General features: G+C 32.9%; 1 protein-coding gene and 1 long non-coding RNA gene across 2 annotated transcripts; both read right to left on the reverse strand.

Moving 5' to 3' along the window:
- Positions 1-3,017: 3,017 nt before the first annotated feature.
- LOC134700867 (ankyrin repeat domain-containing protein 50-like) lies at positions 3,018-45,917 on the reverse strand. Its single transcript, XM_063562023.1, has 12 exons — positions 45,864-45,917; positions 38,757-38,855; positions 37,863-37,961; positions 36,969-37,067; positions 34,787-34,885; positions 33,890-33,988; positions 32,841-32,939; positions 31,956-32,054; positions 31,307-31,408; positions 8,054-8,143; positions 4,826-4,901; positions 3,018-3,239 (listed from the first exon to the last, which is right to left on the reverse strand). Exons 1-11 carry the CDS (start codon positions 45,915-45,917, stop codon positions 4,848-4,850), a joined length of 993 nt encoding a protein of 330 aa, XP_063418093.1. The 3' UTR covers positions 3,018-3,239; positions 4,826-4,847.
- Positions 45,918-48,025: 2,108 nt separating this feature from the next.
- On the reverse strand, positions 48,026-55,492 carry LOC134700904 (uncharacterized). The gene is made up of 3 exons (XR_010103986.1): positions 55,404-55,492; positions 50,504-50,527; positions 48,026-48,113 (listed from the first exon to the last, which is right to left on the reverse strand). It is a non-coding gene; the product is annotated as an uncharacterized LOC134700904 (long non-coding RNA).
- Positions 55,493-63,001: the final 7,509 nt, after the last annotated feature.

Consider the following 63,001-nt stretch of genomic DNA (forward strand, 5'->3'; position numbering starts at 1 on the left):
ATTATAGTCATAAGCAATAAGGATAATCCAATCATCAATTTTGTTGATTGTATAATTCACGGCTGAGTAGTTGTGTAATCGGTGACACGTGTCCGCATTATATTGTAAAAATAACGAATATCTCTCTAGGTTCGTTTTTAAAAATCTAAAAATTAACTCAGGGACTCGGTTAGCAGATTAAAATTGTGTTTATTTATGCAACAAATCCTTGATTTATGTGTTTTAATCTTTTTTTCGTATTTCCTGTTTATTTGTATAAAATTATTCACGTTTTAAAAGTTGGCATCAATATTCCTTTGTTTTCTAGCAATGTGCAGTTTACTATCCATATCCGTATACTAAAAAATCCTAGGAAAAACTTCAAGATCTTTCTCTTATATATTCAAACAATTGTCAACACATTACTTGTGACTTTTTGTCCTGTTACTAGCTTTTCGTCCTATCAAATTTATGACTTTATGTCCAGTGATTTTCTGTCCGTTTACCAATGAGGATATCATTTACTATTTGATGGAAACATATTGGCTATCAAAATAATTGTGTTTTACTACGTATTAAATCAATTTAAAAATACTGCATGTCCACTTAATACTGTAGCCCATATTAAGGACCCCACTTAAATCATGAATGGTCATGCTTTACGAATTTCTTTGACATGGTACATTCTGTATTACTATATAGGTAGTGATATACCTTGACTTTTCCGGGTATTACAGATCAAAATATACAATGTATACCACCTGCTCATCTTTTATAATGGCGTTCAATACCTTTCTCTGATATTAATATTTCGATTTTTTTATAGGTCAACTGGTCAATGTGTCTATCAGTCTATCTGTCAATGTATTAATATGAAAAAAAAATACTTATTCTGTATAATCCAGTCGAGCCGATGGCTGGTTTTCAGCAATTCAACTTCCCCTTATTCGCATTAGAGTCAACATAAAAAGACAAACACAAGTCCATTAAAAACATTAAACATAAAATTGCAGATAGAGCACAAATCTCACCAAACGTCCATGAGAACAATTATTGATCCACTAGTGGCGTCCATCAGTTTGTACTTGCAAAGAAACCCTTCAATACGTAATTGCGTGATATCCTGTCCATTTATTTAATTTATTTTATTATTCCACACTTTGTGAATACTGATATTTTATTTTAGTGAGACATCCATTTTCTCTGAAGTTGTATACATTAAAGTTTAGGGGCCAGCTGAAGCAGCCTCTAGCTGTGGAATTTTCTCGCTGTGCTAGAGACCAATGGGTGGCCTTGGGCTGTATTATGCTTTTTGATCTGGTTGAAGTCTCTTTAATGCATTCCCCATTTCCATTCTCAATTTTAATCAAATATTTAATTGCTTGAGTTGTATATAATTTTTATATTATCTAAGTTTCAAGTTGATGTGATCACAAACTACATGTTTACTTCAAAACGTTAATTGATACTGGGACAGACGCACAAACAAGAAAACACCATGACCCTCTACTATTGTAGGCAGAACATAAAACATCCGTTTACTTGTCTTAGGCAGATCAGCTATATCCCGATGTGGCAATACTCTCAGGAAAGTATGGATGTACTTGGGACAACAAATCTTCCTATCATCTTTAGACAAGGAAATAAAAGCATACTGTCCAATCTTATTGCATTTATCAAAAAAATATGACTTATACCTTATTTACGATCAGTGCATGATAATATAAACAATCATATGTTCATCAATAAACATCAATTCTTGATAGACATTATTCTATAGTTATATATATTTCATTAAATTGGATGTGAATAATGTGATGAAGTTACGTAAAAAATGTGTAAGGGTTCCGCGGAACCCAGTGTCTCGCCTACTTTTGCTGTAAATTGCATGCTCAACAAAAATGAGACAAAAAATCAATAAAAATATTCGTCTTGATACTATCCTATGATTGTAAGAAGGTTCTGTCCAAGTTTGGTAAAAATCTAGGACAGTTAATGAATCTAATAAATGTGTTGAAAACTTTAACTGCAGACTGTATGTAATGTTAACTGGAAGAAAATCTAAGTCAATTTAAAAGTAAAATACAGAAAAAATGGAGTTATCTTTATACAACATTTACTTACTTATGATCATAAATAAGCTTCTGTCCAAGTTCGGTACAAACCCAGGATAGTTTAAGAAAGTTATTCAAATTCTAAAAACTTTAACCACAGAGTGAATGTTATGTTTCCCCGCAGAAAAAAACTAAGTCCATTTAAAAGTAAAATACGGAAAAAATGGATTTATTTTTTTACAAAATTTGCTTCTGGATACTATCTTATGATCATAAACAAGCGTCTGTCCAAGTTTGGTACAAACCAAGGATAGTTTAAGAAAGTTATTGAAATTCTAAAAACTTTAACCACAGAGTGAATGTAATGTTTCCCCACCGAAAAACTAAGTCCATTTAAAAGTAAAATACGAAAAAAATGGAATTTTATTTTTACAAAATTTACTTCTTGATACTATCTTATGATCATAAACAAGCTTCTGTCCAAGTTTGGTAGAAATCCAGTATAGTTTAAGAAAGTTATTAAAATTTCAAAAACTTTAACCACAGAGTGAATATTTGTGGACGCCGCTGACGCCGACGACGGAATGTAGGATCGCTTAGTCTCGCTTTTTCGACTAAAGTCGAAGGCTCGACAAAAATGCTTTGTGAGGGGAACAAGTAAGAATGATATTGATGTCACATGCCTTGTGAGGGAAAAAAAGTAAGAATGATATTGATGTCAAATGCCTTGTGAGGGGAACAAGTAAGAATGATATTGATGTCACATGCCTTGTGAGGGGAACAGTAAGAATAATATTGACGTCACATGCCTTGTGAGGGGAACAAGTAAGAATGATATTGATGTCACATGCCTTGTGACAGCAACAAGTAAGAATGATATTGATGTCACATGCCTTGTGAGAGGAACAAGTAAGAATGTTATGTTCTAATTCGCCAAGCTTTACCGAACATAAATTATTTAGTCAATAAAACTCAACACATGTATACAATAGGAATGAGCTCTCCTTGTGAGTAGCACACTTTAATACTTTATTTTTTTCTCCTTCTTCAAACATTTAAACCATTTCATACATATTCACACTTCAATAGTCATTTAAACGTCCATCTGCATCTAATTACTCATCCAATCAAATCACACAATTTTCTCAATACAACAAAACACTGTATCGGGACTCCATCCCACTAAAAATCAAAATCAACAACAATCTACAAAACACAATAAATACATTATTATTACAATTTATCTTGTCACATCATTAAACTGTCTAACTCAAATCTATCAAAATGGGTGGGGTGGGTGGGAGATATGTATAACGAAACGGAAGGTACGTACTCGGTAAAGGCAGAACGTCGAATAACTGGTTATAAAAATATCTTATATTTATAATGAGATTCTGCACGAGAATCACGATTTATAATAACTTTTAGATAATTACTTTGTAATACAACTTTTAATTCATGAGGAAGAGGCATTCATCATTCTTTTATCTTTTTACCGTTTTTATCGCAATTATGGAATAGTGCTGTTGATATTTTTAAAGATCGATACTAATTTTTAAAGAATACATATACATCTATCGGTTAGGGGTATAAATGTGATACCAGTGTATATATAAAGAAAGAGAGGAATTTTAAAGTATGTGACATGACTTTTAATCAACACAGAAACATTGTAAATACATGATAACGGAATTGTAATATAATTGTGTGTGGGTAGGATCTCACTGTGTATATAGTCTCAGCACTGCAACGCATTTGGGGGAGGCATCACTGTATATTAGAAAGCAACAATTTATACATACTAGCGTATGGTTCCTCTACAAAGGGGGTTAAAGATACAGAGGTAAGGTAAGGTAAGATTCTACCCTCGTACAAACGGGTAGGATACCTGCATTGCGACATACAATAGCCAATCAAATCATACAATAGCAAACCAGGTATGCAACCATGTGCTCATCAACACGTGTTGAACATAAACAAACACAGACATGTGCTTCTGATACTATTAATAAATATATGTATTGATGTCACATGCCTTGTGAGGGAAACAAGTAAGAATGATATTGACGTTACATACCTTGTTAGGGGACCAAGTAAGAATGATATTGACGTCACATGCCTTGTGAGGGGAACAATAAGAATAATATTGACTTCACATAACTTGCGAGAGGAACTAGTAAGAATGATATTGACGTCACATGTCTTGTGAGGGGAACAAGTAAGAATGATATTGATGTCACATGCCTTGTGAGAGGAACACGTAAAAATGATATTGATGTCGCATGTCTCATGAAGGAACAAGTAAGAATGATATTAACATCACATGCCTTGTGAGAGGAACAAGTAGGAATGATATTGACGTCACATGCCTTGTGAGGGGAACAAGTACGAATGATATTGACGTCTCATGCCTTGTGACAGCAACAAGTAAGAATGATATTGATGTCACATGCCTTGTGAGGGGAACAAGTAAGAAAGATATTGACGTCACATGCCTTGTGAGAGAAACAAGTAAGAATGATATTGACATCATATTCCTTGTGAGAGGAACAAGTAAGAATGATTATCAAAAATATATGAGGAAAGTATAAATTAGATGAGAATGATTTTAAAGTAGATGTGATCTGTAATCTTCATCAATAGCCTACTTCACTTTTCCCATCAATTTGTTAGTTTTTTTCATCATTTTTCATTATAACATTATAAGCAGATATCAAGGTTTCCGTATATTAGAAACAAGTAATTATAAATCATTTCAGCCGGTATCTGAATATTTAACATTATATTATTACCTTCAACTACTGGTGCTGCAGGTTACTGTAAATGGGTGTCAGGAGCTACTTCTGGGGATGTCTTTGACATGACAGTCTACAAAAGAGGAAAAATATGCTATAAACTATCATGCCCCATGTGAAAACTTGTCAAATAGTTTAATACATATATTTTAAAGGCCCAATTTGTCAATGCAAATAATGATTTTTAGAATAATTACAAATTTGCCCATAATTATTTGCACATAATGTTTTAAAGGCCCAATTTGTCAATGAAAATAATGATTTTTAGAAAAATTACAAATTTGCCCATGATTATTTGCACATAATGTTTGGAAAAGAGGAAAAATGCATATAAGATCAAGAAATACATACGTCAGATACATTATTCTTTATAGAGAAGTTGGGAATACATATTTTCAAGTTTTTCATTTGACCAGGCTGATGATACAACCCACACTAACTGGCACTTGAGTTGTGTGATGGTGACTTCGGTCATAAATCCTAATACCCAAAAATGGACGACAAACAATATTTTACTAATGATTTGTAATGTGATGTCCTTTTTCAAATAATTTATATATTTATTTTTTTTCAGAAGCAGTTATTGCCAAGTTCGAAAACAGTAGTGTTATCAACAATAATGCATCATTTCTGAAAGTATGTTTTATTTCTCCCTTTGTTTAATTGCAAGAAAATAGCACATATTCAGGTTTTCAGGTTTTAGGCTCCAATCTGGCAATATGTGCTGTAATGCATGTAATGTGGCTACCTTTATTTGAAATGATCAGTTAAGAAAATAAATCAATTGTTTTCTGATTTTTGTGATTCACCGTTTTTTGCTTTAAAGGTGTCAGACCACCAATTCAAAATCCCTATCTATTCCAACAAATTTTTCATTTTTCAATTGTCACAGCTTTCTAAATGTTTTATCCAAGTATAACTTCATACAAAGCAGGTATATCCTAAAATGTACATGTATCACCTTTCTATCTGCCAATTTTTAATCCATTTTTAATGTTTTCAGTTGTAGTAAAATACCAACAGTCCGAAGGTAACTACTAAACATAGCCCCTGATTTTTCTGGAAATCTTAAATAAATATAGTATGGAGCCCATTAATCCTAAATTTTTAATGCAAACTCACGAGCAAGTAAATTATGTCTAAAAATGGTTTAAATATATTTCTTTTTCACTAAAAGTTTCATTTCTGCAATTTGTTGGGTTATTTTAAGTAAATAATGACATCAAAAGCATTCTATATTTTTTAGGGAAGGACTACTTTAATATAGAACTTTACGTTCTAAATTGGAGTGAGTGAATTGGTGGTTTGACATCTTACCACTATGCCATATCTCACTAGAGTAAATTTTACTGCACACTGCTTATTTAATGATGATGTGATTTATTTGTTTTGTATGTAATTTAAAAAGGTTGTGCAGGAAAGTTAACGTTACTGAGTTTACTAATTTCATAGAGGTTTTATCTATGTAGGTGGCTTTGTCTATCGGCTACATACTTAAAGGTTTAAACTCTATACACAGGTTGACAGCATACTTAACATTTTGTAAAGATGTGCTTTTTGTTTTAATATATGATTATTACATATTTGCAAGAACATGTAAATCAACCTTTCAACACAGAGGTATGCATTATATATACATAAACGGAGATGATGTGATTTATATACCTTGGAGATACCAAGCTGATGACACAAACTAGAGGCTCTAAAGAGCCTGTGTCGCTCACCTTGGTCTATGTGCATATTAAACAAAGGACACAAATGGATTCATGACAAAATTGTATTTTGGTGATGGTGATGTGTTTGAAGTTCTTACTTTACTGAACGTTCTTGCTTCTTACAATTATATCTATAATGAACCTTGCCCATTAGTAACAGAGAAAAATATTTGGTAAAAATTTACATAAATTTACCGAATTAATGAAAATTGTTAAAAATTGACTATAAAGGGCAATAACTCCTTAAGGGGTCAATTGACCATTTAGGTCATTTGACTTATTTGTAGATCTTACTTTGCTGAACATTATTGCTGTTTACAGTTTATCTCTATCTATAATAGTATTCAAGATAATAACCAAAAACGGCAAAATTTCTTTAAAAATTACCAATTGGAGGGCAGCAAGCCAACAACCGATTGTCCAATTCATCTGAAAATTTCAGGGCAGATAGATATTGACCTGATAAACATTTTTATCCCATGTCAAATTTCCTCAAAATGCTTTGGTTTTTGAGTTATAAGCCAAAAACTGCATTTTACCCCTATGTTCTATTTTTAGCCGTGGCGGCCATCTTGGTTGGTTGACCGGGTTACGCCACACATTTTTTAAACTAGATACCTCAAAGATGATTGTGGCCAAGTTTGGATTAATTTGGCTCAGTAGTTTCAGAGGAGAAGATTTTTGTAAAAGATAACTTAGATTTATGAAAAATGGTTAAAAATTGACTACAAAGGGCAATAACTACTAAAGGGGTCAACTGACCATTTCGGTCATGTAGACTTATTTGTAAATCTAACTTTGCTGAACATTATTACTGTTTACAGTTTATCTCTATCTATAATAATATTCAAGATAATAACCAAAAACAGCAAAATTTCCTCAAAATTACCAATTCAGGGGCAGCAACCCAACAACAGGTTAACCGATTCATCTGAAAATTTCAGGGCAGATAGATCTTGACCTGATAAACATTTTTATCCCATGTCAGATTTCCTCTAAATGCTTTGGTTTTTGAGTTATAAGTCAAAAACTGCATTTTACCCCTATGTTCTATTTTTAGCCGTGGCGGCCATCTTGGTTGGATGACCGGGTCACGCCACACATTTTTTAAACTAGATAACCCAATGATGATTGTGGCCAAGTTTGGTTTGATTTTGGCCCAGTAGTTTCAGAGGAGAAGATTTTTGTAAAAGCTAACGCTGGACGACGAAGGACGACGGACGCCGGACGCCAAGTGATGAGAAAAGCTCACTTGGCCCTTTGGGCCAGGTGAGCTAAAAATAAGAGACATCCAACAGACGAGAACACAGATTTTAAACATTTGTCTTTCACATATGCCAACATGTATATTAGGCAAAAAGCTTGGAATTGTCAACTTACATTGTGACAACACATACTACAATGACACTGAAAACTACAGGCAACCGTTTTATTGTAAATTCTTTGTACCAAGTCTGTTTTGTGTCTTATAATCTGTGAATATCTTTTAAAGTAAGACAATACTATTTACCTTAAGGAAGTCCATCAGTTCTTCCTTCTTACTTTTTCTCTCTTCATCATCAGAGCTTTCTATTTTTACCAAATCATAAGGAGTCTTACCCTGAAATACAATCAAATAATCCTTCATTAATTATACACATATATATCTTTAATTTCAAAAACTGTAAAACATTAAAAATAGGTAACTATTGCATTAATTTTACCTATGCAATGCAGAATGTTATCTTATTTATATATACTTGAAATAAAAACCAGTGAACCTAAACCAACAACAAATATGAAGTGTCATTATAAAGAGATCAACGAATAATATTTGAAATTTTGCTGTTAAAGAAATTATTGAATGATTGGTGTAGGGTGTGTTGGTGAAATGTGATAAGATGGTAGTTGTGATGGTAGTGTAAGATGTGTTGCTGGAGTATGATTAAATGTAAAAAAAGTGTATGATTGGTGTAAGGTGTATTAGTGGAATGAGATAAGATGGTAGTTTTGTAAATAGTGTATGATTGGTGTAACGTGTATTGGTGGAGTATGATTAGATGGTAGTTTTGTAAATAGTGTATGATTGGTGTAAGATCTGTTGGTGAAATGTGATTAGTTGGTAGTAAAATGTGTTGCTGGAGTATGATTAGAGGTGTCATACCACCAATTACTCCCTCAAATTTAGAACGTATGTGAAAGTAGGCCTACTCGGACAAAAAATAGTGCATTTGATGTCATTGTTTACTTAAACTAACCAACAAATTGGCAGAAATGAAACTTTTGGTGAAAGAGAAATATATTAAGATCATTTTGAGCTAAAATTTACTTGTTTATGAGTTTGCATTAAAAATTGAGGATTAATGCACTCCATAGTATACTAATTTAAGATTTCCAGAAAACCAGGGGTTATTTTTAGTGGTACCTCTATTCGGAATACCTTTTCTTTTTTATATGATTTTAAACACCTGCTGAAAATGTGCATGTAGAAAGCTGATACATGTACAATTCAGGATATATCTGGTTTCTATGAAGTTAAACTTAAGGTAAAATATTTAGAAAGCTGTGAAAATTGTAAAATTTGGTTGAACAGATAGGGACTTTTAATTGGTGGTATGACACCTAGATGGTAGTTTTGTTAGTAGTGTATGATTGGTGTAAGGTGTATTGGTGGAATGTCATTAAATGATAGTTTTGTTAATAGTGTATGATTGGTGTATTGGTGAAATGTGATTAGATTAGGGATGTCAAAAGATCTGAAATTTAATACTCGGATATTCGGTCATGATACTCGAGTACTCGCGAGTACTCGGATAAATCTTAAACGTTTATTGAAAAGTTTAGATTTTAGGTAGGATGCAGTATTTTTGTTAATACCTATCATAAACATGTTAACGAAAGACAAACGTACTACAAACATAGCTTGATGCTCTGTTTTTTTGTGTATCTAAAAACAATGAATTACCGACCGCCGTTTCTATAAATAACCTATAATCGTTTGCCGGTGTACGTGTTCATGAACCTAATTTAAAAAAATAAAAAATATTGCATATAAAGTCCAAAAAAGTAGACAATATACATGTATGTATCATCTGTTCCTTAGGAGTTCGTATTTTTTTTATAATACGACTTGTCCATATATTGGCAACAACAATATTGGACTTCAGGTACTTGTGCTTATTCGTGTTGCTCAGTCTTACTTTTTCTGTGTTTTTTTTTGCACGATCGTTTATCTGAACTTCTTTTTTTTTAGCCATGCCGTTGTCAATTTATTTTCGACCTACTGGTTTGAATGTTGCTCTCGTCTATATCTTTAAATTGTAAATTAAACAATTATAGTTCAGTTTCAAATACAGAGTAATTAAATTAATTTAAATGTACATCTCATACCAATTACGTTTATAATTAACAAACAAAGATAAGTGTTTACGGCTTGTGATGAGTTTTAAAATTATTAATCCATGAAAGTGTTGATCCGTTTACAAACACTGTTACAAATATCTCTAATCAGTTCCGTGGGGTTCACCGCAGGTAACATTGATTTTGTTCTTGTTTAGAAACATGATATGGTCAACAATTTCAGACGAAGGACTGTTTGACTTTCTATTTTTTGTTACAATTAATGCAAATGAAAAAATTAGCTCGGAAGGAAAGGACGTTGCTGGTATTGCTATAACAAAACGTAGCCTCAAGATAAACATCTTATGTCGTTAATTGATTTTATTTAGTATTACGAATGGGGTGTTTCAAATGAACTAAAGTGAGTGGGAATGTTTAGAGAAATATCTCAAGATGTATAACAGTCAAACGAGTATCCGAGTACTAAAACTGTACTCGAGTACTCGGCCTTCCGATCGAGTACCCGAGTACTCGACTACTCGTTGCCATCCCTAGATTAGATGGTTGTTTTGTTAATAGGGTATGGTTGGTGTAAGGTGTATTGGTGGAATATGAGAAGATGGAAGTTTTGTAAATAGTGTATGATTGGTGTAAGGTGTATTGGTGGAGTATGATAAGATGGTAGTTTTATAAATAGTGTATGATTGGTGAAATGTGATTAGATGGTAGTAAGATGTGTTGCTGGAGTATGATTAGATGGTAGTTTTGTTAGTAGTGTATGATTGGTGTAAGGTGTATTGGTGGAATGTCATTAAATGATAGTTTTGTTAATAGTGTATGATTGGTGTATTGGTGAAATGTGATTAGATGGTAGTTTTGTTGATAGTGTATGGTTGGTGGTGTATGGTGTGTTGGTGAAATGTGATTAGATGGTAGTTTTGTTAATAGTTTATGATTGGTGTAAGGTGTATTGGTGGAATGTGATTAGATGGTAGTTTTGTTAATAGTGTATGATTGGTGTAAGATCTGTTTGTGGAATGTGATAAGATGGTAGTAAGATGTGTTGCTGGAGTATGATTAGATGGTAGTTTTGTTAGTAGTGTATGATTGGTGTAACGTGTATTGGTCGAATGTGATTAGATGGTAGTTTTGTAAATTGTGTATGATTAGTGTAAGGTGTATTGGTGGAGTATGATTAGATGGTAATTTTGTAAATAGTGCATGATTGGTGTAAGATCTGTTGGTGAAATGTGATTAGATGGTAGTAAGATGTGTTGCTGAAGTATGATTTGATGTTAGTTTTGTTAGTAGTGTATGATTAATGTAAGGTGCATTGGTGGAATCTCATTAAATTGTAGTTATTTTAATAGTGTATAATTGATGTAAGGTGGGTTAGTGCAATGTGATTAGATGGTAGTTGTGATGGTTGTGTATAATTTGTGTAAGGTGTTTTGGTGAATGTAATAAGATGGTATTTTTGTTAATAGTGTAAGATTGGTGTAAGGTGCGGTGTGTTGGTGGAATATGATAAGATTGGTTGTGGTAAGTTATGGTTGGTGTAGGGTGTGTTTGTGGAATATGATAAGATTGTAGATTTGTTAATAGTGTATGATTGGTGTAAGGTGTGTTGGTGTAATGTGATTAAATGGTAGTTTTGTTAATAGTGTATGATTGGTGTAAGGTGTATTGGTGGCATGTCATTAAATAACCGTCACAACTACCATGAAATCACATTCCACCAAAATAACTTACACCAATCATACTTTATAATCACAACTACCATCTAATCACATTCCACAAACACACATTACACCAATCATAAACTTCCAACACAACTTCCATCTAATGACATTCCACAAATACACCTTACACCAACCATACACTATTAACAAAACTACAATCTTATCACATTCCACCAACACACCCTACAACAATCATTCACTATTAACAAAACTACCATCTAATTATACTCCAGCAACACGTCTAACTACCATCATAACTACCATCTTATCACATTCTAACATCACACCTTACACCAATCATACACTATTAACAAAACTACCATTTAATGACATTCCATCAACTAACCCTACACCAATCATCAATATTTACAAAACTACCATCTATTCACATTTCACCAACACACCCTACACCAATCATACACTACCAACACAACTACCATCTAATCATATTCCATCAACACACCCTACACTAATCATACACTATTAACAAAACTAACATTTAATGACATTTCACCAACACACCTGACACCAATCATACTCTTCCATCACAAATACCATCTTATCACATTCCACCAATACACCTTTCACCAACCATGTACTACCGTCTTATCACATTCCACCAACACACCCTACACCAATCATACACTACTGACACAACTACCATCTAATCACATTCCACCAACAAAACCCTACACCAATCATACACTATTAACAAAACTACCTTCTAATCACATTCCACCAAGACACTATACACCAATCATACACTATTCAACAAAATTACCATCTAATCACATTCCACCAACACACCCTACACCAATCATACACTATCAATAAAACTACGTTCTAATCACATTCCACGCACCCTACACCAATCATACACTACTGAAACAACTACCATCTAATCACATTTCACCAACACACCTCAATACAATCATACCCTACCATCACTACTATCATCTAATAACATTCCACAACACACCCTACACCAATCATACACTACTGACACAACTACCATCTAATCACATTCCACAAACAAAACCCTACACCAATCATACACTATTAACAAAACTACCATCTAATCACATTACACCAATCATACACTACTGACACAACTACAATCTAATCACATTCCACCAACACACCTTACAACAATCATACCTTACCATCACTACTATCATCTAATTACATTCCACAACACATCCTACACCAATCATACACTACTGACACAACTACCATCTAGTCACATTCCACCAACAAAACCCTACACCAATCATACACTATTATCAAAACTACCATCTAATCACATTACACCAATCATACACTACTGACACAACTACCATATAATCACATTCCACAATACACCCTACACCAATCATACACTACTGACACAACTACCATCTAATCACATTCCACAATACACCCTACACCAAGCATACACTTCTGACACAACTACCATCTAATCACATTCCATCAACCAACCCTACAACAATCATACACTATTAACAAAACTACCATCTAATCATATTCCACCAACACATCAAACACCAATCATACACTATTTACCAAAACTACAATCTCATCACATTCCACCAACACACCCTACACCAATCATACACTACTGACACAACTACGATCTAATCACATTCCACCAACAAACCTTACACCAATCATACCTTACCATCACTACTACCATCTAATCGCATTCCACAACACACCCTACACCAATCATACACTACTGACACAACTACCATCTAATCACATTCCACCAATACATCTTACACCAATCATACCTAACCATCACTACTACTATCTAATCGCATTCCACAACACATCCTACACCAATCATACACTACTGACACAACTACCATCTAATCACATTCCACCAACACACCATATACCAATCATACACTACTGACACAACTACCATCTAATCACATTTCACCAACACACTATACACCAATCATACACTACTGACACAACTACCATATAATCACATTTCACAACACACCCTTCACCAATCATACACTATTTAACAAAACTACCATCTAATCACATTCCACCAACAAACCCTACACCAATCATACACTGATAACAAAACTACAATCTAATCACATTCCACCAACACACCTTACACCAATCATACACTTGTGTGGAATAAACTAAGAAAGTCGTATGTGTACTTTGCGTTGTGTTTACTTTGCGTATAATATTTACAATGGCGAAGCCCATACAAGGTGTAAGCAACGTCACAAGCATGTGAACGTAAATACGGGAAACGTAACGTTATAACTTCGAACTATTCTCAACATACTGGGGCCCGCAAATTGTATTTATGTACAAAACAATAGACTATTACTTTAAATGTTCATCAATAAAGAAAGAAATTTATAATTTTACACTTGCAGGAATTACTGTCTCTTCAAAACACAAAAATAGGAATTTGAATTAAACTTTAACGAGTCCATGATTTTATTCTTTCCATTGTACGAATTGATGCCTTTCGCAAGGGCAATGTTCTTGACGGTATTTCTTCGTTGTTTGGTTCTTCCATGTATTCATCAGATGGTGTTACTTTGTTTATTTCTTCTTAACGGGATGGTGCGGGATATAATGTACGTCAATACCTTTACTTATATCGGGATCCTTAACCTTCTCAATAAATCCTCGGCGTTCTTGATCCTTGATTATCTGTCCATATACCATAAGCATTTCGGGATCTTGACTTAATTTTCGAATGACGTTTTCAGTTCTTCTTTTCGTTACGAAGAAATTGTTAGGCAAGGATTCGTGATCTGGTTTCCATGGCAACTTTGATATGTACTTGTTTTCTCGGAATTCAATTGCTGACTTTTGATTTGTTTCCATATAGTCTTCCGTTTCAACATCTGTCGTATTGCTATCTACTTCTAACGACTCTAATTCCCAAAATCTTTCTAAATTCAACTCTTCTGGTTTGTGCGATGTCAATATGTTGAACAAACCTACATTACTCTGTTGTCGATTAGACGTTGGAATTGGACCAGACAACAAATAGCCAAGTTTGGACTTTACGGCGGTTGGACCATTTCCTCTTAATATTGTATCCTCTACGAAATCCCAATAGAAATCAGCTCCGATGAGCAAGGAAATTTCAAAAGAAGAGTTGTCTTCTGTAAACGGATGAGCTAAACGTAATCCTTTCAGGTACTTTAATTCTCGTATACCATTACCGATGTAATTGGTTAACGAGTTGGCGATGTTCGGTACTACTAGAACTTCAACTGGAATTTTCGTTCTATTTATCGACTCTACGTATACGCGTGCTCTTGACAAATGACGGACTTTGCTGTCGGTACTTCCAAATGCCGATAAATGTAAGGTTTCTGTTCCTAGTATTTCTAAATCTATTTTCGATGCTAACTCCTCGGTAACAAAAGAGCGCTGTGCTCCTTCATCAAACAAAATGTGCGTATCAACATATCGATTTCCCCCAACTGGTGCAACGGCAGTTTTTAGAAGCACGTTCGAACGGGATTTTTCTTCAGACGAATGAAAACTTGTGGCGATCAATGTATTTTCGCTATCATCAACTTCGGCATTAACTGACATTTGCTGATCACTAGTACATGTATTTCCATGGCAAAGACTTGTGTGGTGCTTTTGATGGCACTGGCGGCAGCGAAATTTCGATTTACAATCTACGGGACGGTGTGATCCTAAACAGTTAAAACATAACTTCTTCTCTTTGACGATTGATAGGCGTGTATCGTGATCTGTAACTCTTTGGCATTTTGCAGGGTCATGTAAATTCTGGCAGAATATACAAAGTTTTTGTCGAATATTTGGTGTTTGTCTCTCACGGTTATCGAATGTATCTACTTTACTCGGTTCACCTTTTCTATTAACGCATGTCAAAAACGATGCGGTCATTGTGGTAGGTTGTATTGAATCCATAAACGACGACGAGCGTTGTCCAGCTTCAATTATAGTGATTTCTTTCAAAATTCCACGTCTCAAATCAATCAATTCCCAATTATCGGAACCGTTTTCACGAGCTAAGTGTTGTCGTATTTCTGACGGAAGCTTGTTCAGTATTATCGGAATAAGTAATGCACCATACGATTCTCCGGAACGGCCTACCGATTCAAGACCTCTTATATAAGCCTCTAACTTGTCGTAATAAACACGTAGACTGAGTAGGTTATTTTGTGGTGCTCTAAGTTCTAGCATAGCTTGCATATAAGCATTTGTAATCTTATGCGATTGTCCGAAGCGCTCCTTTAATAGTTTAATAGCTTCCATGTAATTTGAGTTTGTGAGCGGTAACCCGTCAATAGTTCTTGCAGCATCATTAACAAGCTGGGATTGTAAATAACTAAATTTCTGTACGTCTGTGAGTGTTACATTGTAATGGACGGAAGATTCAAAAGAGTCCCAAAATGTTTGCCAAGTCAGAATTTCTCCGTCAAACATGGGTAGTGTAAGTTTCGGCAAATGGTGATTTTGGTTGCTAGGTTGCTGGACGGGATACATTTGTGTTGTGTACGGAACAGAACTGTGTTGATTAACGTTTTCAAAAGTGTGAGAAGATATTGCGTGATCATGCTGTAGGATATCATTATCAGTACATACTTTTTTTGCGAATGTTTTCCGTAAATGTCGTATTTTGGTGTTCAAAAAGAATTTGTACTCATCTGCATTTAAAATTTCCTCCTCGATGTCCTCCTCCTTCAAAGAATTCATAATATCTTCGTCCAATGTACTAATAATTTTCTGTTTTTGAATTAATGTTTCTAAAAGTTCAGCACTTTCTTCATTGTCCAAGTTTGAATCATCTTCCGTTTTTCGTAAAAGTCTCTTTACTGCACTTTTGTGACCGGCTCTGACTGCTTTCAGCTTGCTGTCCATCTTTTCCAATGGTCACGGCACCATAAATGTGTGGAATAAACTAAGAAAGTCGTATGTGTACTTTGCGTTGTGTTTACTTTGCGTATAATATTTACAATGGCGAAGCCCATACAAGGTGTAAGCAACGTCACAAGCATGTGAACGTAAATACGGGAAACGTAACGTTATAACTTCGAACTATTCTCAACAACACTATTAACAAAACTACCATCTAATCACATCCCACCAACACACCCTACAACAATCATACAATATTAACAAAACTACCATCTAATTATACTCCAGCAACACAGCTAACTATCATCAAATCAAATTCCACCAGTACACCTTCCACGAATCATACCTTACCATCACAACTACCAACTTATCACATTCCAACAATCATAAACTACCATCACACCTACCATCTAATCACATTCCACCAATACACTTTACACCAACCATACACTATTAACAAAACTACCAATAAGCTTTACACCAATCATACACTATTAACATTAATCCTACATTGCTGACACAACAACCATTTCATCATACTCCACCAACACACATAACGCCAATCCTCCATTACTGACACAACTACCATCTCATCATAATCCACCAACACACCTAACACCAATCCTACATTACTGACACAACTACCATATCATCATACTCCACCAACACACCTAACACCAATCCTATATTACTGACACAACTACCATCTAATCATACTCCAGAAACACATATTACTCTAATCACACACTATTAACAAAACTACCATCTTATTACATTCCACCAATACACCTTACATCAATCATACACTACCAGTAGTGTATTATTGGTGTTCGATGTGTAATTAGAGAATGATTAGATGGTTGAAGTACTGGCAGTGTTATCGGTGTTAGATGTGTAATTAGAGAATGATTAGATGGTTGAAGTACTGGCAGTGTTATCGGTGTTAGATGTGTAATTAGAGAATGATTAGATGGTTGAAGTACTGGCAGTGTTATCGGTGTTAGATGTGTAATTAGAGAATGATTAGATGGTTGAAGTACTGGCAGTGTTATCGGTGTTAGATGTGTAATTAGAGAATGATTAGATGGTTGAAGTACTGGCAGTGTTATCGGTGTTAGATGTGTAATTAGAGAATGATTAGATGGTTGAAGTACTGGCAGTGTTATCGGTGTTCGATGTGTAATTAGAGAATGATTAGATGGTTGAAGTACTGGCAGTGTTATCGGTGTTAGATGTGTAATTAGAGAATGATTAGATGGTTGAAGTACTGGCAGTGTTATCGGTGTTCGATGTGTAATTAGAGAATGATTAGATGGTTGAAGTACTGGCAGTGTTATCGGTGTTAGATGTGTAATTAGAGAATGATTAGATGGTTGAAGTACTGGCAGTGTTATCGGTGTTAGATGTGTAATTAGAGAATGATTAGATGGTTGAAGTACTGGCAGTGTTATCGGTGTTAGATGTGTAATTAGAGAATGATTAGATGGTTGAAGTACTGGCAGTGTTATCGGTGTTAGATGTGTAATTGGAGTATGATCAGATAGTAAGTGATGTGCTGGCAGTGTATTATTAGTGTTAGATGTGTAATTAGAGTATGATTAGATAGTTGATGTGCTTGTAGGCTATTATTGATGTTACTAACAGGGATTAACTTAACAGTTGCCCAGTCGCTCAAGGCAACCACATTTTCAGCTGGGCAAATATATTTTATCATCCCGATAGCCTAGGTGGCGACTGTAAAATATTTTGCAGTGAATCCCATTTCTACCCATCCCCTGCGATATAAACAAAACTTGTTCCCAAATGGAAACCTGATTGTCTATTCAAAGCGAATGAATTAAAGAGAAAATTTCTGTTAACTAGTAAGTTTATTTTTATAACCAAAACTCAGACGGGCAAATAAGTTTTCGATGCGAAGTCACGATTTTTACATATACCCCATCAGGGATGGGGTAATTTAAAATGTAATTATAATTAAGTGAAATGCATTACAATTTTCCATGTAATGGAATGTAATGTGTAATTGAACATTTTTTTAATTACTTGTGATGGTAATTTAATTAATTACAATGAAAAAAGCTTGTAATGCTCAATTACTTTTGAATTACATTTCAATTACATGTACCTTTATGGTGTTAATGATAAGGATTTTTGTTTAATAATATAAATTGTAAAAGAATATTTATTTTTCAAATATTGATATCACATACTTTCTGTAATTTCTTCTAAAGTTTTTATATAACTTATTTGACCAACAGAATTTTTTTCTGAATAGTCTTATTATTTGAAAAAATACATATGTTTTTAAGAAAGATAACTAAATAGACTGAAAAGTAATAAATCACCATGTTAAACAAAAACAAAAAAATGTGTGAAAAATCTTTATGAGAGTTCATTTAGAATTTAAATTTACTGCACACAATCATTTTGTCAAATTAGTATACACAAAAGGATTATATTGGCAAGTTAATAGGAACTAATTTCCTCTTCTATCAACACATCTACTGATTATGGAAGTATTATACCTCCATGTTCTAATCAAGCAATATATGACAAACTAGCTCCAATAGAAATACTTTTGAGAATGGCTGTCAAAATGTACAGACCAGAGAGATGCAGACTAAATGACAAAACATTAAAATTACTCATGATTATCAAATGCAACGCTTAAACTATGTTTACATGAATATTTTACACATACATTATACATACAAGTATAATATTGGTTAACAAATATTATGATGAAATGTAATGTGTAATTTAATTAATTACTTTAGTAAAGTAATTGTAATTTAATTAATTACATTTCAAAAACTGTGTAATGTGTAATTAGTGTAATTGACAATTTTTGCAATGTAATGTGTAATTTAATTAATTACATTCCAATGTTATTGACCCCAAGTCTGTACCTTATTCTCTAAACAAGTGTTTTTATCTATCTTTTAAGGCTTCTACAAGTATTTAATTATTGTTTAGTATTTTAGTCAAAACTATTGAATCTACACTGCTTCAGAGATGCATTCTAGTTGCACAAGGAGTCAATACAGACCAGTATTTGATGATAACTTGTCCATGCATCGCTATTTACAAAATCTTTTAATGAAAAAACGAAATGCAAAATCTTGTAAATAGATATAAAAATATCTAGTTTGCTATTCAATCTTCTATAAAAACTAATTGTATAATGTTTTTGATCAACACTATTATAGGATGGATTGAATTTGAAATAGAATTTAATGATTGATAGAAACAGCTATAGTATCAAATTGTCAACAGGAAGTTCAAATTTAAGGGAGATAATTTTGGAGGGAAATGTTTTATTTTATAAGTATAAAAATTGATTGGGCCCATGAAATTTCAACTGGGCCCCTGAAAATAATATTTTTGGGGCCCAGCTGGCCTCTGGAGAAAAACAGTAAAGTTTAATCCCCTTGTTAGATTTGTATGTAACTGGAGTATGATTACATGATTGAAGTGATTTTAGTGTATAATGGTGTTAGATGTGTAATTGGAGTATGATTAGATGGTTGCTGTGTAGGTAGAGTATTATGTGTAATTGGAGTATGATTAGATTATTGATGTGCTGGAAGTGTATTATTGGAGTTAGATGTATAATTGAAGTATGATTAGATGTTTGATGTGCTGGTAGTGTATTATTGGTGTTAGATGTGTAATTGGAGTATGATTACATGATTGATGTTATTATAGTGTAGTGTTGGTGTTAGATGTGTAATTTGAGTATGATTAGATTGTTGGTGTGTAGGTAGTGTATTATGTGTAATTGGAATATGATTAGATTGTTGATGTGCTGGTAGTGTATTATTGGTGTTAGATATGTAATTGGAGTATGATAACATGATTGAAGTTATTTTAGTGTATTATTGGTGTTAGATGTGTAATTGGAATATGATTAGATGGTTGATGTGCTGGTAGTGTATTATTGGTGTTAGATGTGTAATTGGAGTATGATTACATGATTGATGTGCTGGTAGTGTATTATTGGTGTTAGATGTGTAATTGGAGTATGATTAGATGGTTGATGTACTGGTTGTGTATTATTGGAGTTAGATGTGTAATTGGAGTATGATTAGATGGTTGATGTACTGGTTGTGTATTATTGGAGTTAGATGTGTAATTGGAGTATGATTAGATGGTTGATTAGCTGGTAGTGTATTATGTGTAATTGGAGTATGTTTAGATGATTGAAGGTATTTTAGTGTATTATTGAGTTCAGATGTGTAATTGGAGTATGATAAGAAGGTTGATGTGCTGGTAGTGTTTTATTGGTGTTAGATGTGTTGGTGGAGTATAATTACATGATTGAAGTGATTTTAGTGTATTATTGAGCTTAGATGTGTAATTGGAGTATGATTAGATGGTTGGTATGCTGGTAGTGTATTATTGGTGTAAGATGTGTAATTGGAGTATGATTACATGATTGAAATTATTTTAGTGTATTACTGGTGTAAGATGTGTAATTCGAGTATGATTCGATTGTTGATGTGCTGGTAGTGTACTATTGGTGTTAGATGTGTAATTGGAGTATGATTACATAATTGAAGTTATTTCAGTGTATTATTGGTGTTAGATGTGTAATTGGAGTATGATTAGATGGTTGATGTGCTGGTAATGTATTATTGGTGTTAGATGTGTATTGGAATATGATTAGATGGTTGATGTGTAGGTAGTGTATTATGTGTAATTTGAGTATGATTACATGATTGAAGTGATTAGTGTGTGTTATTGGTGTTAGATGTGTAATTGGAGTATGATTACATAATTGAAGTTATTTTAGTGTATTATTGGTGTTAGATGTGTAATTGGAGTATGATTAGATTGTTGATGTGCTGGTAGTGTATTATGTGTGTTAGATGTGTAATTGGAGTTTGATTACATGATTGAAGTTATTTTAGTGTATTATTGGTGTTAGATGTGGAATTGGAGTATGATAAAATGGTTGATGTGCTGGTAGTGTATTATTGGTGTAAGATGTGTTATTGGAGTATAATTATAAGGTTGATGTGAAGGTAGTGTATTATGTGTAATTTGAGTATGATTACATGATTGAAGTGATTTTAGTGTATTATTGGTTTTAGATCTGTAATTGGAGTATGATTAGATGGTTGATGTGCTGGTAATGTATTTTTGGTGTTAGATGTGTATTGGAGTATGATTAGATGGTTGATATGTAGGTAGTGTATTATGTGTTATTTGAGTATGATTACATGATTGAAGTGATTTTAGTGTGTTAATGGAGTATGATTAGATTGGTGATGTGCTGGTAGTGTATTATTTGTGCTAGATGTGAAATTGGAGTATGATTACATGATTGAAGTTATTTTAGTGTATTATTGGTGTTAGATGTGTAATTGGAGTATGATTAGATTGGTGATGTGCTGGTAGTGTATTATTTGTGCTAGATGTGTAATTGGAGTATGATTACATGATTGAAGTTATTTTAGTGTATTATTGGTGTTAGATGTGGAATTGGAGTATGATTAGATGGTTGATGTGCTAATAGTGTATTATTGGTGTTAGATGTGTATTGGAGTATGATTATATGGCTGATGTGTAGGTAGTGTATTGTGTGTAATTGGAGTATGATTACATGATTGAAGTGATTTAAGTGTATTATTTGTCTTAGATGTTTAATTGGAGTATGATTAGTTGGTTGATGTGCTAGTAGTGTATTATTGGAGTTAGATGTGTAATTTGAGTATGAGTAGATGGTTGATGAGCTGGTAGTGTATTATTGGTGGTGTTAGATGTGTAATTGGAAAATGATTACATGATTGAAGTTATTTTAGTGTATAATTGGTGTAAGATGTGTAAATGGAGTATGATAAGATGGTTGATGAGCTGGTTGTGTATTATTGGTGCTAGATGTGTTGGTGGAGTATGATGAGATGTTAGTTGTGTAAGTAGTCTAGGATTGGTGTTAGGTGTGTTGGTGGAGTATGATGAGATGGTAGTTGTGTCAGTAATGTAGAATTGATGTTAGGTGTATTGGTGATGTTTGATGAGATGGTAGTTGTGTCAGTAGTGTAGGATTGGTATTAGGTGTATGGGTAGAGTTTGATATGATGGTAGTTGTGTCTGTAGTGTAGGATTGGTATAGGGTCTGTTGGTAGAGTATGATGAGATTGTAGTTGTTTCAGTAATATAGGATTGGTGTAGGGTGTGTTGGTGGAGTATATGAGATTGTTGATGAGCTGGTAGTTGATAATTGGTGCTAGATGTGTTGGGGATGTTTGATGAGATGGTAGATGTGTAAGTAGTATATGATTGGTGTAAGGTGTGTTGGTAGGGTATGATGAAATAGTTGTTGTGTCAGTAGTGTAGGATTGGTGTTAGGTGTGTTGGTAGAGTATGATGAGATGGTAGTTGTGTCAGTAGTATATGATTGTGTTAGGTGTGTTGGTAGGGTATGATGAGATGGTAGATGTGTCAGTAGTATATGATTGGTGTTAGGTGTGTTGGTAGAGTATGATGAGATGGTAGTTGTGTCAGTAGTATATGATTGGTGTTAGGTGTGTTGGTAGGGTATGATGAGATGGTAGATGTGTCAGTAGTATATGATTGGTGTTAGGTGTGTTGGTAGGGTATGATGAAATAGTTGTGTCAGTAGTGTAGGATTGGTGTTAGGTGTGTTGGTAGAGTATGATGAGATGGTAGTTGTGTCAGTAGTATATGATTGTGTTAGGTGTGTTGGTAGGGTATGATGAGATGGTAGATGTGTCAGTAGTATATGATTGGTGTTAGGTGTGTTGGTAGGGTATGATGAGATAGTTGTTGTGTCAGTAATGTAGGATTGGTGTTAGGTGTGTTGGTAGGGTATGATGAGATAGTTGTTGTGTCAGTAGTGTAGGATTGGTGTAGGGTGTGTTGGTAGAGTATAATGAGATGGTAGTTGTGTAAGTAGTATATGATTGGTGTTAGGTGTGTTGGTAGAGTATGATGAGATGGTAGTTGTGTAAGTAGTATATGATTGGTGTTAGGTGTGTTGTTGGAGTATGATGAGACGTGGTTGTTGTGTCAGTAGTGTAAGATTGGTGTAAGGTGGGTTGGTGGAGTATGATGAGATGGTATTTGTGCCAGTAATGTAGAATTGGTGTTAGGTGTGTTGGTGGAGTAAGATGATATGGTTGTTGTGTAAGTAGTATATGATTGGTGTTAGGTGTGTTGGTGGAGTATGATGAGATGGTTGTTGTGTCAGTAGTGTAGGATTCGTGTAGGGTGTGTTGGTAGAGTATGATGAGTTGTTTGTGGTGTCAGTCGTGTATGATTGGTGTAAGGTGTGTTGGTGATCTATGATGAGATCGTAGTTGTGTCAGTAGTGTAGGATTTGTGTTATATGTGTTGGTGTAGTATGATGAGATGGTTGTTGTGTCAGTAGTGTAGGATCGGTGTAGGGTGTTTTGGTAGATTATGATGAGATTGTAGTTGTGTCAGAAGTGTAGGATTGGTGTAGGGTGTGTTGGTAGAGTATGATGAGATGGTAGTTGTGTCAGTAATGTAGGATTGGTGTTAGGTGTGTTGGTAGGGTATGATGAGATGGTAGTTGTGTCAGAAGTGTATGATTGGTGAAGGGTGTGTTGGTGGAATGCATGTTGGTAGTGTATAATTGGTTGAAGGTGTGTAAGTAGTATATGATTGGGGGAAGGCATGTTTGTAAATTTGGTGAAAGGTATGGTAGTAGTTCATGATTGGTGGAAGGTATGTTGTTAATGTTTTATGGTTGAAGGTTTGTAAGCAGTGTTTGATTGGTGAAATGTATGTTGGTAGTGTTTGATTGGTGGTAGGTTTTTTGGTAGTGTATGATCTGTTGAAGGTATGTTGGTAGTGTAATATTGGTGGAAGGTCTGTTGAAAGTGTTTAATTGGTGGAAGGTAAGTTGGTAGTATATGATTGGTGGACGGTATGATGGTAGTTTATGATTTGTGGAAAGTCTGCTAGTAGTGTATGATTTGTAAATAGTATGTTGGCAGCGTATGATTGGTTGTAGGTATGTTGGCAGTATATGATTGGTGGAAGGTATGTTGGTAGTGTATGATTGGTGAAAAGTCTGCTAGTAGTGTATGATTTGTAAATAGTATGTTGGCAGCGTATGATTGGTAGAATGGAGGTTGGTAGTATTTGCTTGGTGGGTGGTATGTAAGAAGTATATGATTGGTGGAAAGTCTGTTGAAAGATTATGAGTGGTAGAAGGTAAGTTGGCAGTGTATGATTGGTGGAAGGTATGGTGGTAGTGTATGATTGGTGGAAGGTATGTTGGTGGTGTATGATAGGTTGAGGGTATGTTTGTAGAGTATGAATTGTGGAAGGTATGTTGGTAGTGTATGATTTGGGAAAAGTATGTTGGTTGGTAGTGTATGATTGGTAGAAGGTATGTTGGTTGTTTATGTTTGATGGAATGTATGTTGGTGGTGTATGATTTGTGTAAGGTATGTTGGTAGTGTATAATTGGTTGGAGGTGTGTTAGTAGTATTTGATTGTATGAAGGTTTGTTAGCAGTGTTGAATTGGTGAAAAGCATGTTGGTTGTGTTTGATTGGTGGTAGGTTTTTTGGTAGTGAATGATCTGTGGAAGGTATGTTGATAGTGTAATACTGGTGGAAGGTCTGTTGATAGTGTTTAAGTGGTGGAAGGTAAGTTGGTATTGTTGGTGGACGGTATGTTGGAAGTGAATGATTTGTGGAAAGTATGTTGGCAGATTATTATTTATCAAAGGTATGTTGGCAGTATATGATTGGTGGAAGGTATGTTGGCAGATTATTATTTATTGAAGGTATGTTGGCAGTATATCATTGGTGGAAGGTATGTTAGTAGTGTATGGTTGGTGGAAAGTCTATTGGCAGATTAGGATTGGTAGAAGGTATGTTGGCAGTGTATGATTGGTGGAAGGTATGTTAGTAGTGTATGAATTGTAAATGGTAGGTTGGTATTGTATGATTGGTTCACGGTATGTTGGCAGCATATGATTGGTAGAAAGTAGGTTGGTAGTGTATGCTTGGTGGAAGGTATGAAGACAGTATATGATTGGTGGAAAGTCTGTTAGCAGATTATGAGTGGTAGAAGGTATGTTGGCAGTGTATGATTGGTGGAAGGTATGTTGGTAGTGTATGATTGGTAAATGGTAGGTTGGTAGTGTATGATTGGTGGAAGGTATGTTGGTAGTGTATGATTGGTTGAACGTATGTTTGTAGTGTATGATTGATTGTAGGTATGTTGGTAGTGTATGATTGGTGGAAGGAATGTTGGAAGTGTATGATTGGTGAAAAGTATGTTGGTAGTGCATGATTGGTGGAAAGTATGTTGGTAGTGTATGATTGGTAGAAGGTATGTTGGTAGTGTTTGATTGGTGGAAGGTATGTTGGTAGTGTATGATTGGTGGAAGGTATGTTGGCAGTGTATGATAGGTGAAAAGTATGTTGGCAGATTATGATTGATTGTAGGTATGTTGGCAGAATATGATTGGTGGAAGGTATGTTAGCAGTGTATGATTAGTGAAAGGTCTGATGAAAGGTATGTTGGTAGTGAATGATTGGTGGAAGGTTTGTTGGTAGCGTATGATTGATGGAAGGTATGTTGGTTGGTGATGATTGAGGGAAGGTATGTTGGTTGTTGATGATTAGGGGAAGGTATGTTGGTTGGTAGTGTTTGATAGGTGGAAGGTTTGTTTGTAGTGTATGATTGGTGGAAGGTATCTTGGCAGTCTATGATTGGTGGAAGGTATGTTGGTAGTATATGATTGGTGGGTGGTAGGTCTGTAGTGTATGATTGCTTTTTCTTTTTTAAGCTTACTAATAACGTTTTTTTTTTTTATTTCTGAGTATTTTATTGGAGCATCTGTTTCTCTTTTAGATGTTATGTTCCTTTCAATATTGACAAGCTGTTTTTCTATTTCCTCTATCTATTTAATATTTACAAATGTTGGTTTTCCTTGGTCCTGAATATGCTTCATATTTTTTTCTTCGTCTTTTAAAATTTTTTGGTACTTCATTACCAACATTGTTTTTGTTTTTCATTCCTTTAAGTATTTCCCAATAATCTTTAGGTTTCTTATCAAAACTATCTGTCAACGAGTTAAATATCATCTCTCTGTATTGTGCTTATTAAAATTTGACCATTTTTTAAAAACTTTTTAACAATTCAAATATTTCTGTTTAAGTTGATTATTTGGACATTTTTTAAGTTTATTTCCAACCAAGTTTATTTCTTTTTTTGTCTCATAGACACAATTGTCTGACCATACCTTCCTATATTTTTTTCTCTTACTTTTAAATCTCTTTGATATTTTATTTTTGATAAGAAATCTCAGAGATATTTTCAAAAATATTAGTTAAATTTTCAGTTGCAACATTCTGAATTCCTTCATACTCATTGAATTCAAAATTTAAAATATCGTTTTTAATATGTTTGATGTAAGAGCGTTAAGTATGGAAAGCCAACGAGGTCAAAATTCTTAATTCATAACTTATCAATTTGTAACTTGTAGGTGTGTAATTTCATAATTCGTAATGCGTAAATTGTCAGTTTGTAACTTGTATATTTGTAATTTCAAAATTGTTAATTCGTAAATTGTCAATTTGTAACTTGAAACTGTGATTTCAAAATTCTTTAAATTTGTATATTGATGTTTTGTAACTTGTAACTTGTCGATTCTTGAAATGTTGATGTGTGAAATGTCAAAGTGTTAAATGTTGTCGTTGTATTATGCTAACGATCATTATGACGACAAATTGCACTCTGTTTCTTCTTCTGTAAGTAGGAGCACCTCCATATGAAATATATACCTAACTAATTTAAATCAATTATATATAGCACAAACATATAATAGAAAACAAATAGACATACAATATATTGTCTGTTTTATATGGCATGTTTACCAGGGACTCAGTTTTATATAAAGGTGACCTCGAATAAACATATATTATGTTAACTGTACTCATCACCAAACCTGGGAGAGTATGTCACCTCCTCACGGTATTAATGTATCATAGATGTGCCGCTGGAATGGGCTTCCTTATCAACTTTGCAAATATATTACTGTCACTTGGCAGGATATTTCTTCTTAATATTTGACCGAGTTAAAATTAAATGAAATACATGAAATATAAGACGGAGCTGGAAAATTCATACTAATATCAGTGTTCTCAGGTGCAAATATTTGACTGAATGTATGATGGGCGAAATGGATGGACACCCATTATTTCTTAATATTATGAGCTCAATATTAGAATTTCAGAAAAGAATGTAACTAACTTATGATTTATTTAATGTACGAACAATCTTTATTTAAAATTTGGCTCTTGAGTAATGAAGATAACAAATGTTTTATATAATATTTGTACTTTGCAAAACAAATCGAAATTTAAATGAGTAACTTAGTTAATGTATATTTTATATCAAAACTGTATTGAATATGCAATATTTTGTGACAAAATCTTAAGGAACCAGAAAACTGAATGGGGACCTAAAATGGCCTTACATATTTGCAACGTAGCCAAGAAGGCCAACTCAACACTAGGATTGCTGATAAGAAATTTAAAATATTGTCCATCGGGATGCAAGAAAACTGCATATAATTCACTGGTCAGGTCAATAATGGGTTTTGGTCAATAGTATGGACCCCTATACATCTACGAACATCAACAAGCTTGAAAGAATACAGCGACAACCTGCAAATTTTATAACAGTAGACTGCAAATCCGGAGAAGATGGTTGCGTCTCAAAAACGCTCACAAACCTGAAACTACAAGACATACAGACAAGAAGCTCAAACCAGAAGCTAATTTCTGTACAAGGTGGTTTCTGCTATAGAACCAGACAATAAAAAAAGTTTGTAACCTACACCCACTTTTAGCCAAAGTGTCACCCTACCCCTTTGACTAGTGAAAAAAATTTCACCATCTCGCCATTTGCATGCCAGAAGCAATTATTTCCAATATGCATATTCTTACCCTAATTGTATTTCTCCATGATAATCTTTGCACATGATTTAGGGTTTGACCGGGGGGATTGTCTTGATAATTTTGAAGAGTAAAAGGGTAGCCTGGGATCCTGGCTCACTGCTCGGCAGAAGAGTCAGGCGGATTACAACATGATTTGTCAATAGCGCTGGTCATTTCTTGACATATGGGTGGGAAATATTTATATTGTTACCAACTCATTGCAAATTATTAAAAAATTCATATGAAATACAAATTTCAAAAAATTTAGCTTTATTGATTAACATCGTGAATCAACTTGGTTAATAAACGATCCAATCAACGAAATATTAGATTTGGCCGTCGGGTTACCGGGCTATAAGGAGGGGTGGCACCGGTGGGGGATATTACCAAGAGTACTGGGCAATAAGCAGCAGTTGAGAGGGATAGGGGAACATTTTGGTCTTTTAAGTTGTTAATTTGTATAGAACGAAAAATCAGGTAGCGGCAATTCTTAAGCTTTGTGACAAGAATTATAGTTCAGTTGGCATGTATATTAATATATATTTATATCTGTCAGCCCTATCCAATCCTGTCAGAATAAAATGGTAAGATAGTAGCATTTAAGGATTAACAGAAATTGTTTATTACTAGTACCTGGGTTTTCAAGTAATGATGTAGCCTTTCAAAGACGACTATATGGTATTAGGTATTCTCATTGTTGAAGGCCGTAATTAAGTTGCCTATACTTGCTTATTTACACCGACTTTATTTAAACTTTGGTGGATAGTTGTCTCATTGGCAATCATACGGTTTGTTTACACATCTCCTTATTGTATTTACTTGAATAATTCTGTCGTTTTGTTCCGCTGACAAACGACTATTTCATTAACCTCGCAATTGGGAGAGATCGATTACGTGGAGGGACTGAACTATCATTGGGATGTAAGTTTTTATATATAGTTTCCGCTTGAACGAAACGCCACCTGTTGTCTTCATGCAAAATACAACTGGCATCCTGTAAACATGCATTCTTTTTTGTGGCATTTGCTGAACATAATTGATTTAAATAACTAGGTACATACTCCATATGAAGGTGCCCCTACTCACAGATGGCTTATGTACACGAAGAAGAAACCGAGCGCCATCTGTCGTCATAATGATCGTTAGCATAATACAACGACAACATTTAACACTTTGACATTTCACACATCGACATTTCACGAATCGACAAGTTACAAGTTACAAAACATGCAAAACATCAATATACAATTTGACAATTTACCGATAAGGAATTTTGAAATCACACAGTTACAAGTTATAAATTGACAATTTACAAATTAACAATTTTGAAATTACAAATATACAAGTTACAAACTGACAATTTACGCATTACGAATTATGAATTTACAAAACTACAAGTTATGAATTGACAAGTTACGAATTAAGAATTATGATCAGTTGGCTTTCCATATTTAAGTAGCAAGTTTTGTAAATTTTCAGTTTATTTATATGTATTTAAATCTTTCCATTTTTTTTCTATATGACTTTTAAGGTCAAAAATTAGTTTTATATTACAATTTAAAGTTAACTGAATCTGTACATGATCTGATAAGTAAGTAAAATCATCAGTTTTAAAGTATTTCACTGAGGACAGGAGACTATCACTTATTAATGCATAATCTACAGCACTGTATCCATTTATTGACATATAATTATAGTAGCCTAGGCTGTCCCCTAATAAAAAAAATTGTAAGGGTTCCGCGGAACCCAGTGTCTCGCCTACTTTTGCTGTAAATCGCAGGCTCAACAAAATTTAAGGAAAAAAATCAGTAAAAATATTCCTCTTGATACTATCTTTTGATTATAGAAGCTTCTGTTCAAGTTTTGCAAAAATCTAGGACAGTTAATGAATCTAAAACTTTAAACTGCAGACTGTATGTAATGTTAACTGGAAGAAAAACTAAGTCCATTAAAAAGTAAAATACAGAAAAAATGGATTTATTTTTTTACAAAATTTACTTCTGGATACTATCTTATGATCATAAATAAGCTTATGTCCAAGTTTGGTACAAACACGGGATAGTTAAAGAAAGTTATTAAAATTTTTAAAAACTTTAACCACAGAGTAAATGTAATGTTTCCCCACAGAAAAACTAAGTCCATTTAAAAGTAAAATACGGAAAAAATGGATTTATTTTTTTACAAAATTTACTTCTGGATACCATCTTATGATCAGAAATAAGCTTCTGTCCAATTATGGTACAAACCCAGGATAGTTTAAGAAAGTTATTAAAATTTTAAAAACTTAAACCACAGAGTGAATGTTATGTTTCCAGGCAGAAAAAACTAAGTCCATTTATAAGTAAAATATGGAAAAAATCGAATTTTATTTTTACAAAATTTACTTCTGGATACTATCTTATCATCATAAACAAGCTTTTGTCCAAGTTTGGTAGAAATCCAGTATAGTTCAAGAATGTTATTAAAATTTCAAAAACTTTAACCACAGAGTGAATATATGTGGACGCCGCCGCCGCCGCCGGAAAGTAGGATCGCTTAGTCTCGCTTTTTTGATTAAAGTCGAAGGCTCGACAAAAAACAATCAGTTTTAAGAAAACTGTGTTCATTCATTAAGTGTATTAATAAAAAGGTTAGTCCCTCCATGTAAACGTTAAGCACAGACTGATTTCTTCATATTTAGTTTAACCTGTTTATTATACAGATATTTCATCATACGGTTGTACTTTATTATATATTATCTGCATTTGTTTACCCTCAACTATTGTATTTGTATTTATATTGTAATTGTACTTTCTCTGTTGACTTGTTTTTAGTTTTTAGAGAATAAAATATCCATCTATCTAATAAGAATAAAACTGAATGCTACCTCCAATGATTTCACCCAAGTACTGCATCCTTGATCTATCAACCATTTTGTTGTATCAATCCGTTCATACTCAGCAGCATGATGTAAAGCTGTTTGTCCACGCTATAACAATATAAAAATATAAACATGTTAATGGTGTGTGATAACAAAATCATGAGAGGAGTCAAACAATTTACCAAACGTAAGAAATATAACATCGGGTAAGAAAATATCCATTTATATTTGTGTATAAACTATTAAATGGTAGATTAAGATATATAAATTCAATGCATATTTTCTGATTCAGTAAAACAAAACAGGTAAAAAAATAGTAAACTCTTAATTATATAAGTGTAACAAGTCAAATAATAGCAACCCTCACTTTATATAAGTCTTACAGTATTTGTTGTCCATTTAACATGATTAACAACATGCTTTTATGTTGATTCAGTAGAATGATCAAATTTGAAAAAAAAAATTCTTCAGGAAACATTAAAACGAGTAATATTTTTTGATTCAGTACGAAGAGACAAGAAAAATAAGACCCCACTTTATATAATTCTAACAAATATTTGTTGTCCATAAAACCTGTCTGATTAACAACATGATTTTGTGTAGTTTTGTATAAAGTGGTGTTTGGTCAGAGTAAGGTGATTATATCTATCATTACCACGTCTGTAGTGTCTAACTGACTGCCATGAGTGACGAGGTAAATCACCACCTCCTGGTGTCCTCCCCGAGCGGCCAACATTAATGATGTCCATCCATTCTGTAATATCAACATATAACAGACATCAAAACTTATGTCATAAACTGGACAATGTTGTGTAATAAATATAAACAAAATATAAATCACATGAATCCGTGATCAAAACTGAATAAAATGGTCAGTCACACTTTCATTTATATTCTACATAAACAACAAATAAACAACATGTTTTATTGTGAGATGTCAGAACTTCCATAAGAACTGTCAGGTTAAAAAAAAAATTCTAGAAACATAAACAATATTTTTATCAATAGACTCAGCTGGACAAGACAATTAAAATGAGACCCCACTTTATCTAATTCTAACAAATACTTGTTGTCCATTAAATCTGTCTGATTAACAATGATTACGTAGAATGATCAAAGTTTTTAAAAAAACATTTTTTTTCAAGAAACATTAAAACAAATTATATTTTCTGATTCAGTACAAAGAGACAAGAAAAATAAGACCCCACTTCGTATAATTCTGTGAAGTATTTGTTATTTTTAAAAGACATTTTACATTAAATCTGTAGAATTAATATTATCTGACTAAAGATGTTAACACAACTTTTTTTCATCAATTTATTAAAATCAGATGTTTACAAAATAATTTTTTGTCAAGAAACAAAATAAAACCTTTACTATCTGATTCAGTTCTGTGTTATGAATAAAATGAGACTCCACTTTATATAATTCTAACAAATATATATTGTCCATTAAACCTGTCTGATTAACAACATGATTTTGTGTAGATTCTGTATAAAATGGTGTTTGGTCAGAGTAAGGTGATTATATCTATCATTACCTCGTCTGTGGCATCTAACTGACTGCCGTGAGTGATGAGGTACGTCACCACCTCCAGGTGCCCTTCATCAGCCGCCAACATTAATGGTGTCAATCCGTCCTGTTATATCAACATATAACAGACATCAAAACTTGTGTCATAAACTGGACAATGTTGTGTAATAAATATAAACAAAATATATATCACACGAATCAGTGGTCAAAACTGAATAAAATGACCAGTCACACTTTTATTTATATTCTACATAAACAACAAATAAACAACATAAAATTGAGAATGGAAATGGGGAATGTGTTAAAGAGACAACAACCTGACCAAATAAAAAAACAACAGCAGAAGGTCACCAACAGGTCTTTAATGTAGCGAGAAATTCCCGCACCCGGAGGCGTCCTTCAGCTGGCCCCTAAAGAAATATATATTACATGTTTTTTTGTGAGATGTCAGAACTTCCATCAGAACTGTCAGGTTAAAAACAAACTTTTTTCTAGAAACATAAACAATATTTATATCAATGGACTCAGCTGGACAACACATTTAAAATGAGACCCCACTTTATATAATTCTATCAAATATTTGTTGTCCATTAAACCTGTCTGATTAACAATGATTACATAGAATGATCAAAAGTTTAAAAACATTTTATTTTCAATAAACATTAAAACGAGTTATATTTTCTGATTCAGTACGAAGAGACAAGAAAAATGAGACCCAACTTAATATAATTCTGTCAAATATTTGTCATTTTTAAAAGATGTTTTACATTAGATCTGTAGAATTAATATTATCTAACTAAAGATGTTAACACAACTTTTTTCTCATCAACTTCTCTTTAAAATCAGATGTTTATAAAATAATTTTTCATCAGGAAACAAAATAAAACCTTAACTATCTGATTCAGTTCTGTGTTACGAATAAAATGATAGCCCACTATATATAATTCTAACAAGTATTTGTTGTCCAATAAGCCTGTCTGATTAACAACATGATTTTGTGTAGATTCTGTATAAAGTGGAGTTAAGTCAGAGTAAGGTGATTATATCTATCATTACCTCGTTTGAGGCTTCTAATTCACTGCCGTGAGTAACGAGGTACATCACAACCTCCAGGTGTCCTTCCTCAGCGGCAAAAATTAATGGTGTCTGTCCATACTGTAATATGGACATATAACAGACATCAAAACTTGTGTTTATAAACTGGACAATGTTGGGTAATAAACATAAACAAAATATATATCAAATAAATCAGTGGTCAAAACTGAATAAAATGGCCAGTCATACTTGTATTTATATTCTACATCACAACAAATAAACAACATGTTTTATTGTGAGATGTAAGAACTTTCATCAGAACTCTGACGTTAACAAAAACTTTTTTCTAGAAACATAAACAATATTTATATCAATGGACTCAGCTGGACAAGACAATTAAAATGAGATCCCACTTTATATACTTCTATCAAATATTTGTTGTCCACTAATTAAACCTGTCTGATTCACAATGATTACGTAGAATGATCAAGTTTAAAAAAAAAATATAATCAAGAAACATTAAACAATGTTAAAACGAGTTATATTTTCTGATTCAGTACAAAGAGACAAGAAAAATGAGATCTCACTTTATATAATTCTGTCAAATATTTCTTATTTTTAAAAGATGTTTTCCATTAGATCTGTAGAATTAACATTATCTAAAAAAAGATGTTAACACAACTTTTTCTCATCAACTTCTCATTAAAATCAGATGTTAACAAAATAATTTTTCGTCAAGAAACAAAATAAAACCTTTACTATCTGATTCAGTTTTGTGTTACGAATAAAATGAGACTCCACTTTATATAATTCTAACAAATATTTGTTGTCGATTAAACCTGTCTGATTAACATGTTTTGTGTAGATTCTGTATTAAGTGGAGTTTAGTCAGAGTAAGGTGATTATATCTATCATTACCATGGATGTAGCATCTAACTGACTGCCGTGAGTGACCAGGTGTGTCACCACCTCCAGGTGTCCGAACTGAGCCGCCCACATTAATGGTGTCCTTCCACCCTGTAATATCAACATTTAAAAGACATCAAAACTTGTTTCATTAACTGGACAATATTGGGTAATAAACATAAACAAAATATATATCACATGAATCAGTGGTCAAAACTGAATAAAATGGCCAGTCACACTTGAATTTATATTCTACATAAACAACAAATAAACAACATGTTTTATTGTGAGATGTCAGAACTTCCATCAGAACTGTCAAGTTAAAAAAACCACTTTTTTCTAGAAACATAAACAATAGTTATATCAGTGGACTCAGCTGGACAAGACAATTGTGAGACCCCACTTTATATAATTCTAACAAATACTTGTTGTCCATTAAATCTGTCTGATCATGGCAGTATTATATTGACAGGAACTACTACGACCTGACTTCAAACGTTTCATCTGCGATGCCGTGTCCAATTTAATGACATGTTAATTAGCTTGAAACATGGCACGTTATTTACATACCAGCGTGTGATGCCCTACAATTTTGTCGGTCTCGGTTGCAATCGGGATTACGGAAATAAACGAAGAAATTGAAGGTTGTGATAAATTCTTTGGAAACAGCAATCGGCAAACCTCGGCAGATTCCGATACTTAACTGCCGATTGACTGATTGGTGAATTAATGCGAGTCATCATTAATGCTATAGAAAAACACATTGACGATGGAAATTTGTATCAAATTTATTGAATAAACGTTATTTTCGGTAGACATTGCACTAAATGTAAATATATTTTAGACGATTGTAAATGATAGTTCTGATAAAATCAAAAGATCAAAGAAATTTCAAATACATGTAGGAATTATTTAGATTCGCTCTAAATCCAGGGTAAGATCATTGGTTGGTATATATACGAATGTTCAGCTGAACCCCGATGTGTTCAAAATATTCTTTTAATACTGCGACTCAGGGATTTTTTTAGTGACATTATACTAATTCTTGTGCGACTGTTCAATAATATTTACCAGTATCATTTGGTCGGATAGTCATAACATATTTTAGAGGACAAAAATGTATTATCTAAATATCTATTTAACGTAGTTAGATCTATGTTTTCTTCTGCTGTATTTTGTTGATTGGTACTTGCTCGATTAATTTTCGTATTGTAAACTGGAAATTTCTACTTTCCAGGATAATCCAGTAACTTAACCATATATTTAACTCTTAACTTCACAGTTTTAATATTTATCAAATATATTTATTGTTTACCGGCGGTAACCGGAACACACCTTAATCGCGATTTAAACTTCACCACAAACTAATAAAATAATGTCACTCACTATTTCAAAGCGTTGTAGAATAATTAATTCTGGGCCGATTTTCATTTTGTATGCATCAGTCAAATTGTTTAAATAAGTTGTTCAAGAATAAAGGTCTACCGACGCGATTCAAATAAGTAAAGGTGTTTTCCGACAGGTACTATTGTTAAGCTGTCTCGATTAAAACCACGTGATTGATAAGAAGTATCTCTGGTCAATTTATGACGGCGGCATCGCACATGGTCACAAAGGAATATTAACGATAACATACTAATTAGTCAGTTTCCATATCTTTTCTACAGAGCTCCCCGGGTTATAAATAAGTGCTAATAAGTCGTTGTAGTTCCTGTCAATATAATACTTCCATGGTCTGATTAACAATGATTACGTAAAATGATCTAAAGTTTTAAAAACAATATTTTTTTCAAGAAACATACAAGCAAGTAATATTTTCTGATTCAGTACGAAGAGAAATTAAGAACCGACTTTATATAATTCTGTCAAATATTTGTTATTTTTAAAAGATGTTTTACATTAAATCTGAAGAATTTCAATTATCTGACTAAAGATGTTAACACAACTTTTTCTCATCAACTTATTAAAATCAGATGCAACAAATTTAAACCTTTACTATCTGATTCAGTTCTGTGTTACGAATAAAATGAGAGCCCACTTTATATAATTCTTACGAATAAAATGAGAGCCCACTTTATATAATTCTAACAAGTATTTGTTGTCTCTTTAACCTGTCTGATTAATAACATGATTTTGTGTAGATTCCGTATAAAGTGGTGTTTGGTCAGAGTAAGGTGATTATATCTATCATTACCACGTCTGTAGCGTCTAACTGACTGCCCTGACTGACGAGGTACCTCACCACCTCCAGGCGTCCTCTCTCAGCGGCCAACATTAATGGTGTACTTCCACCCTGTAATACCAACATATAACAGACATCAAAACTTGTGTCATAAACGGGACAATGTTGTGTAATAAATATAAACAAAATTTATATCACATGAAGCAGTGGTCAAAACTGAATAAAATGACCAGTCACACTTGTATTTTTATTCTACATAAACAACAAATAAACAACATGCTTTATTGTGAGATGTCAGAACTTCCATCAGAACTGTCAGGTTAAAAAAAAAAAAAAATTTCTAGAAATATAAACAATATTTATATCAATGGACTCAGCTGGTCAAGACAATTAAAATGAGATCCCATTTCATATAATTCTAACAAATATGTGTTGTCCATTTAATCTGTCTGATTAACAATGATCGAGTAGAATGATCAAAAGTTAAAAAAAAAAAAATCAAGAAACATTAAAACGAGTTATATTTTCTGACTCAGTAAGAAGAGACAAGAAAAATGAGACCCTACTTTATATAATCATGATAATTCTGTCAAGTATTTGTTATTTTTAAAAGATGGTTTACATTAGATCTGTAGAATTGATGTTATCTAACTAAAGATATTAACACAACTCGTTCTTTTTAACTTCTCATTAAAATCAGATGTTTACAAAATAATTTTTATTCAAGAAACAAAATAAAACCTTAACTATTTGATTCAGTTCTGTGTTACCAATTGAGAGCGCACTTTATATAATTCTGACAAATATTTGTTGTCCATTTAACCTGTCTGATTAACAACATGACTTTGTGTAGATTCTGTATAAAGTGGTGTTTGGTCAGAGTAAGGTGGTTATATCTACCATTACCATGAATGTAGCATCTAACTGACTGCCGTGAGTGACGAGGTACGTCACTACCTCCAGGTGTCCTTCACCAGCGGCCAACATTAATGGTGAACTACCAACCTGTAATATCAACATATAACAGGCATCAAAACTTGTGTCATAATCTGGACAATGTTGTGTAATGAACAAAAACAAAATATATATCACATGAATCAGTGGTCAAAACTGAATAAAATGACCAGTCACACTTTTATTTATATTCTACATACACAACAAATAAACAACATGTTTTATTGTGAGATGTCAGAACTTCCATCATAACTGTCAGGTTAACAAAAACTTTTTTCTAGAAACATAAACAATATTTATATCAATGGACTCAGCTGGACAAGACAATTAAAATGAGATCCCACTTTATATAATTCTATCAAATATTTGTTGTCCATTAAACCTGTTTGATTAACAATGATTACGTAGAATGATCAACAGCTTAAAAAAAAAATAATCAAGAAACATTAAACAATGTTAAAACGAGTAATATGTTCTGATTCAGTATGAAGAGACAAGAAAAATGAGACCTCACTTTATATAATTCTGTCAAATATTTCTTATTTTTAAAAGATGTTTTACATTAGATCTGTAGAATTAACATTATCTAACTAAAGATGTTTACACAACTTTTTCTCATCAACTTCTCATTAAAATCAGATGTTAACAAAATAATTTTTCGTCAAGAAACAAAATAAAACCTTAACTATCTGATTCAGTTCTGTGTAACGAATAAAATGCGACCCTACTTTATATAATTCTAACAAATATTTGTTGTCGATTAAACCTATCTGATTAACATGTTTTTGTGTAGATTCTGTATAAAGTGGTGTTTCGACAGAGTAAGGTGATTATATCTATCATAACCTTGTTTGTAGCGTCTAATTGACTGCCGTGAGTGATTAGGTACGTCACCACCTCCAGGTGTCCGAACTGAGCCGCCCACATTAATGGTGTCCTTCCACCCTGTAATATCAACATATAACAGACATCAAAACTTGTGTCATAAACTGGTCAATGTTGTGTAATAAATATAAACAAAATATATATCACATGAATCAGTGGTCAAAACTGAATAAAATGGCCAGATACTCTTTTATTGATATTCTACATAAACAACAAATAAACAACATGTTTTATTGTGAGATGTCAGAACTTACATCATAACTGTCAGGTTAAAAAAAATGTTTTAAAGAAACAAACAATATTTATATCAATGGACTCAGCTGGACAAGACAATTAAAATGATACCCCAATTTATATAATTCTGTCAAATATTTGATGTTCATTAAACATGTCTTATTAACAATAATGACCTAGAATAATCAAAAGTTTTAAAACATTTTTTTTTCAAGAAACATTAAAATGAGTAATATTTTCTGATTCAGTACAAAGAGACAAAAAAATAAGACCCCACTTTAATATAATTCTGTCAAGTATTTGTTATTTTAAAAAAAATGTTTTACATTAGATCTGTAGGATTAACATTATTAAACTAAAGAAGTTAACACAACTTTTCCTCATCAATTTCTCATTAAAATCAAATGTTTACAAAAAAGAATTTCGTCAAGAAACAAAATAAAACCTTAACAATCTGATTCAGTTCTGTGTTGCGAATAAAATGAGACCCCACGTTATATAATTCTAACAAATATGTGTTGTCCATTAAATCTGTCTGATTAACAGTATTTTGTGTCGATTCAAAATAATGATCAAAGCTTAGAAAATATTTAGTGGTATTTCTGTGTAAAATGTTTGGTGTCTACCAGCTGCCTCATATCTTATGAGTTGTTGTGAATAAGGGTAATATAGCAATGGTGTATGTTTGTGGTGAGTGTAAGGGTAATATAGCAATGGTGTATGTTTGTTGTGAGTGTAATAATGTCATTGCTATGTTACATGTTAGTGTTGAGTATACAAGTGTCTTTACTACGTCACATGTTGGTGTTGAGTATAAGAGTGTCATTGCTATGCCACATGTTGGTGTTGAGTATAAGAGTGTCATTGCTATGCCACATGTTTGTGTTGAGTATAAGAGTGTCATTGCTATGTCACATGTTGATGTTGAGGTAAAGAGTTTCATTGCTATGTCACATGTTGGTGTTGAGTATAAGAATTTCATTGCTGTGTCACATGTTGATGTTGACTATAAGAGTGTCATTGCTATGTCACATGTTGGTGTTGAGTATAAACGTGTCATTGCTGTCACATGTTGGTGTTGAGTATAATAGTGTCATTGCTATGTCACATGTTGGTGTTGAGGTAAAGAGTTTCATTGCTATGTCACATGTTGGTGTTGACTATAATAGTGTCATTGTCATGTCAGATGTTGATGTTGACTATAAGAGTGTCATTGCTAAGTGACATGTTGGAAATGAGCCCCCCCCCCCCCCTGGAAATACGATGTCATCATTATGGAACTGTTTCAAAAGATATAAAAATGATCCAAATAAATCTGAAGTTCACTGGTGCAATTGCTTTAAATATCTTATCAATTAAATATATAACAGTTCAATTTGAAATCCATTTGAATCAAGGTAAGTTTATAAAGATGATCTGTTGAAAAATTACACAATGGATGATTTTTTCAGTGGTTGATATGGCAAGCAACTTTGCTATTTAATCTAACTACAAGATATCTCATTAACTTTATAAGACATCTATATAATAGTTAATTAGATATCTTATATAGTTTGTAAGATATCTTATAAAGTTTATAAGATATCTCATATAGTTTTCTTTATCAGATAACTTATAAATTATATAAGATATTCTTTAAACTATATCATGTATATGATATATATCTTATAAACTATATGGTCCGAGACCACAATTGTCGTCCCTTGATTTTCGTTGTTCACGAATATAGTCCCTAGTGTTAACAGTGGGTTACTTGCCAATAATTTTTATACCCCTTCCAAATTTATTTCTCCGAGTTTAATGCCTCAAATTGTAAGTAGGGGGGTGAAATTACACTGTAAAAAAATTTGGGTCCCGAATTTTACAGGAAAGTAGTGATTTGGTCCAGCTGAAAAAGGTTAAAAATTAGCACTTCGGAAGCTGTCAAAAGATTTCGAGACACCTTAAACACAAAATTGTCCATATTTTGAGTTAGAGGCGATGAAGTTTTCTATAATTTTGATATAATTTGTCTCAAAAGTAGTACAACACACTGTAAAAGTTTCATTGAGAAAGCGCAGGTGGGATTTTTTTTATTTTCATTTATGTTCTAAAAGAAATGCACTACGAATTAATTGTGTTCTCGGACCTAAGAGGTGAAGTCTGTAAATATAGAATCTGTACTTTGGCAACTTCCCTAAATGATTTGGTGGTGTCACTTTGTCAAATAGCATGAAACTAAAGGATTTAAACTTTTATTTTATAGAATTTCTGCAAAAATTACCAATTTTGGCATTTTATGGTCAAAATAGGCATTTTAAGGCTTTTTCAATATTGATGCATTCATGGCATCCTGACTTTCTATCTGACAGGTTTTCATGTGTCAATACTTGTGTTTCTATGCCTTTATCTAGTTCTTTTACTTGTTTATGAACTCAGAATCTACAGAAAAGAAGATTATCTCAGATAATATGTACAAATTGTGTTGAATAAATGACCCATGTCTAACGCCCTGTTTGGATGAAGTCAAAAGTGGGGTTCTTGGTACATAAAATTTGAAGTCTACAATAAAGACCTCACTAAATTTGTATCAAAAGCACTTTACAATGTCTAATGTACCTGTTCCATTTCACATAATATCTTTCTCTTCTTCTGTAGGATAGCAAGTGGTTTAAATATAAGCCTGTTGAGACTAAATTTGCATTCAAGTTTTTCATTAAAAAGGCAAAAATCTTTGTATCAGACCATACTGTCTGTAAGAAAAGTTAATTGCAAGAGCCTTTTTGTGCTCAGATTTGTTGTATCATGTCACATGAGTATAGAAATGATAAAAATGACACAATTTTTTATTTCTTATAGCCTCAATATGCATTTTTTAATGTAAATATGTGGCCCGCCCTAAATTGACCCTTATTTTTTACCAGTCTTGCTTGGCTTAAGACCCTTTTAAAGTAATATGATATGTTATTTGTAACTTTTCTTTCTATTTAAAGTACATTCAATACATATGTAAGGATTATTTATAACCAAAAAGCTTCACAAATTTAAAATTGCTGGAATATATTACAACTTTATGCAAGGCCCCCTTTCATTGAAAAACCTCAATTTTTAGGCCCAGGCTAATATAAATTTGACTTTTGAATAATTATGCTAAGTCTGATAAATCAAATGAGTACTCTATTGCTTTTAGTACATAATAAATGATATATTAGGGCATTTGAAAAGTATTTTTTTGCAATATTTTAATTTTCAAAGCCCAAAATGTTGATAGTTGAAATTTTTCAATTTTAACGTCAAAATTTAACACGCAAAGATGAGTATAGAATTTAACATATTGTCTTTAATATATATCCTATTGTTATGAAACTTTGCAAGCAGTGTTATAATTTATTAAGCTTTGGTCATACCAGGTTTTTTTAAGATTTGTCAACTCTTTCTATCCTATTAGGTCCGAGACCACAATTGTCGTCCCTTGATTTTCGTTGTTCACGAATATAGTCCCTAGTGTTAACAGTGGGTTACTTGCCAATAATTTTTATACCCCTTCCAAATTTATTTCTCCGAGTTTAATGCCTCAAATTGTAAGTAGGGGGGTGAAATTACACTGTAAAAAAATTTGGGTCCCGAATTTTACAGGAAAGTAGTGATTTGGTCCAGCTGAAAAAGGTTAAAAATTAGCACTTCGGAAGCTGTCAAAAGAATATTGTCCATATTTTGAGTTAGAGGCGATGAAGTTTTCTATAATTTTGATATAATTTGTCTCAAAAGTAGTACAACACATTGTAAAAGTTTCATTGAGAAAGCGCAGGTGGGATTTTTTTTATTTTCATTTATGTTCTAAAAGAAATGCACTACGAATTAATTGTGTTCTCGGACCATATTTTTTACATAATTTTGCAGAAGAATTGTCTCCATTTTTGACATTCTTTTTCCAAAAATCTATTGATACTGGTAAAATCCCAAATGATTGGAAGCAGGCTAATGTTGTACCTATATTTAAAAAAGGTGACAAGCATAACGCTATTAATTATAGACCAGTTTCATTAACTGCAATATGTTGCAAAATTTTAGAACATATTTTAACAAGCAACATAAGGAAACACCTTACAACTAATAACATATTAAATGATAGTCAGCATGGGTTTAGAAGCAAAAGGTCTTGTGAGACCCAACTTATCATCAGCATACAAGATCTTGCTAAATCATTGGGATATGGTAACCAAATAGATGTCATACTTTTAGATTTTTCCAAAGCTTTCGATAAAGTCCCCCATAAAAGATTAGCCCAGAAATTAGAATTTTATGGTATTAGAAATCAAAATTTAAATCGGATAAATGACTTTTTAGCTGACAGGCAACAGCAAGTACTACTAAACGGTGTAAAATCTTCAAAATTAGCAGTTGATTCTGGTGTCCCTCAGGGAACAGTTTTAGGCCCAACATTATTTTTACTCTTTATAAATGACCTACCCGAACATGTAACTTGCAATGCAAGACTTTTTGCAGATGACTGTTTATTATATAGAAATGTAAATAATAGTTCTGATGCACAATTACTTCAAAAAGATTTGTCTAGTTTAGTAAAATGGGAAGAGGATTGGCAAATGAATTTTAATCCTGAGAAGTGTTATGTAATTCATATTTCTAAAAAAAGTAAACCTTCCACTTTTGATTATATATTACATAATCATATTTTAGAAGCAGTAAAAGACAGTAAATATTTAGGCGTAACTATAAGCCATGATCTTGATTGGGGAATGCATATTAACAATATTACTTGTAAGGCAAATAAAACCTTAGGTTTTCTTCGTAGGAACTTAAAAAACTGCACACGTAAGGTTAAAAACCTTACGTACACATCACTTGTCCGTCGGTCGTCGAATACTCTTCCCCTGTCTGGGATCCGTACAAAAAACAACACATCACTCAGGTTGAGCAGGTACAGCGTAAGGCAGCCAGGTTTGTCTTCAATGATTATAAAGACAGATCACCTGGAGCAGTTTCAAATTTAATAAAATCATTGGAATGGGAAAATTTAGAATTAAGAAGGAAAAAGGCTAGATTAACTATGCTGTATAAAATAAATTGGGGGTTAGTAGAAGTTCCTAAGGACAAATTAACAATTTCTGATAGACGTACTAGGGGGAAACATAAATTTAGGCAAATATCCACAAATAAAGATTTCTATAAATTTTCATTTTATCCTTCGGACTGGAACTCACTACCTGAAGCAATAGGTATGTCTGACACCCTGGAATCCTTAAAAAGTGGCATATCCACTCTAACACTTGAAGGATCCACAGCAACTTATTAAACTTTAAAGCCACTGTACATAATGTATATATGTTATTGATAACGATTTTTCTTTATCATATTATTTTTAAATTAAGTCCATATGTACATAGCACACAAGTTCCGGGAAGTTTTACACTCCTACCTAGGAGTCTACTCCCGTATTCGGAAGAAGAAGAAGAAGAAAAGATATCTTATATAAAGTATATGTATAAGATATCTTATGTACTATATAAGATATCTTATAATCGATATAAGATATATTCTATATTATATAAGATATCTTATAAAAAAGACTATTCAAGATATCTTATATATCATATAAGCTATATTATTAGAGACATCGTATAGAAATTATCAAATAATTCATATAATATATATTATATAATTTTTTTAAAGTCATAAGAAACGAGTGACCGGTGAAAAATAATGTTCTTCCAATTCTTAAACCAATGCATACAAACATCATAAACTTAGTCTTCTGTGCTCGAATTTATCATTTTTTTCGTGTAAATTTCGTATAATCGTCATTTTTTTTTTCAATCAGTCAGTGTTGTTGTGAAAATATGGCAGGTGATTAAAGTTCGTGTTTTGAAGCCGAAGTTTAACGATTGTCACCTGTATGTCAACGATTGACGAAAAATAAACAAAAAAGCATGGAAATTGAGCACGTGTTTAACATGTAAATTCAGATAATAGTTTATTTTAAGGACATCCATGCGTATTGTGGTCACCTGATTTTTACGAGATGGGTCACACTGAGGTCACCTTGCATACGGAAAATATATCGGGGGAATTGCTTGCTGGAAGGAAGCAATTCAAATAAAGTAAAATTCTTCTAAATATGAATAAATTAAAGAATTTTCTTCAGAAAAAAGTATATGTACATAAGTTTTACAATGAAAACTATCCATTGAGTTATAAAAAACATATGCATTATTTTGTTTTTGATTTGAGGTTTCTTATGACTTTAATATGATATCCTATCAGTGTACAGGTGAAACTTTATAAGATATGTTATATAAAAAATAGTTATAAGATATTTCATATACTTTATGAAATATCTTATAAACTTTAGAAGATATCTTATAAAGTATATAAGATATCTTATAAAGTATATAAGATATCTTATAAAGTATATAAGATATCTTATAAAGTATATATGATATCCTATAAGTATATACGATATCGTATAAGTATATAAGATATCTTATAAAGTATATAAGATATCGTATAAAGTATATAAGATATCTTATAAAATTTATGAACTTTATGAGATATCTTATAAAATTTATGAACTTTATGAGATATCTTATAAAATTTATGAACTTTATGAGATATCTTATTAAATATAGAAGATATCTCATATAATATATAAGATAGCTTTAAAAAATGAAATTATATAAGATATCTTATAAAAATCTTATATATTATGAGATATCTTATATATTATGAGATAATATGAAATTCGAATAGCTAAACGGCTTGCCATAGGTTTATATATGCCTTGTTTACCAAAGTTAAGATAATAGTGCATCATGTACAATGGTATTCATGTATTACATGTATTGCAGGTCTGAATCCAATAACTTCTTCAATCAACTTTATAATATTCATTTTCCGTTTTACAGGAAAATGATATTATTTCGTCCTAGATTGTGTGAACAAAAATTCCCAATTTGATGTTCCAGGGACCCATTTGAAAACACCTAAAATCATCCCTGTATGATCAGGTGTTACATGTCATGTTCAGTACAAGAGTGGTCAATGAATATTGTATGATCAGGAGTCACATGTCATGTTTAGTGCAGGAGTGATTAATGAATGTTGTATAATCAGGTGTCACATGTCATGTTCAGTACAAGAGTGGTTTATAAAGAGTGTTGTATAATCAGGTGTCACATGTCATATTCAGTACAAGAGTGGTAAATGAATGTTGTATACTCAGGTGTTACATGTCATGTTTAGTACTGGAGTGGCAAACAAATGTTGTATAATCAGGTGTTCCAAGTCATGTTCAGTACTGGAGTGGTCAATGCAGGTTGTATAATCAGGTGTTACATGTCATGTTCATTACAAGAGTGGTAAATGCAGTTTGTATAATCAGGTGTTACATGTCATGTTCAGTACAAGAGTGGTAAATGCAGGTTGTATGATCAGGTGTCACATGTCATATTAAGTACAGGAGAGATAAATGTATGTGGTATGATCTGGTGTTACATGTCATGTTCAGTACAGGAGTGGTAAATGTATGTTGTATAATCAGGGGTCACATGTCATGTTCATTACTGGAATGGGTAATGAATGTTGTATGATGTGGTGTCACATGTAATGTTCAGTACAGGAGTGGTATAAGTATGTTGTATGATCAGGTGTCACATGTCATGTTCAGTACATAAGTAATAAATGCATGTTGTATGATCAGGTGTCACATGTCATGTTCAGTACAGTAGTGGTAAATGAATGTTGTATGATGTGGTGTCACATGTCATGTTCAGTACAGGAGTGGTAAACGAATGTTGTATGAACAGGTGTTACATGTCATATTCAGTACAGGAGTGGTAAATGTATGTTGTATAATCAGGGGTCACATGTCATGTTCAGTACAAGAGTGGTAAATGAATGTTGTATGATTAGGTGTTACATGTCATGTTAAGTACAGGAGTGGTAAATGAATGTTATATAATCAGGTGTTACATGTCATGTTCAATACAAGAGTGGTAAATGAATGTTGTATGATCAGGTGTCACATGTCATGTATAGTACAAGAGTGGTTAATGAATGTTGTATAATCAGGTGTTATATGACATGTTCAGTACAAGAGTGGTAAATGTATGTTGTATAATCAGGTGTCACATGTCATGTTCAGTACAGGAGTGGTAAATGCAGGTTGTATGATCTGGCCTTGGAAGGCATAAAACTTTGCTCAGTGCTCGGAGCACAAAAATCATGCTCGAAACATGAAATCCAGCAATTTGATTGGTTGATTTTCGAGTCTGAGTACAAAAATCATGCACGAAAGTTTTATGACCGTGAGGCCAGGTGTCACATGTCATACCGTTATTCAGTACAGGAGAGGTAAATGTATGTGGTATGATCTGGTTTTACATGTCATGTTCAGTACAGGAGTGGTAAATGTATGTTGTATAATCAGGGGTCACATGTCATATTCAGTTCAAGAGTGGTAAATGCAGGTTTTATGATCAGGTGTCACATGTTATATTCAGTAGAGAAGTGGTTAATGCATGTTGTAGAATCAGGTGTCACATGTTATATTCAGTAGAGAAGTGGTTAATGCATGTTGTAGAATCAGGTGTCAAATTGCATGTTTAGAACAGGAGTGGTCAATGAAAGTTGTATGATCAGGTGTCGTGTCTCAAGTCATGGTCATGCAAGAATTTTCTTTGAAACAAAGTAATGTTTTTGTGTAGAATACTATGTTGCGTGTAATAAAGTAAATCAAAATATTTCAGTTGTATACAGTTACGAAGTGTCAGACAGAAACTCTTTGACATACAAACTGGAGTGGTATTCATCAGTGTATTAAGTTAATCACAATATATCATAATACTATGTTTCTTAATTTTTTGAAGACAAGAGTATTTGCAATAAATAGAATGTACACTGAATCACTGAACACTAACAAGGGCAATGTTTAACTGATCCACATTATGTGTATTATATAATAAATATCTGTTAATGTGTTAAACATTTTACTTTACTTACACCTCCTCTCCATTCCAAGTTAGCTCTGTTCTTTACACATAATTCTACCTCTTTTAAATTCCCCTCCTTTGCAGCTGTAACAAGTTTCTGTAAGCAAAACAAAGCTTTTACATTTTCCTCTAGAACATACAAATGTGTTATAAATGTAATAATTGAATTTAACTAGATACATTCTTACAGTTTCAACAGTTTATACCAAATACAGTGATTACCAAGAAGGAGTGAAATTGTTGTCTATAATTTCAGAGGTTTTTTTTTTTAGAAAAGTCTGTAGACAATTGAAATTATGCATCAGTTTTGATATCAGCCTAAGTTTTCAGGGATGATTCCAGGTGTTTTCAAATGGGTCCCATGAACATCAAATTGGGAATTTTTATTCCAATTGGGAATTTTTTAAGCATAAAATCTATAAAGACGAAATAACATTATTTTCCTGTAAAAACGGAAAATGTATATTATTAAGTTTAACCTGTACACTGATGTTCATGTAAGTTGTAACATTTTGAATAATTCTGGATTGGCTACTGTTATTACATGAATATCATTGAACATCATGCACTAGTCTATCATCTTAGCTATAGTTACCTAGACCTATTACAAAAACATATATTTCAGCTAACATAAACCACTGAAAAAAATCATTCATCGGGTATTTTTTCAACAGCAGATCATCTCTATAAATTTAGCTTGATTCAAATGGATTTCAAATTGAACTGGTCAATTGTCGAATTCAAAAAAGCAACTACAAAAGTTCATATACTTAATTGATAAGATATTTAAAGCATTGAACCAGTGTTCTTTAAAATTATTTGGATCGTCATGATCTTCAAAACTTTTGAAATAGTTCCATAATGATGACATCGTATTTAATGAATGTTTTATCATCAACATTATTTTCAAAAAACACTCAAACTTTTGTCTTTTGAGGAAATAATTTCTTTTACAAAACAAGTTTTCATCACATTATATAACTGGCTCTGCTGGGCGATTTGCTTTTACGAGATCGGCGCCTATTAAACTTTATCCATCAATGTTATATCAAAATTTGAATTTGCTCTCTGCCGAGGTCTGCTTTGACACCCATTTTTATCAACCTGCTAGGTGATCTGCTTGTACAAGATCGAATACTCCCATAACATATTATATTAATCAATTGAATTCGGCTGCTAAAATTGTTTGCCACATGTTGACATAATTAAATCGTTGTTAATAAAATGCGTTCGTAAACAGCATTCTTATCCGGATTTTAAAACGTTTTGACAACAAACTATGAAAAATTATAGTTGCCTAAGGTAGCAGTACACAGTTAGGAAAAAAACTTAAAAATGACACTCATAATTTTTAAACACACTCTTTCCCCTCCTGACTAACAAAGAAGGCTTTATAAGTGTGTTATGCATGTATATACTTATAGAAAGAGAATCTTCCATAGATTTGATTTCTAATGGTCATAAGGGTGAAATATAACCCCTTTTGGGTGTAACCATGGCAACAATCTGCATAACTTCTAGCTGCATGTGTATTGCTACCTTAATCGGTGACAGAAACTTTTCCGGAAATATCGATTTTTATTTTATTTTCCTGAACATGCTGAATTGGGAATTCATTTTCATGTACATTTTTTTGGGGCTGTTGGCCGATTTAAGCGACCCTAAACTATATAGTGGATTCATCCCTGGTTTTTGTTGAGGTTTGTGTTGCTCAGTCTTTAGTTTTCTATGTAATGTTTGGAATATAAAAAGAAGATGTGGTATGATTGCCAATGAGACAATTCTACAAAATAAACCAAATGACATAGACATTAACAACTATAGGTCACCGTACAGCCTTCAACAATGATCAAAGCTCATATGGCATAGTCAGCTATAAAAGGCCCTGAAATGACTAATGTAGACTGTTGAATTTTGATTGTTTTTCATTTTTTCCATGGCGTTGTCAGATTCTCTTCGACTTAAAGAGTTGTGAATGTCCTATTGCACAATATCTTACGTTTCTTCTTTTTTTTTGTCTCTTGGAATTTTTTATATTGAAATTCTGTTCACTGTAGTCATTTTGATTTCTCCTGTTCTCCCCCTGAGAATACTGCACGCCTGTATCTTTATGTACAGTTTATAGACAACATAGGTCACATGACACTGACTGACTCTGAGAATACTGCACGCCTGTATCTTTATGTACAGTTTATAGACAACATAGGTCACATGACACTGACCATGCTGACTGAATCTGAGAATACTGCACGCCTGTATCTTTATGTACATTTTATAGACAACATAGGTCACATGACATAAGACACTGACTGACTCTGAGAATACTGCACGCCTGTACCTTTATGTACAGTTTATAGACAACATAGGTCACATGACATAGGTCACATAACACTGACTGACTGAGAATACTACACACCTGTATCTTTATGTACAGTTTATAGACAACATAAGTCACATGACCATTGATTTTTAAGAAGAAAATCTTACCTCATCCCAACTTGCCATTATATCCTGTAAAAGAAAAACACAAAATTTTATCATGTTTGTACACAAGAGTTGTAATTTGAAGAGAAATATTTTAAGGGGCATTAACTACAAGAAACAAAACACAAACATAAAATATAATCATGAAAATTAATGAAATTTTGATCGGTTCTGTTTTGTTAAAGTTTGTAAAAGGGGTTTCTACATTTGACCTCATTACAGTAAAAAACAACATATTCAAAATAATACACAATTTTTCAGCTGTGCATGTGGTACAAATAATGGTTTCAGGGGTGTGGAAATGCTATGCCTGACTCGCCCGACTTGTACAGTTGATCGACCGGACAAGCAATTTTTTGTGTCTTTGTTGCCCGTGGACAAGTAAAACAAGAGGCTCTCAAGAGCCTGTGTCGCTCACCTTGTTCTATGTGCATATTAAACAATGGACACAGATAAATTCATGACAAAATTGTGTTTTGGTGATGATGATGTGTTTGTAGATCTTTCTTTACTGAACATTCGTGTTGCTACAATTATCTCTATCTATAATGAACTTGGCCCAGTAATTACAGTTGAAAATATTTTCTAAAAATTTATGAAAATTGTTAAAAATGACTATAAAGGGCAATAACTCCTTAAGGAGTCAATTGACAATTTTGGTCATGCAGACTTATTTGTAGATCTTAATTTGCTGAACATTATTGCTGTTTACACTTTATCTCTATCTATAACATGTATAAAAACATTCAAGATAATAACAAAAATCTGCAAAATTTCCTTAAAATTACTAATTCGGGGCAGCAACCCAAACAACTGGTTGTCCGATTTGTCTGAAAATTTCAGGGTAGATAGATCTTGACCTAAAAGACAATTTTACCCCACGTCAGATTTGCTCTAAATGCTTTGGTTTCAGGGATATAAGCCAAAATCTACATTTCATCCCTATGTACTATTTTAGCCATCTTGGTTGGTTGGCCAGGTCACGCCACACATTTTTTAAACTAGATACCCCAATAATGATTGTGGCCAAGTTTGGTTAAATTTGGCCTAGTAGTTTCAGAGTAGAAGATTTTTTAAAAAGAATACTAATTTTTTTGAAAAATGGTTAAAAATTGACTATAAAGGGCAATAACTCCTTAAGGGGTCAACTGACAATTTTGGTCATGCTGACTTATTTGTAGATCTTACTTTGCTGAACATTATTGCTGTTTACTGTTTATCTGTATCTATAATAATAATCAAGATAATAACCAAAATCTTCAAAATTTCGTTCAAATTACTAATTTCATGAATTTGGGGGCAGCAACCCAACAACGGGTTGTCAGATTTGTCTGAAAATTTCAGGGTACATAGATCTTTACCTGATAGACAATTTTACCCCATATGTCAGATTTGCTCTAAATGCTTTGGTTTCAGAGTTATAAGCCAAAATCTACATTTTATCCTATGTTCTATTTTTAGCCATGGCGGCCATCTTGGTTGGTTGGCCGGGTCACGCCACACATTTTCTAAACTAGATACCCCAATGATGATTGTGGCCAAGTTTAGTTAAATTTGGCCCAGTAGTTTCAGAGAAGATTTTTGTAAAAGTTTACGGACGACGGACGCCAAGTGATGAGAAAAGCTCACTTGACCTTTCAGGTCAGGTGAGCTAAAAATGATGCTTGACATTGTTGATTTATATAATCATATAGAAAAGTCCCCAAAATCCATTGACAAAAGTAGAAAAAAATATCAAATAACAAGACGAAAACAACCTGTTTTAGTAAAACTCCATCAATGATCAAGACAGATCGTTTTCAAACAAAAAATAGGTATGCGGATCTGGGTTTCATTCATATTCTGTGATTTTTTTTCCCATAGATCCGGGATCGCTGATCAGGTTATTGCAACGGTACACCGGAAATGGTCATTATTAATTTCGAAGACTGATTTCTCAAGAATAAAAATTTGTAAGGGTTCCGCGGAACCCTGTGTCTCGCCTACTTTTGCTGTAAATTGCAGGGTCAACAAAAATGAGGCAAAAAATCAATAAAAATATTCCTCTTGATACTATCCTATGATTGTAAGAAGGTTCTGTCCAAGTTTGGTAAAAATCTAGGACAGTTAATGAATCTAATAAATGTGTTGAAAACTTTAACTGCAGACTGTATGTAATTTTAACTGGAAGAAAATCTAAGTTAATTTAAAAGTAAAATACAGAAAAAATGGAGTTATCTTTATACAAAATTTACTAACTTATGATTATAAATAATCTTCTGTCCAAGTTTGGTACAAACCCAGGATAGTTTAAGAAAGTTATTCAAATTTTAAAAACTTTTACCACAGAGTGAATGTAATGTTTCCCTGCAGAAAAACTAAGTCCATTTAAAAGTAAAATACGGAAAAAATGGATTTATTTTTTTACAAAATTTGCTTCTGGATACTATCTTATGATCATAAACAAGCATCTGTTCAAATTTGGTACAAACCAAGGATAGCTTAAGAAAGTTATTAAAATTTAAAAAACTTTAACCACAGAGTGATTGTAATGTTTCCCCGCAGAAAAAACTAAGTCCATTTAAAAGTAAAATACGGAAAAAATGGATTTATTTTTTTATAAAATTTGCTTCTGGATACTATCTTATGATCATAAACAAGCATCTGTCCAAGTTTGGTACAAACCAAGGATAGTTTAAGAAAGTTATTAAAATTCTAAAAACTTTAACCACAGAGTGAATGTAATGTGTCCCCGCAGAAAAACTAAGTCCATTTAAAAGTAAAATACGGAAAAAATAAAATTTTATTTTTACAAAATTGACTTCTGAATACTATCTTATGATCATAAACAATCTTCTGTCCAAGTTTGGTAGAAATCCAGTATATTTTAAGAAAGTTATTAAAATTTCAAAAACTTTAACCACAGAGTGAATATTTGTGGACGCCGACGCCGCCGACGACGACGGAATGTAGGATCGCTTAGTCTCCCTTTTTCGACTAAAGTCGAAGGCTCGACGAAAACTAAATGACCGGTCGAGATGGGTAAGCATCTTAAGATAGGTCATCGCTTGGAAGTCAAGAAACGGAAATCAGAGGTGACAAAGCACAAATATCATGAAAAAAAAATTAGAGGATTTTAAAGTTCTATAAAAAAATTATTTTGCTTAGGTATTTTAAATAGATCCCAAATTTACAATTGGTCCACCAAAAGTTTTTTGGGGAGTAAAAGGAGGGGGTGCAAACAACAATTCCATAATTCATCAATTATTTGGTTTTCATCCCTTCATTAACTTTAAAACTTTGCTCTGGCTCACAGTGATAAAAATACAAGCCATGATATAATCTCCCAGGTTCATGTAAGCTAGCATTGAAAAACATTGCAACATTGCCCTCTAGATTCTTTAATTTAGAGCTGGGTTTTTTTTGTTTTTTTTATAGCTCATAGTGGTCTATACTCCACTGCTGATTATTTTCGCGTGTGTAACAATTCACAATTTTCATTGAATAAAGTATACATGCGAAATATTTTGGAAGTTATTATTTTGGCGGATTCATAACTTTAATCATACCTTTGCATGTTCACTTGCGGTATTTAATTCTGAGATTTTATTTTATCCTCGAAAATTTACACGCGCGACATGTGAAAAGTTACACCCCTGTTTTAGTTATAAAGTCCCGTATTAAATTCAAAAAGTTTTAATCTTATTGTCATCAAAAAGTATTCAGATCGTTCAACCATTATAAGAAACAACTATGTTAAGTTTCATGAAATTTGGATGAGTTGTTCTCAAGTTATGAACAGACAGATGGACAAACGGACATTTGTATACCATAATACGTCCAGTCAAAATTTTGACCGGCGTATAAAAAACAAACACAGAACTGCCACAACATTACTTTCAATATTTGAATTGCATTTATTTTGTTGATATTTTGATACCTTGCCTAGCTACAAGCTTTTTGTAATAATATATATATGTACTTGGTTTTTTTGCTTGGTTCCGTGAAATTACTATTGCACAATCGATTACTGGTAACAAGTAAGAATATAGCGATCTTCTGATGAGACTTTCCTTGTAGTGTTGTTCATATCCTCTCAGATCACCTAGTTACAATTCAGGTTGTGAGTGCGAGTTTTTGTTTTAAACAACTTTTATTTTTCTTAATAGTCAAATTGAGCATGGAAATGGGGAATGTGTCAAAGAGACAACAATCAGACCAAAGAACAGACAACAGCCGAAGGCCACTTATGGGTCTTCAATACAGCGAGAAACTCCTGCACCCGCAGTCGTGTTTTAGTTTACTTGAACATTTGTAGTGTCCTTTTTCTTATATACATAATAGGTCGATTTTTTTGTTGCCTTTGCTATAGATACTCTAGGGGTACTCCTTGATCTAAGTCGTGCTTCTGTGATTCCCTATATAATCAACAAAAATTTTACCACGAATAGGGGGGGGGGGGGGGGGCTGGGACCCCCAGCCCCCCCTTCCCCCCTGGATCCGCCTATGAAATGATGTGGAAAGTGTGTGTTCACAGTTTCGGTATGCAGGTTTAGTTATCTTATGTTGTTCCTCGTAAAGATAACATTTACATAATAGCATGCCCCTAGATATTTGGACAGGATTTACTTCTGCTAAATGAAAAACATCATCTTGAGTAAACACGGCTGATATTTAATTTTTTTTTTACAAAAAACATGGTGCCAATTTTACGTGACGGCAACTATAAGGTTGCAAGTACTGACATAACCTACATGTTTTTACGGTCTCAAAAAAGCAAATGTAAGTCTGTACAAGTGGATACTAGTTTCTTAGTTTTCATGTTATTTTTAAGTGTCTTACATCATGCATGTTATACATTTTTTTCACTCCAGTTTATAACCAAAGTATTAACCATGATAACAGTTTTTGACAGTAAACTTACTTGGTCTAGTTCAGTATTTTTGTGATTTACTTATTATTACAGGGCAAATATAAGTCGAGGGAATGAGACCAACGTACGTTATCATAATTTGTACATGTCCATTGTATGTATGTTCTGTATCTCTCTCCTTTAGTAGGAGCACCACCATGGGTTAAATTGACTATTTTGTTGAAACTAGTGCAATGGTCAAGAAATATTTGTATGATTTAATCGTGAATTTCAAAATCTGTCCACTCATGATCCAATTATGATTTCAATTAACTGTTGTATTGATAGGATGGATATAAGCACTATAGCGATCCTAGACCTTTACGTATAAAATGGGATAAAATTGATAAACAAAAATATGAAAATTTACTACAAGAGAGATTAACTGAATTTAATGATGTGGCTGTGGTTGAAACTGCTGAAAATATAGAGAACATTTTAACAAAATTTTCGATATTATTGTGACTACTGCTGAAAGTCTATGCCCAAAAAGGAAAAAACAATTTAAGAGAAAAAGGGATTGGACCCCAGAAATGACTGAAATTGTTAAGGAGGGTAAATTTCACTATTGGAAATGGAAAAATGAAGGTAATAAAGATAATAAATCTAGCATTAACTATATTCGAATGAAAGTGCAAAAGAAAAAACTTCGTTCTGCCCAAAGACGATTGGCTGCTGAGAAAAGAGAAAATACGTATATCAAAATTATGGAATTAAATGAGAGTAATGATAAACAATTTTTCGCATTAGTAAATAAGCAGAGAAACTCGAGGCCATCCACTACTTCAATTTTGAAGGTTAATAATAGACTGTATAATAATTCAGCCTCCATTCTGGGAGCTTGGGCTGAATACTTTGAAGATTTGGCCTCACCATCTGTGCAAGATAGATTCGATAGTAAATTTTTTAATTTGGTTAATAATGACATTGAAATATTAACTGATATTTTCTTAAGTACAAGAGAACCGATTCAGGAAGTGACTGAGTACGAATTGAATAAATGTATTTTATCTTTTAAAAATGGAAAAGCTCCAGATGTTGATAAATTCACCATAGAACACTTGAAATATGGAGGACAGACAGTTATAAATATACTAACTAAACTGATAAACTTAATTTTTAAAACTGTTGCTGTCCCAAATAATTTAAAAATTGGGATAGGATGCCCTCTGTTTCAAAATGGAGGAAAACCAAAAGAAGATCCAAATTCATATAGACGTATAACTATAACTAGTGCTATTGGAAAAACTATAGAAAAGCTACATTTATCCCGTAACAAAAGCTCCATTAAAAATCAGCAAAGTAGATTACAAAAAGGGTTCACTGAAGGGGAATCCCCTACTGTAGCGGGGCTGGTTGTAACTGAACTAAGAATAGAAGCTAAAGAAAAACGTTTACCCATATATATTGGATTAACTGATGCTAAAAAAGCGTTTGATATAGTATGGCATGCTGGCCTTTTTAGAGAAATGCATAAAATGAACATATCTGGAGATAATTGGTTATTATTTAGGGCTTGGTATGAAGACTTAACTACAAAAGTAAAATGGGAAGGAAATTATTCACGTGGGTTTAAAGAAAAACAAGGCGTTCGTCAAGGAGGAGTTTGGTCTCCAACTGCGTATAAAGTTTTTATCAACTCTTTACTGAAAATTTATGAGGAAAACAAAATTGGATCGTACATAGGTTCAATATACTGTGGTGCTCCAACTGTAGCAGACGATGTTACATTGATAGCTAATGATCCATATGATCTACAAACTATGATTAATATTCAAATGGACCATGCAAATAAATTTAGATATACGATTAGTGAACAGAAATCTTGTGTATTGAAAATAGGAGACAAGTCAGAACATTCCTGGTATATGAACGACCAAAAGTTAAATACACCAATTAATGCTACCCACTTAGGAATAAAAAGGGACATAAATTCTAAATTTGGAGTTAAAGAAGTTGTACCAGATAGAATACAAACTGCTCGTAAAACAGTGTATGCATTGATGGGCGCTGGTCTCTATGGCCTGAATGGGATAAATCCGAAGGTCTCAGTTCATATGATAAAGTGCTTTGTCACTCCGAGGCTACTGTACGGCCTGGATATTATTCGATTAACAAAAACTGATATAGCAAAACTATCTGTTTATTATATACAATTGTTGAAACAAATCCAGCATCTGCCGTCACGCACTGCGAATTCTGCTGTTTTAGTCTTGACTGGTCAGCTTCCTATAGAATCTGAAATTCACAAAAAAATGCTTTCCCTATTTCGTAACATTGCAGATAATCACGGGTCAGTTGAACGCAGTATCGATCAAAGACAGCTTGCTTTGAAAACAAGAGACTCTGAAAGCTGGTTTATTCAAATTATAAAATTAACAGAAATGTATGAATTACCATCCCCTATAGAGGTAATGGATTTAGTCCCAGAAAAGCATATTTGGAAAAAATTGGTTTATAACGCAGTGAATGACTATTGGAAAAACATTTTAATTCTTGAAGCTAGGACAAAAGTATCTATGAAAATGTTAAATGTTGATAACTTTAAAGTTGGTGTAGTTCATAATATCTGGGAGAGTTGTGGTTCAGAACTTTTATCCGTTAAAAGAGCATGTGTCAAAGCCAAAATAATAAGTGGGACTTACACTCTTCAAGCTGATCGAGCAAAATTTAATGGAAATAGAACAAGTTCTTTATGCCCTCTGTGTTTTAAACAATCTGAAGACTTAATGCACTTTCTTATAAAATGTAACTCTTTGGAAGGAGTGAGAAGGAAATTCATTATGCTACTAAGAAATCTACTAAATGATAAGATAAATGCTCTTCTTGTGGATGACTTATTTAACTTTGAAGATAATCTATTACAATTAATAGTGGACTGTACAAAATTCCAGTTTTTAAAACAATTATGGACAACTATTGAGCGCCTGTCAAGCAGCTTATGTTTTGGTCTACATCAGAAGAGAACTAGTTTGTTACTATAAAGACTGTTCATATAGTCTTCCAAGTTAAAGAGACATATATAGTGAAATTTATTTTTTGAGTGTGGTATAGATGAATATGATAAGTCAAGATTTAAACTGATTGTTAAAGTTAAGTGGTCTTTTTAACGCTTTATGATCAGTAATAACTTTACATATTATTTTTAGATTTTAAATGTTTGGCGCTAAGTCTTAAGTACAAATAACAATGTAATGGTTCATTACCTTAAGTCTATGAATAATCTTATTCTGTAATAAGGCTCTCTGATTAGGGGTATATACTATGTGTAAGTGTAAGGGTTAGGACTTACAGTTTGCATTTGATGAGTATGTTTAAGTATAAGGATTGTGAATTAGACATTTGCTGAGCTGAGCAAGTTTCACAGTCTATGGGAATGGTGGATAGATGTGATGTATATATATTCTATCGATGAGGAGAGAGACTCGAGTGAGATAAAGGACAAAATAACAATGGACGAATCTATCAAGTTTTAGATTTTAAAATATGACTGTATATACAGTTTGAATACTTTTAAATAAGTGTGGTGGCGGTGTATATAAGTGTATAAAGAAGATGTTTTAATCCAATAGTGAATATAAGGGATTCTACACTTCAAGAGGATATTCCGACTGAAGTGGTTCATCTGATAAAGGTGGAAAGTACAGAATAGGTAACAGGTAACAGGTGTAAAAAGGAAGATATTTAACACACTGTATCGGTACAGATTTAATGTGAGCATTTGCCTATCCAGTTTCCCAGACTGGCCGTGACGGGTCTTACTACCAGAAAGTTAACCTTCCCCTAAACGGTAAGGTCCACCTCTGGCAGGAGCACCACCGGTAGCAAGTAGTTTCGTAGCTTAGACAATTCGTACCTCTGCCATTTTTTACCAAAATTTCCATTTCGTATTTAAGATTAACCATATCGTAACCACGATAAAAAAAAAAACATTTCGTACCATATCAACCAAATTCATTAATTTACCATTTCGTACCCCTGGACTTTATAGTACATGTTTACTATTTCGCATCATGTATTTGTAGAAGCTCTAACTATTTTTAAGATATAACATTTTGAACTTTTTTTTTAACATATAACATAAAGAAATTGCACCTAGCCGTAGAAATTTTATAAAATCAATTATTGGTTTGACTTGCGAATTTTAATATTTGTAATTACACTTTGTTGGTATTGAGTTGTAATTACACTTTGTTGGTATTGAGATCAAAACCCCATCTAACGGGTCATTATTTATTTTTGGTGCATATTTACAATCTGATGAATCTGTAGATATAACTAGTGAACTGAACTTAATATATTAGATGCACTATATATATATATACTCATTATAGTAATTATGGCAATGTTATAATCGCAGGGGATCAAGTTAAATGCTAGTTGTCTTGAGAAACATAAATTATTGTCCAAACAGGTACAAATCTGCGAAGCTAATAAAATTTGTTAAAAGATATCAACATGATCAATTGCTGTTTTCAGGTGGAAAGATTAAACATAAAGGGCCAGATTATACATTAATAATACATCAATGATTGAGTATATTCTTATGAATGATAGTATATAGACAGCTTAAGTTTTATGAAATACTTAGCGAGGGTTCGGTTAGTAGTACATCCGATCATTTACCAATTTTAGCCGAAATATGGTTGCAACATAATCCTCATCAAATATTAAATTCATTTAGTAAGCTACCAGCATGGCATAAAATAACGGACAATCAAATCGAACTGTATAAACAATTCTAACACGAACCGTTACACATTCTGTTAAAGAAAATGGACTCGGATAATGCAGATATTGATACTTTATACAACGATATGGTGACTATTTTTCATGTTGCGGCGGATTAAACAGTCCCGAAGTGCGGTTTTAATCCTTTTACTAAACCGTATTGGACATCTGGTGTTAAGATTGCACACGAAACGGAACGAACATTACGGAAAGCCTTGGTTATTGATGGTCGCCCTAGAGGTATGCATCACGATCCATATAAGTTATACAAGGTATAATTAAACTCTTGAAGCGTAGAAAAGCTAGTGGACATGATCAAATTCAACATGAACATCTGTTGTATGGTGGAAATACTTTAGTCCGATGCTTAACATCGTTATTCAATCTAGTTGTGAGTAAAGGTCGTATCCCTTATGTATGGAAACTACTAGGTCTCCTTGTTGCATTATTTAAAGGCAACAAAAAACCTAAGACTTCACCGGACAGTTACCGACCAATCAATTTACTAAAAAGCTATGGATTTTTTTTGGAAAAAAAAGTTTGTTTCCAGTTTTTGGTGAAAAAATTTTTTTTTTAACCCTCAGCTGCCACTATATGTAATGCTAACATTGAAAGAAAAAAAATATTTTCGACTTGTCGCCAAAAAAATAGATTGTTCTTCGCCGAAGGCGAAAAAAAAGTTTGTCCAGAAAAAAAATCCATAGCATTTACTTTCTTTAGACTCTCAAAGGAAACACTACGGATTTATTCCTGATATCATTGACATTTTAAAACAGTATTCATTTGACTTATGAGTTATCTTCTTGACTATATTGCAGATGGAACATTTCCATCATAACAAATTTGGAAGTCTATCGTTTATAGCGCAGTTGATAGTATACAGATAAACAATTGGTTAGACCGTGTTATTTCTGATGACAGCTTCGCAAGTTTCAGGAATATTCACACGTCAGTGACAATTACGGAATTTTGGAAAAACTCAAATTCTTTTAATGAGATTAAAACTTCCTTTTTAATCACCAAATTACTAACTGAAATATCAAATACAACAAGTAATACATGTGATATATGTACAAGGAATTTTAAAGATGTTTATGTACACGCTTGTTGCAATTGTCCAAGTACTAATGCACAGCGCGAAGTCTGGTGGGACATTTTAAGTGACAATTTTCCAGTGCAGCTTTACTTTGAATTAAGCATGTATGACGACGAAATCCTGTTTCAAATGTTACTCGGTCGAAAACCACTGACAATTTTTTCAAGCATAGATGAATCGGTTCAATTTTTCAAGCTGTGTCATGCACATGTTTTCCAGTGTGAAGCAGAATATAGTCGATCTCTTAGACAGTGTAATTAGATGTGTCAATACATGATGTGTCACTGCTTTTATAGACTATTTATATATCATCTTTTGTGTGTTTAACTTATAATACTTTGCTCTTATACTAGTAATGTGTGTTTAATTATGTTGTAACGTTTGATTATATTCATTAATTGTAGTTCATTGAATCTCATTTATGAGGAATTAAAGATATGAATGAATGAATGAAAGGTTGGACTTGCGAATTTTAATATTTCTAATAACACTTTTATTGTTTGTTTGCCAGCTGAATTGCTCCTTAATTGATTTTCAACTCGTAAAATATGAGGTTTATTAACCAACAAATGAATAATGAGTTGCGACTGTTTTTATGATAGTAATTTAAATATATTTAATTTTTAACATTTGTTTTTTTGCTAGAAAATGCACTGATTAGAAAAGGGACACAACTTCGCTGATTTTCACATGTATGCACAAGAAGAATGCCACGAATAAAATTGTCAACAACGAATAGACGTCAAGTGGTAATTCATATTAGATTTTTTTCAAATATGAGAGCTAGTGTGCAATAAAATTCATTTTTGGATAGCTGAGTATTAAAATAGCCTTTGTATTGTGTTTATATGAACATCAAGGTTATGTAATGTATGTAATATAGGCTGTTTTCTGTATGACAGTCCGTATTTGCATGTACCTACCATACATTGGTCCGGCAATTATTGTCATGTTTTTTTTTAATGGCACGAACTTTGTGAGGGTACGTGTGGACGTGCTACCCGGTCTGACGTACAATATAACACTTTGATGTTCCAAAAATACTTTTTAAGGGCATTGTCTTTCATCCTGTCGGCTCCCTTTATCATGTTTATATATGGGTAAGTTGTGAGCGTGAGAAAAAAAATCAAAGGTCTTTGAGTTTTCTAAAACGCATTCAGCACCAGATGTTGCAGATGGCTCCAGCCGGGTATATATAAAAGGAATATTTTTTATGCAACCGTTATTACGCAAAAAGGAGCCCAATGAGAAGGAAAAGAAAATGTAAGTACCTTTACACATGTACATTTTAAAATTTATTTCGACAGTGTTAGTAGTTAAGGAAACAGAACTTCAAATTTTTTGATGTTGAGCCATTGCAATTTTTAGTAGCTAACCAGCTGATATCTGATATCTTTATAGACCCGCATAATGGCAAAATATTTCAATAGCCCAGGTCATAATAAATTGTGAATAAAAAATGATTTATTTTAAGAGTATTTTAGGGGTTTGAGGGTTAATGTATATAAATGGTATTTAACGTCCAGCGGCAAGTTAAATAAAATATTAAGGACGAGAACATTAATATAATAAGATATGAATGTTTTACCCTGTTTTGTGCAAGAATTTCGTTTTTGAAAACGATTCCACTCTGGTTTTTGTCTATGTATTTCTATTTGTATCCATCTGATGAGTTAAGCCCTTTTCAATTGATTTTTATAGTTTGTTCCTATATTTTACTGTTACACCACTGTCTCACGTTAGGGGAGGGTTGGGATCCCGCTAACATGTTTACCCCGCCACA

Source organism: Mytilus trossulus, unplaced genomic scaffold, assembly GCF_036588685.1.
Source record: "Mytilus trossulus isolate FHL-02 unplaced genomic scaffold, PNRI_Mtr1.1.1.hap1 h1tg000187l__unscaffolded, whole genome shotgun sequence".
Classification (NCBI taxonomy): domain Eukaryota; kingdom Metazoa; phylum Mollusca; class Bivalvia; order Mytilida; family Mytilidae; genus Mytilus; species Mytilus trossulus.

What these genes read in the sequence shown, in the direction of transcription:
- LOC134700867 (XM_063562023.1), bottom strand. Translation starts at nt 45,917, where the DNA reads ATGAATATTATAAAGTTGATTGAAGAAGTTATTGGATTCAGACCTGCA. An exon ending in GATTCAGACCTGCAATACAT is followed by an intron (nt 38,856 to 45,863) that starts GTAATACATGAA and finishes TTGATATTACAG; the next exon opens with GGTGGAAGGACACCATTAAT. An exon ending in CTTGGGTGAAATCATTGGAG is followed by an intron (nt 8,144 to 31,306) that starts GTAGCATTCAGT and finishes ATTGTATTTCAG; the next exon opens with GGTAAGACTCCTTATGATTT.